Below are 72,089 nucleotides of genomic sequence, written 5' to 3'. Positions count from 1 at the left end.
GAAGTCTCCCGATAAAAATGATACCTCACTTGTGTGGGTAGGCCTAGCGCCTGTGACAGGAAACGCCCCAAAACACAACGTAGACACATCCAATTTGTTTAAGAAAACAGAGGTGATTTTTGCAAAGTGCCTACCTGTAGATTTTGGCCTCTAGCTCAGCCGGCACCTAGGTAAACCTACCAAACCTGTGCATTTTTGAAAACTAGAGACCTAGGGGAATCCAAGATGGGGTGACTTGTGGGGCTCTGACTAGGTTCTGTTACCCAGAATCCTTTGCAAACCTCAAAATTTGGCTAAAAAAACACATTTTCCTCACATTTCGGTGACAGAAAGTTCTGGAATCTGAGAGGAGCCACACATTTCCTTCCACCGAGGGGAACCCCAAGTCTCCCAATAAAAATGATACCTCACTTGTGTGGGTAGGCCTAGCGCCCGTGACAAGAAATGCCCCAAAGCACAACGTGGACACATCACATTTTTTGAAAGAAAACAGAGGTGATTTTTGCAAAGTGCCTACCTGTAGATTTTGGCCTCTAGCTCAGCCGGCACCTAGGGAAACCTACCAAACCTGTGCATTTTTTAACACTAGAGTCCTAGGGGAATCAATGATGGGGTGACTTGTGGGGCTCTGACCAGGTTCTGTTACCCAGAATCCTTTGCAAACCTCAAAATTTGGCTAAAAAAACACATTTTCCTCACATTTCGGTGACAGAAAGTTATGAAATCTGAGAGGAGCCACAAATTTCCGTCCACCCAGCGTTCCCCAAAGTCTCCCGATAAAAATGATACCTCACTTCTGTGGGTAGGCCTAGCGCCTGTGACAGGAAACGCCCCAAAACACAACGTAGACACATTACATTTTTTTAAAGAAAACAGAGGTGATTTTTCCAAAGTGCCTACCTGTAGATTTTGGCCTCTAGCTCAGCCGGCACCTAGGGAAACCTACCAAACCTGTGCATTTTTGAACACCAGAGTCCTAGGGGAATCAATGATGGGGTGACTTGTGCGGCTCTGACCATGTTCTGTTACCCAGAAACCTTTGCAAACCTCAAAATTTGGCTAAAAAAACTCATTTTCCTCACGTTTCGGTGACAGAAAGTTCTGGAATCTGAGAGGAGCCACAAATTTCCGTCCACCCAGCGTTCCCCGAAGTCTCCCGATAAAAACTGATACCTCACTTGTGTGGGTAGGCCTAGCGCCTGTAACAGGAAACGCCCCAAAACACAACGTAGACACATCCAATTTTTTAAAGAAAACAGTGGTGATTTTTGCAAAGTGCCTACCGGTAGATTTTGGCCTCTAGCTCAGCCGGCACCTAGGGAAACCTACCAAACCTGTGCATTTTTTAACACTAGAGTCCTAGGGGAATCAATGATGGGGTGACTTGTGGGGCTCTGACCAGGTTCTGTTACCCAGAATCCTTTGTAAACCTCAAAATTTGGCTAAAAAAATACATTTTCCTCACATTTCGGTGACAGAAAGTTCTGGAATCTGAGAGGAGCCACAAATTTCCTTCCACCCAGGGGAACCCCAAGTCTCCCAATAAAAATGATACCTCACTTGTGTGGATAGGCCTAGCGCCTGTGACAGGAAACGCCCCAAAACACAACGTAGACACATCACATTTTTTTTTAAAGAAAACAGAGGTGATTTTTGCAAAGTGTCTACCTGTAGATTTTGGCCTCTAGCTCAGCCGGCACCTAGGGAATCCTACCAAACCTGTGCATTTTTTTAAACTAGAGACCTAGGGGAATCCAAGATGGGGTGACTTGTGGGGCTCTGACCAGGTTCTGTTACCCAGAATCCTTTGCAAACCTCAAAATTTGGCTAAAAAAATACATTTTCCTCACATTTCGGTGACAGAAAGTTCTGGAATCTGAGAGGAGCCACAAATTTCCTTCCACCCAGGGGAACCCCAAGTCTCCCAATAAAAATGATACCTCACTTGTGTGGATAGGCCTAGGGCCCGTGACAAGAAACGCCCCAAAACACAACGTGGACACATCACATTTTTTGAAAGAAAACTGAGGTGATTTTTGCAAAGTGCCTACCTGTATATTTTGGCCTCTAGCTCAGCCAGCACCTAGGGAAACCTACCAAACCTGTGCATTTTTTAACACTAGAGTCCTAGGGGAATCAATGATGGGGTGACTTGTGGGGCTCTGACCAGGTTCTGTTACCCAGAATCCTTTGCAAACCTCAAAATTAGGCTAAAAAAACACATTTTCCTCACATTTCGGTGACAGAAATTTCTAGAATCTGAGAGGAGCCACAAATTTCCATCCACCCAGCGTTCCCCGAAGTCTCAAGATAAAAATGATACCTCACTTGTGTGGGTAGGCCTAGCGCCTGTGACAGGAAACGCCCCAAAACACAACGTAGACACATCCAATTTTTTAAAGAAAACAGAGGTGATTTTTGCAAAGTGCCTACCTGTAGATTTTGGCCTCTAGCTCAGCCGGCACCTAGGTAAACCTACCAAACCGGTGCATTTTTGAAAACTAGAGACGTAGGGGAATCCAAGATGGGGTGACTTGTGGGGCTCAGACCAGGTTCTGTTACCCAGAATCCTTTGCAAACCTCAAAATTTGGCTACAAAAACACATTTTCCTCACATTTCGGAGACAGAAAGTTCTGGAATCTGAGAGGAGCGACAAATTTCCTTCCACCCAGGGGAACCCCAAGTCTCCCGATAAAAATGATACCTCACTTGTGTGGGTAGGCCTAGCGCCCGTGACAAGAAACGCCCCAAAACACAACGTGGACACATCACATTTTTTTAAAGAAAACTGAGGTGATTTTTGCAAAATGCCTACCTGTATATTTTGGCCTCTAGCTCAGCCGGCACCTAAGGAAACCTACCAAACCTGTGCATTTTTGAACACTAGAGTCCTAGGGGAATCAATGATGGGGTGACTTGTGGGGCTCTGACCAGGTTCTGTTACCCAGAATCCTTGGCAAACCTCAAAATTTGGCTAAAAAAACACATTTTCCTCAAATTTCGGTGACAGAAAGTTCTGGAATCTGAGAGGAGCCACAAATTTCCATCCACCCAGCGTTCCCCAAAGTCTGCCGATAAAAATGATACCTCACTTGTGTGGGTAGGCCTAGCGCCTGTGACAGGAAACGCCCCAAAACACAACGTAGACACATCCAATTTGTTTAAGAAAACAGAGGTGATTTTTGCAAAGTGCCTACCTGTAGATTTTGGCCTCTAGCTCAGCCGGCACCTAGGTAAACCTACCAAACCTGTGCATTTTTGAAAACTAGAGACCTAGGGGAATCCAAGATGGGGTGACTTGTGGGGCTCTGACTAGGTTCTGTTACCCAGAATCCTTTGCAAACCTCAAAATTTGGCTAAAAAAACACATTTTCCTCACATTTCGGTGACAGAAAGTTCTGGAATCTGAGAGGAGCCACAAATTTCCTTCCACCCAGGGGAACCCCAAGTCTCCCAATAAAAATGATACCTCACTTGTGTGGGTAGGCCTAGCGCCCGTGACAAGAAATGCCCCAAAGCACAACGTGGACACATCACATTTTTTGAAAGAAAACAGAGGTGATTTTTGCAAAGTGCCTACCTGTAGATTTTGGCCTCTAGCTCAGCCGGCACCTAGGTAAACCTACCAAACCGGTGCATTTTTGAAAACTAGAGACCTAGGGGAATCCAAGATGGGGTGACTTGTGGGGCTCGGACCAGGTTCTGTTACCCAGAATCCTTTGCAAACCTCAAAATTTGGCTAAAAAAACAAATTTTTCTCACATTTCGGAGACAGAAAGTTCTGGAATCTGAGAGGAGCCACAAATTTCCTTCCACCCAGGGGAACCCCAAGTCTCCCGATAAAAATGATACCTCACTTGTGTGGGTAGGCCTAGTGCCCGTGACAAGAAATGCCCCAAAACACAACATGGACACATCACATTTTTTTAAAGAAAACTGAGGTGATTTTTGCAAAATGCCTACCTGTAGATTTTGGCCTCTAGCTCAGCCGGCACCTAGGGAAACCTACCAAACCTGTGCATTTTTGAACACCAGAGTCCTAGGGGAATCAATGATGGGGTGACTTGTGCGGCTCTGACCATGTTCTGTTACCCAGAAACCTTTGCAAACCTCAAAATTTGGCTAAAAAAACTCATTTTCCTCACGTTTCGGTGACAGAAAGTTCTGGAATCTGAGAGGAGCCACAAATTTCCGTCCACCCAGCGTTCCCCGAAGTCTCCCGATAAAAACTGATACCTCACTTGTGTGGGTAGGCCTAGCGCCTGTGACAGGAAACGCCCCAAAACACAACGTAGACACATCCAATTTTTTAAAGAAAACAGAGGTGATTTTTGCAAAGTGCCTACCTGTAGATTTTGGCCTCTAGCTCAGCCGGCACCTAGGGAAACCTACCAAACCTGTGCATTTTTTAACACTAGAGTCCTAGGGGAATCAATGATGGGGTGACTTGTGGGGCTCTGACCAGGTTCTGTTTCCCAGAATCCTTTGCAAACCTTAAAATTGGCAAAAAAAACAAATTTTCCTCACATTTCGGTGACAGAAAGTTCTGAAATCTGAGAGGAGCCACAAATTTCCGTCCACCCAGCGTTCCCCAAAGTCCCCCGATAAAAATGATACCTCACTTGAGTGGGTAGGCCTAGCGCCTGTGACAGGAAACGCCCCAAAACACAACGTAGACACATCACATTTTTTTTAAAGAAAACAGAGGTGATTTTTGCAAAGTGTCTACCTGTAGATTTTGGCCTCTAGCTCAGCCGGCACCTAGGGAAACCTACCAAACCTGTGCATTTTTTTAAACTAGAGACCTAGGGGAATCCAAGATGGGGTGACTTGTGGGGCTCTGACCAGGTTCTGTTACCCAGAATCCTTTGCAAACCTCAAAATTTGGCTAAAAAAATACATTTTCCTCACATTTCGGTGACAGAAAGTTCTGGAATCTGAGAGGAGCCACAAATTTCCTTCCACCCAGGGGAACCCCAAGTCTCCCAATAAAAATGATACCTCACTTGTGTGGGTAGGCCAGCCCCCATGACAAGAAACGCCCCAAAACACAACGTGGACACATCACATTTTTTGAAAGAAAACTGAGGTGATTTTTGCAAAGTGCCTACCTGTAGTTTTTGGCCTCTAGCTCAGCCAGCACCTAGGGAAACCTACCAAACCTGTGCATTTTTTAACACTAGAGTCCTAGGGGAATCAATGATGGGGTGACTTGTGGGGCTCTGACCAGGTTCTGTTACCCAGAATCCTTTGCAAACCTCAAAATTTGACTAACAAAACACATTTTCCTCACATTTCGGTGACAGAAATTTCTAGAATCTGAGAGGAGCCACAAATTTCCTTCCACCCAGCGTTCCCCCAAGTCTCCCGATGAAAATGATACCTCACTTGTGTGGGTAGGCCTAGCGCCCGTGACAAGAAACGCCCCAAAACACAACGTGGACACATCACATTTTTTTAAAGAAAACTGAGGTGATTTTTGCAAAATGCCTACCTGTAGATTTTGGCCTCTAGCTCAGCCGGCACCTAGGGAAACCTACCAAACCTGTGCATTTTTTAACACTAGAGTCCTAGGGGATTCAATGATGGGGTGACTTGTGGGGCTCTGACCAGGTTCTGTTACCCAGAATCCTTTGCAAACCTAAAAATTTGGCTAAAAAAACACATTTTCCTCACATTTCGGTGACAGAAAGTTATGAAATCTGAGAGGAGCCTCAAATTTCCGTCCACCCAGCGTTCCCCAAAGTCTCCCGATAAAAATGATCCCTCACTTGTGTGGGTAGGCCTAGCGCCTGTGACAGGAAACACCCCAAAACACAACGTAGACACATCACATTTTTTTTTTAAAGAAAACAGAGGTGATTTTTGCAAAGTGCCTACCTGTAGATTTTGGCCTCTAGCTCAGCCGGCACCTAGGTAAACCTACCAAACCGGTGCATTTTTGAAAACTAGAGACCTAGGGGAATCCAAGATGGGGTGACTTGTGGGGCTCGGACCAGGTTCTGTTACCCAGAATCCTTTGCAAACCTCAAAATGTCACTAAAAAAAAATATTTTCCTCACATTTCGGTGACAGAAAGTTCTGGAATCTGAGAGGAGCCACAAATTTCCTTCCACCCAGGGGAACCCCAAGTCTCCCAATAAAAATGATACCTCACTTGTGTGGATAGGCCTAGGGCCCGTGACAAGAAACGCCCCAAAACACAACGTGGACACATCACATTTTTTGAAAGAAAACTGAGGTGATTTTTGCAAAGTGCCTACCTGTATATTTTGGCCTCTAGCTCAGCCAGCACCTAGGGAAACCTACCAAACCTGTGCATTTTTTAACACTAGAGTCCTAGGGGAATCAATGATGGGGTGACTTGTGGGGCTCTGACCAGGTTCTGTTACCCAGAATCCTTTGCAAACCTCAAAATTTGGCTAAAAAAACACATTTTCCTCACATTTCGGTGACAGAAATTTCTAGAATCTGAGAGGAGCCACAAATTTCCATCCACCCAGCGTTCCCCGAAGTCTCAAGATAAAAATGATACCTCACTTGTGTGGGTAGGCCTAGCGCCTGTGACAGGAAACGCCCCAAAACACAACGTAGACACATCCAATTTTTTAAAGAAAACAGAGGTGATTTTTGCAAAGTGCCTACCTGTAGATTTTGGCCTCTAGCTCAGCCGGCACCTAGGTAAACCTACCAAACCGGTGCATTTTTGAAAACTAGAGACGTAGGGGAATCCAAGATGGGGTGACTTGTGGGGCTCGGACCAGGTTCTGTTACCCAGAATCCTTTGCAAACCTCAAAATTTGGCTAAAAAAACACATTTTCCTCACATTTCGGAAACAGAAAGTTCTGGAATCTGAGAGGAGCCACAAATTTCCTTCCACCCAGGGGAACCCCAAGTCTCCCGATAAAAATGATACCTCACTTGTGTGGGTAGGCCTAGCGCCCGTGACAAGAAACGCCCCAAAACACAACGTGGACACATCACATTTTTTTAAAGAAAACTGAGGTGATTTTTGCAAAATGCCTACCTGTATATTTTGGCCTCTAGCTCAGCCGGCACCTAAGGAAACCTACCAAACCTGTGCATTTTTGAACACTAGAGTCCTAGGGGAATCAATGATGGGGTGACTTGTGGGGCTCTGACCAGGTTCTGTTACCCAGAATCCTTGGCAAACCTCAAAATTTGGCTAAAAAAACACATTTTCCTCAAATTTCGGTGACAGAAAGTTCTGGAATCTGAGAGGAGCCACAAATTTCCATCCACCCAGCGTTCCCCGAAGTCTCCCGATAAAAATGATACCTCACTTGTGTGGGTAGGCCTAGCGCCTGTGACAGGAAACGCCCCAAAACACAACGTAGACTCATCCAATTTGTTTAAGAAAACAGAGGTGATTTTTGCAAAGTGCCTACCTGTAGATTTTGGCCTCTAGCTCAGCCGGCACCTAGGTAAACCTACCAAACCTGTGCATTTTTGAAAACTAGAGACCTAGGGGAATCCAAGATGGGGTGACTTGTGGGGCTCTGACTAGGTTCTGTTACCCAGAATCCTTTGCAAACCTCAAAATTTGGCTAAAAAAACACATTTTCCTCACATTTCGGTGACAGAAAGTTCTGGAATCTGAGAGGAGCCACAAATTTCTCTCCACCCAGGGGAACCCCAAGTCTCCCAATAAAAATGATACCTCACTTGTGTGGGTAGGCCTAGCGCCCGTGACAAGAAATGCCCCAAAGCACAACGTGGACACATCACATTTTTTGAAAGAAAACAGAGGTGATTTTTGCAAAGTGCCTACCTGTAGATTTTGGCCTCTAGCTCAGCCGGCACCTAGGTAAACCTACCAAACCGGTGCATTTTTGAAAACTAGAGACTAGGAGAATCCAAGATGGGGTGACTTGTGGGGCTCGGACCAGGTTCTGTTACCCAGAATCCTTTGCAAACCTCAAAATTTGGCTAAAAAAACAAATTTTTCTCACATTTCGGAGACAGAAAGTTCTGGAATCTGAGAGGAGCCACAAATTTCCGTCCACCCAGGGGAACCCCAAGTCTCCCGATAAAAATGATACCTCACTTGTGTGGGTAGGCCTAGTGCCCGTGACAAGAAATGCCCCAAAACACAACATGGACACATCACATTTTTTTAAAGAAAACTGAGGTGATTTTTGCAAAATGCCTACCTGTAGATTTTGGCCTCTAGCTCAGCCGGCACCTAGGGAAACCTACCAAACCTGTGCATTTTTTAACACTAGAGTCCTAGGGGAATCAATGATGGGGTGACTTGTGGGGCTCTGACCAGGTTCTGTTACCCAGAATCCTTTGCAAACCTCAAAATTTGGCTAAAAAAACACATTTTCCTCACATTTCGGTGACAGAAAGTTATGAAATCTGAGAGGAGCCACAAATTTCCGTCCACCCAGCGTTCCCCAAAGTCTCCCGATAAAAATGATACCTCACTTCTGTGGGTAGGCCTAGCGCCTGTGACAGGAAACGCCCCAAAACACAACGTAGACATATTACATTTTTTTAAAGAAAACAGAGGTGATTTTTCCAAAGTGCCTACCTGTAGATTTTGGCCTCTAGCTCAGCCGGCACCTAGGGAAACCTACCAAACCTGTGCATTTTTTAACACTAGAGTCCTAGGGGAATCAATGATGGGGTGACTTGTGGGGCTCTGACCAGGTTCTGTTACCCAGAATCCTTTGCAAACCTCAAAATTTGGCTAAAAAAACACATTTTCCTCACATTTCGGTGACAGAAAGTTATGAAATCTGAGTGGAGCCACAAATTTCCGTCCACCCAGCGTTCCCCGAAGTCTCCCGATAAAAATGATACCTCACTTGTGTGGGTAGGCCTAGCGCCTGTGACGGGAAACGCCCCAAAACACAACGTAGACATATCCAATTTTTTAAAGAAAACAGAGGTGATTTTTGCCAAGTGCCTACCTGTAGATTTTGGCCTCTAGCTCAGCCGGCACCTAGGTAAACCTACCAAACCTGTGCATTTTTGAAAACTAGAGACCTAGGGGAATCCAAGATGGGGTGACTTGTGGGGCTCTGACCAGGTTCTGTTACCCAGAATCCTTTGCAAACCTCAAAATTTGTCTAAAAAAACACATTTTCCTCACATTTCGGTGACAGAAAGTTCTGGAATCTGAGAGGAGCCACAAATTTCCTTCCACCCAGGGGAACCCCAAGTCTCCCAATAAAAATGATACCTCACTTGTGTGGGTAGGCCTAGCGCCCGTGACAAGAAACGCCTCAAAACACAACGTGGACACATCACATTTTTTTAAAGAAAACTGAGGTGATTTTTGCAAAGTGCCTACCTGTAGATTTTGGCCTCTAGCTCAGCCAGCACCTAGGGAAACCTACCAAACCTGTGCATTTTTTAACACTAGAGTCCTAGGGGAATCAATGATGGGGTGACTTGTGGGGCTCTGACCAGGTTCTGTTACCCAGAATCCTTTGTAAACCTCAAAATTTGGCTAAAAAAACACATTTTCCTCACATTTTGGTGACAGAAATTTCTAGAATCTGAGAGGAGCCACAAATTTGCTTCCACCTAGCGTTCCCCCAAGTCTCCTGATGAAAATGATACCTCACTTGTGTGGATAGGCCTAGGGCCCGTGACAAGAAACGCCCCAAAACACAACGTGGACACCTCACATTTTTTGAAAGAAAACTGAGGTGATTTTTGCAAAGTGCCTACCTGTATATTTTGGCCTCTAGCTCAGCCAGCACCTAGGGAAACCTACCAAACCTGTGCATTTTTTAACACTAGAGTCCTAGGGGAATCAATGATGGGGTGACTTGTGGGGCTCTGACCAGGTTCTGTTACCCAGAATCCTTTGCAAACCTCAAAATTTGGCTAAAAAAACACATTTTCCTCACATTTCGGTGACAGAAATTTCTAGAATCTGAGAGGAGCCACAAATTTCCATCCACCCAGCGTTCCCCGAAGTCTCAAGATAAAAATGATACCTCACTTGTGTGGGTAGGCCTAGCGCCTGTGACAGGAAACGCCCCAAAACACAACGTAGACACATCCAATTTTTTAAAGAAAACAGAGGTGATTTTTGCAAAGTGCCTACCTGTAGATTTTGGCCTCTAGCTCAGCCGGCACCTAGGTAAACCTACCAAACCGGTGCATTTTTGAAAACTAGAGACGTAGGGGAATCCAAGATGGGGTGACTTGTGGGGCTCGGACCAGGTTCTGTTACCCAGAATCCTTTGCAAACCTCAAAATTTGGCTAAAAAAACACATTTTCCTCACATTTCGGAGACAGAAAGTTCTGGAATCTGAGAGGAGCCACAAATTTCCTTCCACCCAGGGGAACCCCAAGTCTCCCGATAAAAATGATACCTCACTTGTGTGGGTAGGCCTAGCGCCCGTGACAAGAAACGCCCCAAAACACAACGTGGACACATCACATTTTTTTAAAGAAAACTGAGGTGATTTTTGCAAAATGCCTACCTGTATATTTTGGCCTCTAGCTCAGCTGGCACCTAAGGAAACCTACCAAACCTGTGCATTTTTGAACACTAGAGTCCTAGGGGAATCAATGATGGGGTGACTTGTGGGGCTCTGACCAGGTTCTGTTACCCAGAATCCTTGGCAAACCTCAAAATTTGGCTAAAAAAACACATTTTCCTCAAATTTCGGTGACAGAAAGTTCTGGAATCTGAGAGGAGCCACAAATTTCCATCCACCCAGCGTTCCCCGAAGTCTCCCGATAAAAATGATACCTCACTTGTGTGGGTAGGCCTAGCGCCTGTGACAGGAAACGCCCCAAAACACAACGTAGACACATCCAATTTGTTTAAGAAAACAGAGGTGATTTTTGCAAAGTGCCTACCTGTAGATTTTGGCCTCTAGCTCAGCCGGCACCTAGGTAAACCTACCAAACCTGTGCATTTTTGAAAACTAGAGACCTAGGGGAATCCAAGATGGGGTGACTTGTGGGGCTCTGACTAGGTTCTGTTACCCAGAATCCTTTGCAAACCTCAAAATTTGGCTAAAAAAACACATTTTCCTCACATTTCGGTGACAGAAAGTTCTGGAATCTGAGAGGAGCCACAAATTTCATTCCACCCAGAGGAACCCCAAGTCTCCCAATAAAAATGATACCTCACTTGTGTGGGTAGGCCTAGCGCCCGTGACAAGAAATGCCCCAAAGCACAACGTGGACACATCACATTTTTTGAAAGAAAACAGAGGTGATTTTTGCAAAGTGCCTACCTGTAGATTTTGGCCTCTAGCTCAGCCGGCACCTAGGTAAACCTACCAAACCGGTGCATTTTTGAAAACTAGAGACCTAGGGGAATCCAAGATGGGGTGACTTGTGGGGCTCGGACCAGGTTCTGTTACCCAGAATCCTTTGCAAACCTCAAAATTTGGCTAAAAAAACAAATTTTTCTCACATTTCGGAGACAGAAAGTTCTGGAATCTGAGAGGAGCCACAAATTTCCGTCCACCCCGGGGAACCCCAAGTCTCCCAATAAAAATGATACCTCACTTGTGTGGGTAGGCCTAGTGCCCGTGACAAGAAATGCCCCAAAACACAACATGGACACATCACATTTTTTTAAAGAAAACTGAGGTGATTTTTGCAAAATGCCTACCTGTAGATTTTGGCCTCTAGCTCAGCCGGCACCTAGGGAAACCTACCAAACCTGTGCATTTTTTAACACTAGAGTCCTAGGGGAATCAATGATGGGGTGACTTGTGGGGCTCTGACCAGGTTCTGTTACCCAGAATCCTTTGCAAACCTCAAAATTTGGCTAAAAAAACACATTTTCCTCACATTTCGGTGACAGAAAGTTATGAAATCTGAGAGGAGCCACAAATTTCCGTCCACCCAGCGTTCCCCAAAGTCTCCCGATAAAAATGATACCTCACTTCTGTGGGTAGGCCTAGCGGCTGTGACAGGAAACGCCCCAAAACACAACGTAGACACATTACATTTTTTTAAAGAAAACAGAGGTGATTTTTCCAAAGTGCCTACCTGTAGATTTTGGCCTCTAGCTCAGCCGGCACCTAGGGAAACCTACCAAACCTGTGCATTTTTGAACACCAGAGTCCTAGGTGAATCAATGATGGGGTGACTTGTGCGGCTTTGACCATGTTCTGTTACCCAGAAACCTTTGCAAACCTCAAAATTTGGCTAAAAAAACTCATTTTCCTCACGTTTCGGTGACAGAAAGTTCTGGAATCTGAGAGGAGCCACAAATTTCCGTCCACCCAGCGTTCCCCGAAGTCTCCCGATAAAAACTGATACCTCACTTGTGTGGGTAGGCCTAGCGCCTGTGACAGGAAACGCCCCAAAACACAACGTAGACACATCCAATTTTTTAAAGAAAACAGAGGTGATTTTTGCAAAGTGCCTACCTGTAGATTTTGGCCTCTAGCTCAGCCGGCACCTAGGGAAACCTACCAAACCTGTGCATTTTTTAACACTAGAGTCCTAGGGGAATCAATGATGGGGTGACTTTTGGGGCTCTGACCAGGTTCTGTTACCCAGAATCCTTTGCAAACCTCAAAATTTGGCTAAAAAAACACATTTTCCTCACATTTCGGTGACAGAAAGTTATGAAATCTGAGTGGAGCCACAAATTTCCGTCCACCCAGCGTTCCCCGAAGTCTCCCGATAAAAATGATACCTCACTTGTGTGGGTAGGCCTAGCGCCTGTGACGGGAAACGCCCCAAAACACAACGTAGACATATCCAATTTTTTAAAGAAAACAGAGGTGATTTTTGCAAAGTGCCTACCTGTAGATTTTGGCCTCTAGCTCAGCCGGCACCTAGGTAAACCTACCAAACCTGTGCATTTTTGAAAACTAGAGACCTAGGGGAATTCAAGATGGGGTGACTTGTGGGGCTCTGACCAGGTTCTGTTACCCAGAATCCTTTGCAAACCTCAAAATTTGTCTAAAAAAACACATTTTCCTCACATTTCGGTGACAGAAAGTTCTGGAATCTGAGAGGAGCCACAAATTTCCTTCCACCCAGGGGAACCCCAAGTCTCCCAATAAAAATGATACCTCACTTGTGTGGGTAGGCCTAGCGCCCGTGACAAGAAACGCCTCAAAACACAACGTGGACACATCACATTTTTTTAAAGAAAACTGAGGTGATTTTTGCAAAGTGCCTACCTGTAGATTTTGGCCTCTAGCTCAGCCAGCACCTAGGGAAACCTACCAAACCTGTGCATTTTTTAACACTAGAGTCCTAGGGGAATCAATGATGGGGTGACTTGTGGGGCTCTGACCAGGTTCTGTTACCCAGAATCCTTTGTAAACCTCAAAATTTGGCTAAAAAAACACATTTTCCTCACATTTTGGTGACAGAAATTTCTAGAATCTGAGAGGAGCCACAAATTTGCTTCCACCCAGCGTTCCCCCAAGTCTCCTGATGAAAATGATACCTCACTTGTGTGGGTTGGGCCTAGCGCCCGTGACAGGAAATGCCCCAAAACATAACGTGAACACATCAAATTTTTTGAAAAAAACAGAGGTGTTTTTTGCAAACTGCCTACCTGTAGATTTTAGCCTCTAGCTCAGCCGCCACCTAGGGAAACCTACCAAACCTGTGCATTTTTGAAAACTAGAGACCTAGGGGAATCCAAGATGGGGTGACTTGTGGGGCTCTGACCAGGTTCTGTTACCCAGAATCCTTTGCAAACCTCAAAATTTGGCTAAAAAAATACATTTTCCTCACATTTCGGTGACAGAAAGTTCTGGAATCTGAGAGGAGCCACAAATTTCCTTCCACCCAGCGTTCCCCCAAGTCTCCCGATGAAAATGATACCTCACTTGTGTGGGTAGGCCTAGCGCCCATGACAAGAAACGCCCCAAAACACAACGTGGACACATCACATTTTTTTAAAGAAAACTGAGGTGATTTTTGCAAAATGCCTACCTGTAGATTTTGGCCTCTAGCTCAGCAAGCACCTAGGGAAACCTACCAAACCTGTGCATTTTTTAACACTAGAGTCCTAGGGGAATCAATGATGGGGTGACTTGTGGGGCTCTGACCAGGTTCTGTTACCCAGAATCCTTTGCAAACCTCAAAATTTGGCTAAAAAAACACATTTTCCTCACATTTCGGTGACAGAAAGTTATGAAATCTGAGAGGAGCCTCAAATTTCCGTCCACCCAGCGTTCCGCAAAGTCTCCCGATAAAAATGATCCCTCACTTGTGTGGGTAGGCCTAGCGCCTGTGACAGGAAACACCCCAAAACACAACGTAGACACATCACATTTTTTTAAAAAAGAAAACAGAGGTGATTTTTGCAAAGTGCCTACCTGTAGATTTTGGCCTCTAGCTCAGCCGGCACCTAGGTAAACCTACCAAACCTGTGCATTTTTGAAAACTAGAGACCTAGGGGAATCCAAGATGGGGTGACTTGTGGGGCTCGGACCAGGTTCTGTTACCCAGAATCCTTTGCAAACCTCAAAATGTCACTAAAAAAAAATATTTTCCTCACATTTCGGTGACAGAAAGTTCTGGAATCTGAGAGGAGCCACAAATTTCCTTCCACCCAGGGGAACCCCAAGTCTCCCAATAAAAATGATACCTCACTTGTGTGGATAGGCCTAGGGCCCGTGACAAGAAACGCCCCAAAACACAACGTGGACACATCACATTTTTTGAAAGAAAACTGAGGTGATTTTTGCAAAGTGCCTACCTGTATATTTTGGCCTCTAGCTCAGCCAGCACCTAGGGAAACCTACCAAACCTGTGCATTTTTTTACACTAGAGTCCTAGGGGAATCAATGATGGGGTGACTTGTGGGGCTCTGACCAGGTTCTGTTACCCAGAATCCTTTGCAAACCTCAAAATTTGGCTAAAAAAACACATTTTCCTCACATTTCGGTGACAGAAATTTCTAGAATCTGAGAGGAGCCACAAATTTCCATCCACCCAGCGTTCCCCTAAGTCTCAAGATAAAAATGATACCTCACTTGTGTGGGTAGGCCTAGCGCCTGTGACAGGAAACGCCCCAAAACACAACGTAGACACATCCAATTTTTTAAAGAAAACAGAGGTGATTTTTGCAAAGTGCCTACCTGTAGATTTTGGCCTCTAGCTCAGCCGGCACCTAGGTAAACCTACCAAACCTGTGCATTTTTGAAAACTAGAGACGTAGGGGAATCCAAGATGGGGTGACTTGTGGGGCTCGGACCAGGTTCTGTTACCCAGAATCCTTTGCAAACCTCAAAATTTGGCTAAAAAAACACATTTTCCTCACATTTCGGAGACAGAAAGTTCTGGAATCTGAGAGGAGCCACAAATTTCCTTCCACCCAGGGGAACCCCAAGTCTCCCGATAAAAATGATACCTCACTTGTGTGGGTAGGCCTAGTGCCCGTGACAAGAAATGCCCCAAAACACAACATGGACACATCACATTTTTTTAAAGAAAACTGAGGTGATTTTTGCAAAATGCCTACCTGTAGATTTTGGCCTCTAGCTCAGCCGGCACCTAGGGAAACCTACCAAACCGGTGCATTTTTTAACACTAGAGTCCTAGGGGAATCAATGATGGGGTGACTTGTGGGGCTCTGACCAGGTTCTGTTACCCAGAATCCTTTGCAAACCTCAAAATTTGGCTAAAAAAACACATTTTCCTCACATTTCGGTGACAGAAAGTCATGAAATCTGAGAGGAGCCACAAATTTCCGTCCACCCAGCGTTCCCCAAAGTCTCCCGATAAAAATGATACCTCACTTGTGTGGGTAGGCCTAGCGCCTGTGACAGGAAACGCCCCAAAACACAACGTAGACACATTACATTTTTTTAAAGAAAACAGAGGTGATTTTTGCAAAGTGCCTACCTATAGATTTTGGCCTCTAGCTCAGCCGGCACCTAGGGAAACCTACCAAACCTGTGCATTTTTGAACACCAGAGTCCTAGGGGAATCAATGATGGGGTGACTTGTGCGGCTCTGACCATGTTCTGTTACCCAGAAACCTTTGCAAACCTCAAAATTTGGCTAAAAAAACTCATTTTCCTCACGTTTCGGTGACAGAAAGTTCTGGAATCTGAGAGGAGCCACAAATTTCCGTCCACCCAGCGTTCCCCGAAGTCTCCCGATAAAAACTGATACCTCACTTGTGTGGGTAGGCCTAGCGCCTGTGACAGGAAACGCCCCAAAACACAACGTAGACACATCCAATTTTTTAAAGAAAACAGAGGTGATTTTTGCAAAGTGCCTACCTGTAGATTTTGGCCTCTAGCTCAGCCGGCACCTAGGTAAACCTACCAAACCTGTGCATTTTTGAAAACTAGAGACCTAGGGGAATCCAAGATGGGGTGACTTGTGGGGCTCTGACCAGGTTCTGTTACCCAGAATCCTTTGCAAACCTCAAAATTTGTCTAAAAAAACACATTTTCCTCACATTTCGGTGACAGAAAGTTCTGGAATCTGAGAGGAGCCACAAATTTCCTTCCACCCAGGGGAACCCCAAGTCTCCCAATAAAAATGATACCTCACTTGTGTGGGTAGGCCTAGCGCCCGTGACAAGAAACGCCTCAAAACACAACGTGGACACATCACATTTTTTTAAAGAAAACTGAGGTGATTTTTGCAATGTGCCTACCTGTAGATTTTGGCCTCTAGCTCAGCCGGCACCTAGGTAAACCTACCAAACCGGTGCATTTTTGAAAACTAGAGACGTAGGGGAATCCAAGATGGGGTGACTTGTGGGGCTCGGACCAGGTTCTGTTACCCAGAATCCTTTGCAAACCTCAAAATTTGGCTAAAAAAACACATTTTCCTCACATTTCGGAGACAGAAAGTTCTGGAATCTGAGAGGAGCCACAAATTTCCTTCCACCCAGGGGAACCCCAAGTCTCCCAATAAAAATGATACCTCACTTGTGTGGGTAGGCCTAGCGCCCGTGACAAGAAACGCCTCAAAACACAACGTGGACACATCAATTTTTTTTAAAGAAAACTGAGGTGATTTTTGCAAAGTGCCTACCTGTAGATTTTGGCCTCTAGCTCAGCCGGCACCTAGGGAAACCTACCAAACCTGTGCATTTTTTAACACTAGAGTCCTAGGGGAATCAATGATGGGGTGACTTGTGGGGCTCTGACCATGTTCTGTTACCCAGAAACCTTTGCAAACCTCAAAATTTGGCTAAAAAAACTCATTTTCCTCACGTTTCGGTGACAGAAAGTTCTGGAATCTGAGAGGAGCCACAAATTTCCTTCCACCCAGTGTTCCCCCAAGTCTCCCGATAAAAATGATGCCTCACTTGTTTGGGTAGGCCTAGCGCCCGTGACAGGAAACTCCCCAAAACATAACGTGGACACATCACATTTTTTTAAAGAAAACAGAGGTGATTTTTGCAAAGTGCCTACCTGTAGATTTTGGCCTCTAACTCAGCCGGCACCTGGGGAAACCTACCCAACCTGTGCATTTTTTAACACTAGAGTCCTAGGGGAATCAATGATGGGGTGACTTGTGGGGCTCTGACCAGGTTCTGTTACCCAGAATCCTTTGCAAACCTCAAAATTTGGATAAAAAAAACACATTTTCCTCACATTTTGGTGACAGAAATTTCTAGAATCTGAGAGGAGCCACAAACTTCCTTCCACCCAGCGTTCCCCCATGTCTCCCGATGAAAATGATACCTCACTTGTGTGGGTAGGCCTAGCGCCCGTGACAGGAAATCCCCCAAAACATAACGTGGACACATGAAATGTTTTAAAGAAAACAGAGGTGATTTTTGCAAAGTGCCTACCTGTAGATTTTGGCCTCTAGCTCAGCCGGCACCTAGGTAAACCTACCAAACCGGTGCATTTTTTAAAACTAGAGACCTAGGGGAATCCAAGATGGGGTGACTTGTGGGGCTCGGACCAGGTTCTGTTACCCAGAATCCTTTGCAAACCTCAACATTTGGCTAAAAAAACATATTTTCCTCACATTTCGGAGACAGAAAGTTCTGGAATCTGAGAGGAGCCACAAATTTCCTTCCACCCAGGGGAACCCCAAGTCTCCCGATAAAAATGATACCTCACTTGTGTGGGTAGGCCTAGCGCCCGTGACAAGAAATGCCCCAAAACACAACATGGACACATCACATTTTTTGAAAGAAAACTGAGGTGATTTTTGCAAAATGCCTACCTGTAGATTTTGGCCTCTAGCTCAGCCGACACCTAGGGAAACCTACCAAACCTGTGCATTTTTTAACACTAGAGTCCTAGGGGAATCAATGATGGGGTGACTTGTGGGGCTCTGACCAGGTTCTGTTACCCAGAATCCTTTGCAAACCTCAAAATTTGGCTAAAAAAACACATTTTCCTCACATTTCGGTGACAGAAAGTTATGAAATCTGAGAGGAGCCACAAATTTCCGTCCACCCAGCGTTCCCCAAAGTCTTTCGATAAAAATGATACCTCACTTGTGTGGGTAGGCCTAGCGCCTGTGACAGGAAACGCCCCAAAACACAACGTAGACACATTACATTTTTTTAAAGAAAACAGAGGTGATTTTTGCAAAGTGCCTACCTGTAGATTTTGGCCTCTAGCTCAGCCGGCACCTAGGGAAACCTACCAAACCTGTGCATTTTTGAAAACTAGAGACCTAGGGGAATCCAAGATGGGGTGACTTGTGGGGCTCGGACCAGGTTCTGTTACCCAGAATCCTTTGCAAACCTCAAAATTTGTCTAAAAAAACACATTTTCCTCACATTTCGGTGACAGAAAGTTCTGGAATCTGAGAGGAGCCACAAATTTCCTTCCACCCAGGGGAACCCCAAGTCTCCCAATAAAAATGATACCTCACTTGTGTGGGTAGGCCTAGCGCCCGTGACAAGAAACTCCTCAAAACACAACGTGGACACATCACATTTTTTTAAAGAAAACTGAGGTGATTTTTGCAAAGTGCCTACCTGTAGATTTTGGCCTCTAGCTCAGCCGGCACCTAGGGAAACCTACCAAACCTGTGCATTTTTTAACACTAGAGTCCTAGGGGAATCAATGATGGGGTGACTTGTGGGGCTCTGACCATGTTCTGTTACCCAGAAACCTTTGCAAACCTCAAAATTTGGCTAAAAAAACTCATTTTCCTCACGTTTCGGTGACAGAAAGTTCTGGAATCTGAGAGGAGCCACAGATTTCCTTCCACCCAGTGTTCCCCCAAGTCTCCCGATAAAAATGATACCTCACTTGTGTGGGTAGGCCTAGCGCCCGTGACAGGAAACTCCCCAAAACATAACGTGGACACATCACATTTTTTTAAAGAAAACAGAGGTGATTTTTGCAAAGTGCCTACCTGTAGATTTTGGCCTCTAACTCAGCCGGCACCTAGGGAAACCTACCAAACCTGTGCATTTTTGAAAACTAGAGACCTAGGGGAATCCAAGATGGGGTGACTTGTGGGGCTCTGACCAGGTTCTGTTACCCAGAATCCTTTGCAAACCTCAAAATTTGTCTAAAAAAACACATTTTCCTCACATTTCGGTGACAGAAAGTTCTGGAATCTGAGAGGAGCCACAAATTTCCTTCCACCCAGGGGAACCCCAAGTCTCCCAATAAAAATTATACCTCACTTGTGTGGGTAGGCCTAGCGCCCCTGACAAGAAACGCCTCAAAACACAACGTGGACACATCACATTTTTTTAAAGAAAACTGAGGTGATTTTTGCAAAGTGCCTACCTGTAGATTTTGGCCTCTAGCTCAGCCGGCACCTAGGGAAACCTACCAAACCTGTGCATTTTTTAACACTAGAGTCCTAGGGGAATCAATGATGGGGTGACTTGTGGGGCTCTGACCAGGTTCTGTTACCCAGAATCCTTTGCAAACCTCAAAATTTGGCTAAAAAAACACATTTTCATCACATTTCGGTGACAGAAATTTCTAGAATCTGAGAGGAGCCACAAATTTCCTTCCACCCAGCGTTCCCCCAAGTCTCCCGATGAAAATGATACCTCACTTGTGTGGGTAGGCCTAGCGCCCGTGACAGGAAATCCCCCAAAACATAACGTGGACACATGAAATGTTTTAAAGAAAACAGAGGTGATTTTTGCAAAGTGCCTACCTGTAGATTTTGGCCTCTAGCTCAGCCGGCACCTAGGTAAACCTACCAAACCGGTGCATTTTTTAAAACTAGAGACCTAGGGGAATCCAAGATGGGGTGACTTGTGGGGCTCGGACCAGGTTCTGTTACCCAGAATCCTTTGCAAACCTCAACATTTAGCTAAAAAAACAAATTTTCCTCACATTTCGGAGACAGAAAGTTTTGGAATCTGAGAGGAGCCACAAATTTCCTTCCACCCAGGGGAACCCCAAGTCTCCCGATAAAAATGATACCTCACTTGTGTGGGTAGGCCTAGCGCCCGTGACAAGAAATGCCCCAAAACACAACATGGACACATCACATTTTTTTTAAAGAAAACTGAGGTGATTTTTGCAAAATGCCTACCTTTAGATTTTTGCCTCTAGCTCAGCCGGCACCTAGGGAAACCTACCAAACCTGTGCATTTTTTAACACTAGAGTCCTAGGGGAATCAATGATGGGGTGACTTGTGGGGCTCTGACCAGGTTCTGTTACCCAGAATCCTTTGCAAACCTCAAAATTTGGCTAAAAAAACACATTTTCCTCACATTTCGGTGACAGAAAGTTATGAAATCTGAGAGGAGCCACAAATTTCCGTCCACCCAGCGTTCCCCAAAGTCTCCCGATAAAAATGATACCTCACTTGTGTGGGTAGGCCTAGCGCCTGTGACAGGAAACGCCCCAAAACACAACGTAGACACATTACATTTTTTTAAAGAAAACAGAGGTGATTTTTGCAAAGTGCCTACCTGTAGATTTTGGCCTCTAGCTCAGCCGGCACCTAGGGAAACCTACCAAACCTGTGCATTTTTTAAAACTAGAGACCTAGGGGAATCCAAGATGGGGTGACTTGTGGGGCTCTGACCAGGTTCTGTTACCCAGAATCCTTTGCAAACCTCAAAATTTGGCTAAAAAAACACATTTTCCTCACATTTCGGTGACAGAAAGTTCTGGAATCTGAGAGGAGCCACAAATTTCCTTCCACCCAGGGGAACCCCAAGTCTCCCGATAAAAATGATACCTCACTTGTGTGGGTAGGCCTAGCGCCCGTGACAAGAAACGCCCCAAAACATAACGTGGACACATCACATTTTTTTAAAGAAAACTGAGGTGATTTTTGCAAAGTGCCTACCTGTAGATTTTTGCCTCTAGCTCAGCCGGCACCTAGGGAAACCTACCAAACCTGTGCACTTTTGAACACTAGAGTCCTAGGGGAATGAATGATGGGGTGACTTGTGGGGCTCTGACCATGTTCTGTTACCCAGAAACCTTTGCAAACCTCAAAATTTGGCTAAAAAAACTCATTTTCCTCACGTTTCGGTGACAGAAAGTTCTGGAATCTGAGAGGAGCCACAAATTTCCTTCCACCCAGTGTTCCCCCAAGTCTCCCGATAAAAATGATACCTCACTTGTGTGGGTAGGCCTAGCGCCCGTGACAGGAAACTCCCCAAAACATAACGTGGACACATCACATTTTTTTTAAAGAAAACAGAGGTGATTTTTGCAAAGTGCCTACCTGTAGATTTTGGCCTCTAACTCAGCCGGCACCTAGGGAAACCTACCAAACCTGTGCATTTTTGAAAACTAGAGACCTAGGGGAATCCAAGATGGGGTGACTTGTGGGGCTCTGACCAGGTTCTGTTACCCAGAATCCTTTGCAAACCTCAAAATTTGTCTAAAAAAACACATTTTCCTCACATTTCGGTGACAGAAAGTTCTGGAATCTGAGAGGAGCCACAAATTTCCTTCCACCCAGGGGAACCCCAAGTCTCCCAATAAAAATGATACCTCACTTGTGTGGGTAGGCCTAGAGCCCGTGACAAGAAACGCCTCAAAACACAAAGTGGACACATCACATTTTTTTAAAGAAAACTGAGGTGATTTTTGCAAAGTGCCTACCTGTAGATTTTGGCCTCTAGCTCAGCCGGCACCTAGGGAAACCTACCAAACCTGTGCATTTTTTAACACTAGAGTCCTAGGGGAATCAATGATGGGGTGACTTGTGGGGCTCTGACCAGGTTCTGTTACCCAGAATCCTTTGCAAACCTCAAAATTTGGCTAAAAAAACACATTTTCCTCACATTTAGGTGACAGAAATGTCTAGAATCTGAGAGGAGCCACAAATTTCCTTCCACCCAGCGTTCCCCCAAGTCTCCCGATGAAAATGATACCTCACTTGTGTGGGTAGGCCTAGCGCCCGTGACAGGAAATCCCCCAAAACATAACGTGGACACATCAAATTTTTTGAAAGAAAACTGAGGTGATTTTTGCAAAGTGCCTACCTGTAGATTTTAGCCTCTAGCTCAGCCGGCACCTAGGGAAACCTATCAAACCTGTGCATTTTTGAAAACTGGAGACCTAGGGGAATCCAAGACGGGGTTACTTGTGGGGCTCTGACCAGGTTCTGTTACACAGAATCCTTTGCAAACCTCAAAATTTGGCTAAAAAAACACATTTTCCTCACATTTCGGTGACAGAAAGTTCTGGAATCTGAGAGGAGCCACAAATTTCCGTCCACCCAGCGTTCCCCGAAGTCTCCCGATAAAAATGATACATCACTTGTGTGGTTAGGCCTAGCGCCTGTGACAGGAAACGCCTCAAAACACAACGTAGACACATCCAATTTTTGAAAGAAAACAGAGGTGATTTTTGCAAAGTGCCTACCTGTAGATTTTGGCCTCTAGCTCAGCCGGCACCTAGGTAAACCTACCAAACCGGTGCATTTTTGAAAACTAGAGACCTAGGGGAATCCAAGATGGGGTGACTTGTGGGGCTCTGACCAGGTTCTGTTACCCAGAATCCTTTGCAAACCTCAAAATTTGGCTAAAAAAACACATTTTCCTCACATTTCGGTGACAGAAATATCTAGAATCTGAGAGGAGCCACAAATTTCCTTCCACTCAGCGTTCCCCCAAGTCTCCCGATGAAAATGATACCTCACTTGTGTGGGTAGGCCTAGCGCCCGTGACAGGCAATGCCCCAAAACATAACGTGGACACATCAAATTTTTTGAAAGAAAACTGAGGTGTTTTTTGCAAAGTGCCAACCTGTAGATTTTAGCCTCTAGCTCAGCCAGGAAACCTACCAGACCTGTGCATTTTTTAACACTAGAGTCCTAGGGGAATCAATGATGGGGTGACTTGTGGGGCTCTGACCAGGTTCTGTTACCCAGAATCCTTTGCAAACCTCAAAATTTGGCTAAAAAAACACATTTTCCTCACATTTCGGTGACAGAAAGTTATGAAATCTGAGAGGAGCCACAAATTTCCGTCCACCCAGCGTTCCCCAAAGTCTCCCGATAAAAATGATACCTCACTTGTGTGGGTAGGCCTAGCGCCTGTGACAGGAAACGCCCCAAAACACAACGTAGACACATTACATTTTTTTAAAGAAAACAGAGGTGATTTTTGCAAAGTGCCTACCTGTAGATTTTGGCCTCTAGCTCAGCCGGCACCTAGGGAAACCTACCAAACCTGTGCATTTTTTAAAACTAGAGACCTAGGGGAATCCAAGATGGGGTGACTTGTGGGGCTCTGACCAGGTTCTGTTACCCAGAATCCTTTGCAAACCTCAAAATTTGGCTAAAAAAACACATTTTCCTCACATTTCGGTGACAGAAAGTTCTGGAATCTGAGAGGAGCCACAAATTTCCTTCCACCCAGGGGAACCCCAAGTCTCCCGATAAAAATGATACCTCACTTGTGTGGGTAGGCCTAGCGCCCGTGACAAGAAACGCCCCAAAACATAACGTGGACACATCACATTTTTTTAAAGAAAACTGAGGTGATTTTTGCAAAGTGCCTACCTGTAGATTTTTGCCTCTAGCTCAGCCGGCACCTAGGGAAACCTACCAAACCTGTGCACTTTTGAACACTAGAGTCCTAGGGGAATGAATGATGGGGTGACTTGTGGGGCTCTGACCATGTTCTGTTACCCAGAAACCTTTGCAAACCTCAAAATTTGGCTAAAAAAACTCATTTTCCTCACGTTTCGGTGACAGAAAGTTCTGGAATCTGAGAGGAGCCACAAATTTCCTTCCACCCAGTGTTCCCCCAAGTCTCCCGATAAAAATGATACCTCACTTGTGTGGGTAGGCCTAGCGCCCGTGACAGGAAACTCCCCAAAACATAACGTGGACACATCACATTTTTTTTAAAGAAAACAGAGGTGATTTTTGCAAAGTGCCTACCTGTAGATTTTGGCCTCTAACTCAGCCGGCACCTAGGGAAACCTACCAAACCTGTGCATTTTTGAAAACTAGAGACCTAGGGGAATCCAAGATGGGGTGACTTGTGGGGCTCTGACCAGGTTCTGTTACCCAGAATCCTTTGCAAACCTCAAAATTTGTCTAAAAAAACACATTTTCCTCACATTTCGGTGACAGAAAGTTCTGGAATCTGAGAGGAGCCACAAATTTCCTTCCACCCAGGGGAACCCCAAGTCTCCCAATAAAAATGATACCTCACTTGTGTGGGTAGGCCTAGAGCCCGTGACAAGAAACGCCTCAAAACACAAAGTGGACACATCACATTTTTTTTAAAGAAAACTGAGGTGATTTTTGCAAAATGCCTACCTTTAGATTTTTGCCTCTAGCTCAGCCGGCACCTAGGGAAACCTACCAAACCTGTGCATTTTTTAACACTAGAGTCCTAGGGGAATCAATGATGGGGTGACTTGTGGGGCTCTGACCAGGTTCTGTTACCCAGAATCCTTTGCAAACCTCAAAATTTGGCTAAAAAAACACATTTTCCTCACATTTCGGTGACAGAAAGTTATGAAATCTGAGAGGAGCCACAAATTTCCGTCCACCCAGCGTTCCCCAAAGTCTCCCGATAAAAATGATACCTCACTTGTGTGGGTAGGCCTAGCGCCTGTGACAGGAAACGCCCCAAAACACAACGTAGACACATTACATTTTTTTAAAGAAAACAGAGGTGATTTTTGCAAAGTGCCTACCTGTAGATTTTGGCCTCTAGCTCAGCCGGCACCTAGGGAAACCTACCAAACCTGTGCATTTTTTAAAACTAGAGACCTAGGGGAATCCAAGATGGGGTGACTTGTGGGGCTCTGACCAGGTTCTGTTACCCAGAATCCTTTGCAAACCTCAAAATTTGGCTAAAAAAACACATTTTCCTCACATTTCGGTGACAGAAAGTTCTGGAATCTGAGAGGAGCCACAAATTTCCTTCCACCCAGGGGAACCCCAAGTCTCCCGATAAAAATGATACCTCACTTGTGTGGGTAGGCCTAGCGCCCGTGACAAGAAACGCCCCAAAACATAACGTGGACACATCACATTTTTTTAAAGAAAACTGAGGTGATTTTTGCAAAGTGCCTACCTGTAGATTTTTGCCTCTAGCTCAGCCGGCACCTAGGGAAACCTACCAAACCTGTGCACTTTTGAACACTAGAGTCCTAGGGGAATGAATGATGGGGTGACTTGTGGGGCTCTGACCATGTTCTGTTACCCAGAAACCTTTGCAAACCTCAAAATTTGGCTAAAAAAACTCATTTTCCTCACGTTTCGGTGACAGAAAGTTCTGGAATCTGAGAGGAGCCACAAATTTCCTTCCACCCAGTGTTCCCCCAAGTCTCCCGATAAAAATGATACCTCACTTGTGTGGGTAGGCCTAGCGCCCGTGACAGGAAACTCCCCAAAACATAACGTGGACACATCACATTTTTTTTAAAGAAAACAGAGGTGATTTTTGCAAAGTGCCTACCTGTAGATTTTGGCCTCTAACTCAGCCGGCACCTAGGGAAACCTACCAAACCTGTGCATTTTTGAAAACTAGAGACCTAGGGGAATCCAAGATGGGGTGACTTGTGGGGCTCTGACCAGGTTCTGTTACCCAGAATCCTTTGCAAACCTCAAAATTTGTCTAAAAAAACACATTTTCCTCACATTTCGGTGACAGAAAGTTCTGGAATCTGAGAGGAGCCACAAATTTCCTTCCACCCAGGGGAACCCCAAGTCTCCCAATAAAAATGATACCTCACTTGTGTGGGTAGGCCTAGAGCCCGTGACAAGAAACGCCTCAAAACACAAAGTGGACACATCACATTTTTTTAAAGAAAACTGAGGTGATTTTTGCAAAGTGCCTACCTGTAGATTTTGGCCTCTAGCTCAGCCGGCACCTAGGGAAACCTACCAAACCTGTGCATTTTTTAACACTAGAGTCCTAGGGGAATCAATGATGGGGTGACTTGTGGGGCTCTGACCAGGTTCTGTTACCCAGAATCCTTTGCAAACCTCAAAATTTGGCTAAAAAAACACATTTTCCTCACATTTAGGTGACAGAAATGTCTAGAATCTGAGAGGAGCCACAAATTTCCTTCCACCCAGCGTTCCCCCAAGTCTCCCGATGAAAATGATACCTCACTTGTGTGGGTAGGCCTAGCGCCCGTGACAGGAAATCCCCCAAAACATAACGTGGACACATCAAATTTTTTGAAAGAAAACTGAGGTGATTTTTGCAAAGTGCCTACCTGTAGATTTTAGCCTCTAGCTCAGCCGGCACCTAGGGAAACCTATCAAACCTGTGCATTTTTGAAAACTGGAGACCTAGGGGAATCCAAGACGGGGTTACTTGTGGGGCTCTGACCAGGTTCTGTTACACAGAATCCTTTGCAAACCTCAAAATTTGGCTAAAAAAACACATTTTCCTCACATTTCGGTGACAGAAAGTTCTGGAATCTGAGAGGAGCCACAAATTTCCGTCCACCCAGCGTTCCCCGAAGTCTCCCGATAAAAATGATACATCACTTGTGTGGTTAGGCCTAGCGCCTGTGACAGGAAACGCCTCAAAACACAACGTAGACACATCCAATTTTTGAAAGAAAACAGAGGTGATTTTTGCAAAGTGCCTACCTGTAGATTTTGGCCTCTAGCTCAGCCGGCACCTAGGTAAACCTACCAAACCGGTGCATTTTTGAAAACTAGAGACCTAGGGGAATCCAAGATGGGGTGACTTGTGGGGCTCTGACCAGGTTCTGTTACCCAGAATCCTTTGCAAACCTCAAAATTTGGCTAAAAAAACACATTTTCCTCACATTTCGGTGACAGAAATATCTAGAATCTGAGAGGAGCCACAAATTTCCTTCCACTCAGCGTTCCCCCAAGTCTCCCGATGAAAATGATACCTCACTTGTGTGGGTAGGCCTAGCGCCCGTGACAGGCAATGCCCCAAAACATAACGTGGACACATCAAATTTTTTGAAAGAAAACTGAGGTGTTTTTTGCAAAGTGCCAACCTGTAGATTTTAGCCTCTAGCTCAGCCAGGAAACCTACCAGACCTGTGCATTTTTTAACACTAGAGTCCTAGGGGAATCAATGATGGGGTGACTTGTGGGGCTCTGACCAGGTTCTGTTACCCAGAATCCTTTGCAAACCTCAAAATTTGGCTAAAAAAACACATTTTCCTCACATTTCGGTGACAGAAAGTTATGAAATCTGAGAGGAGCCACAAATTTCCGTCCACCCAGCGTTCCCCAAAGTCTCCCGATAAAAATGATACCTCACTTGTGTGGGTAGGCCTAGCGCCTGTGACAGGAAACGCCCCAAAACACAACGTAGACACATTACATTTTTTTAAAGAAAACAGAGGTGATTTTTGCAAAGTGCCTACCTGTAGATTTTGGCCTCTAGCTCAGCCGGCACCTAGGGAAACCTACCAAACCTGTGCATTTTTTAAAACTAGAGACCTAGGGGAATCCAAGATGGGGTGACTTGTGGGGCTCTGACCAGGTTCTGTTACCCAGAATCCTTTGCAAACCTCAAAATTTGGCTAAAAAAACACATTTTCCTCACATTTCGGTGACAGAAAGTTCTGGAATCTGAGAGGAGCCACAAATTTCCTTCCACCCAGGGGAACCCCAAGTCTCCCGATAAAAATGATACCTCACTTGTGTGGGTAGGCCTAGCGCCCGTGACAAGAAACGCCCCAAAACATAACGTGGACACATCACATTTTTTTAAAGAAAACTGAGGTGATTTTTGCAAAGTGCCTACCTGTAGATTTTTGCCTCTAGCTCAGCCGGCACCTAGGGAAACCTACCAAACCTGTGCACTTTTGAACACTAGAGTCCTAGGGGAATGAATGATGGGGTGACTTGTGGGGCTCTGACCATGTTCTGTTACCCAGAAACCTTTGCAAACCTCAAAATTTGGCTAAAAAAACTCATTTTCCTCACGTTTCGGTGACAGAAAGTTCTGGAATCTGAGAGGAGCCACAAATTTCCTTCCACCCAGTGTTCCCCCAAGTCTCCCGATAAAAATGATACCTCACTTGTGTGGGTAGGCCTAGCGCCCGTGACAGGAAACTCCCCAAAACATAACGTGGACACATCACATTTTTTTTAAAGAAAACAGAGGTGATTTTTGCAAAGTGCCTACCTGTAGATTTTGGCCTCTAACTCAGCCGGCACCTAGGGAAACCTACCAAACCTGTGCATTTTTGAAAACTAGAGACCTAGGGGAATCCAAGATGGGGTGACTTGTGGGGCTCTGACCAGGTTCTGTTACCCAGAATCCTTTGCAAACCTCAAAATTTGTCTAAAAAAACACATTTTCCTCACATTTCGGTGACAGAAAGTTCTGGAATCTGAGAGGAGCCACAAATTTCCTTCCACCCAGGGGAACCCCAAGTCTCCCAATAAAAATGATACCTCACTTGTGTGGGTAGGCCTAGAGCCCGTGACAAGAAACGCCTCAAAACACAAAGTGGACACATCACATTTTTTTAAAGAAAACTGAGGTGATTTTTGCAAAGTGCCTACCTGTAGATTTTGGCCTCTAGCTCAGCCGGCACCTAGGGAAACCTACCAAACCTGTGCATTTTTTAACACTAGAGTCCTAGGGGAATCAATGATGGGGTGACTTGTGGGGCTCTGACCAGGTTCTGTTACCCAGAATCCTTTGCAAACCTCAAAATTTGGCTAAAAAAACACATTTTCCTCACATTTAGGTGACAGAAATGTCTAGAATCTGAGAGGAGCCACAAATTTCCTTCCACCCAGCGTTCCCCCAAGTCTCCCGATGAAAATGATACCTCACTTGTGTGGGTAGGCCTAGCGCCCGTGACAGGAAATCCCCCAAAACATAACGTGGACACATCAAATTTTTTGAAAGAAAACTGAGGTGATTTTTGCAAAGTGCCTACCTGTAGATTTTAGCCTCTAGCTCAGCCGGCACCTAGGGAAACCTATCAAACCTGTGCATTTTTGAAAACTGGAGACCTAGGGGAATCCAAGACGGGGTTACTTGTGGGGCTCTGACCAGGTTCTGTTACACAGAATCCTTTGCAAACCTCAAAATTTGGCTAAAAAAACACATTTTCCTCACATTTCGGTGACAGAAAGTTCTGGAATCTGAGAGGAGCCACAAATTTCCGTCCACCCAGCGTTCCCCGAAGTCTCCCGATAAAAATGATACATCACTTGTGTGGTTAGGCCTAGCGCCTGTGACAGGAAACGCCTCAAAACACAACGTAGACACATCCAATTTTTGAAAGAAAACAGAGGTGATTTTTGCAAAGTGCCTACCTGTAGATTTTGGCCTCTAGCTCAGCCGGCACCTAGGTAAACCTACCAAACCGGTGCATTTTTGAAAACTAGAGACCTAGGGGAATCCAAGATGGGGTGACTTGTGGGGCTCTGACCAGGTTCTGTTACCCAGAATCCTTTGCAAACCTCAAAATTTGGCTAAAAAAACACATTTTCCTCACATTTCGGTGACAGAAATATCTAGAATCTGAGAGGAGCCACAAATTTCCTTCCACTCAGCGTTCCCCCAAGTCTCCCGATGAAAATGATACCTCACTTGTGTGGGTAGGCCTAGCGCCCGTGACAGGCAATGCCCCAAAACATAACGTGGACACATCAAATTTTTTGAAAGAAAACTGAGGTGTTTTTTGCAAAGTGCCAACCTGTAGATTTTAGCCTCTAGCTCAGCCAGGAAACCTACCAGACCTGTGCAATTTTGAAAACTAGAGACCTAGGGGAATCCAAGATGGGGTGACTTGTGGGGCTCTGACCAGGTTCTGTTACCCAGAATCCTTTGCAAACCTCAAAATTTGGCTAAAAAATCAAATTTTCCTCGCATTTCGGTGACAGAAAGTTCTGGAATCTGAGAGGAGCCACAAATTTCCGTCCACCCAGCGTTCCCCGAAGCCTCCCGATAAAAATGATACCTCACTTGTGTGGGTAGGCCTAGCGCCTGTGACAGGAAACGCCCCAAAACACAACGTAGACACATCCAATTTTTTAAAGAAAACAGAGGTGTTTTTTGCAAAGTGCCTACCTGTAGATTTTAGCCTCTAGCTCAGCCGGCACCTAGGGAAACCTACCAAACCTGTGCATTTTTGAAAACTAGAGACCTAGGGGAATCTAAGATGGGGTGACTGGTGGGGCTCTGACCATGTTCTGTTACCCAGAATCCTTTGCAAACCTCAAAATTTGGCTAAAAAAACACATTTTCCTCACATTTCGGTGACAGAAAGTTCTGGAATCTGAGAGGAGCCACAAATTTCCGTCCACCCAGCGTTCCCCGAAGTCTCCCGATAAAAATGATACCTCACTTGTGTGGGTAGGCCTAGCGCCTGTGACAGGAAACGCCCCAAAACACAACGTAGACACATCCAATTTTTTAAAGAAAACAGAGGTGATTTTTGCAAAGTGCCTACCTGTAGATTTTGGCCTCTAGCTCAGCCGGCACCTAGGTAAACCTACCAAACCTGTGCATTTTTTAAAACTAGAGACCTAGGGGAATACAAGATGGGGTGACTTGTGGGGCTCTGACCAGGTTCTGTTACCCAGAATCCTTTGCAAACCTCAAAATTTGGCTAAAAAACACATTTTCCTCACATTTCGGTGACAGAAAGTTCTGGAATCTGAGAGGAGCCACAAATTTCCTTCCACCCAGGGGAACCCCAAGTCTCCCGATAAAAATGATACCTCACTTGTGTGGGTAGGCCTAATGCCCGTGACAAGAAACGCCCTAAAACACAACGTGGACACATCACATTTTTTGAAAGAAAACTGAGGTGATTTTTGCAAAATGCCTACCTGTAGATTTTGGCCTCTAGCTCAGCCGGCACCTAGGGAAACCTACCAAACCTGTGCATTTTTTAACACTAGAGTCCTAGAGGAATCAATGATGGGGTGACTTGTGGGGCTCTGACCAGGTTCTGTTACCCAGAATCCTTTGCAAACCTCAAAATTTGGCTAAAAAAACACATTTTCCTCATATTTCGGTGACAGAAAGTTCTGGAATCTGAGAGGAGCCACACATTTCCATCCACCCAGCGTTCCCCGAAGTCTCCCGATAAAGATGATACCTCACTTGTGTGGGTAGGCCTAGCGCCTGTGACAGGAAACGCCCCAAAACACAACGTAGACACATCCAATTTTTTTCAAGAAAACAGAGGTGATTTTTGCAAAGTGCCTACCTGTAGATTTTGGCCTCTAGCTCAGCCGGCACCTAGGGAAACCTACCAAACCTGTGCATTTTTGAAAACTAGAGACCTAGGGGAATCCAAGATGGGGTGACTTGTGGGGCTCTGACCAGGTTCTCTTACCCAGAATCCTTTGCAAACCTCAAAATTTGGCTAAAAAAACACATTTTCCTCACATTTCGGTGACAGAAATTTCTGGAATCTGAGAGGAGCCACAAATTTCCTTCCACCCAGCGTTTATCCAAGTCTCCCGATGAAAATGATACCTCACTTGTGTGGGTAGGCCTAGCGCCCGCGACAGGAAATGGCCCAAAACACAACGTGGACATATCACATTTTTTCATAGAAAACAGTGCCTACCTGTGGATTTTGGTCTTTAGCTCAGCCGGCCCCAGGGGGGGCAGAAATGGCCTAAAATAAATTTGTCCCCCCCCGGAGCGACCCTTGCCTATGGGGTCGCTCCCCCTGCGTGACATTGGCGCCCCCAAAAAAATCCTTGGTGCCTAGTGGTTTCTGCCCCCTTGGGGGCAGATTGACCTACAATCAGCCAATCTGCCCCCATGGGGGGCAGAAATGGTCTAAATACAATTTGCCCCTCAGGGGAGCGACCCTTACCTAATGGGTCGCTCCCAATCTGTAAAAAAAAAAAAAAACAATTTGCCCTGGCGCCTACAGGTTTCTGCCCCCCCGGGGGCAGATCGGCCTAATACCAATAGGCCGATCTGCCCCCAGGGGGGCAGAAATGGCCTAAAATAAATTTGCCCCTCTACCCCCCCCTCGGGGAGCGACCCTTGCCGACAAGGTCGCTCCCCTTGCGTGACGGCGTAAAACAAATCCCTGGTGCCTTGTGGTTTTGCCCCCCTTGGGGGCAGATTGACCTACAATCGGCCAATCCGCCCCCAAGGGGGGCAGAAATGGTCTAAATACAATTTGCCCCTCAGGGGAGCGACCCTTGCCTAATGGGTCACTCCCAATCTCTAAAAAAACAAACAAACAAAAGAAAAAACACAAAAAAACTATTTGCCCTGGCGCCTAGAGGTTTCTGCCCCCCCTGGGGGCAGATCGGCCTAATACCAATAGGCCGATCTGCCCCCAGGGGGGGCAGAAATGGCCTAAAATAAATTTGCCCCCCCACCCCACCTGGGGAGCGACCCTTGCCTACAAGGTCGCTCCCCTTGCGTGACAGCGCAAAAAAAAGATCCCTGGTGCCTAGTGGTTTCTGCCCCCCTTGGGGGCAGATTGACCTACAATCAGCCATTTGCCCCCCAGGGGAGCGACCCTTGCCTAATGGGTCGCTCCCCATCTCTAAAAAAAAGACAAACAAAAAAAAAACACAAAAAACCAATTTGCCCTGGAGCCTAGAGGTTTCTGCCCCCCCCCCTGGGGGCAGATCGGCCTAATACCAATAGGCCGATCTGCCCCCAGGAGGGGAAGAAATGGCCTAAAATAAATTTGCCCCCCCTCCCACCCCCGGGGAGCGACCCTTGCCTACAAGGTCGCTCCCCTTGCGTGACGGCGCAAAAAAAAGATCCTTGGTGCCTAGTGGTTTCTGCCCCCCTTGGGGGCAGATTGACCTACAATCGGCCAATCTGCCCCCAAAGCGGGCAGAAATGGCCTAAATACAATTTGCCCCTCCAGGGGAGCGACCCTTGCCTAAGGGGACGCTCCCCATCTGTAAAACACAACAACAACAAAAATCCCTGGTGCCTAGTGGTTTCTGCCCCCCGTGGGGGCAGATCGGCCTAATAAAAATAGGCTGATCTGCCCCCATGGGGGGCAGAAATGGCCTAAAATAAATTTGCCCCCCAGGGGAACGACCCTTGCCTAAGGGGTCGCTCCCCTTACGTGAAAAACAAACAAACAAACAAAAAAAACTCCCTGGTGTCTAGTGGTTTCTGCCCCCCTTGGGGGCAGATTGGCCTCATAAAAATAGGCCAATCTGCCCCCAAGGGGGGCAGAAATGGCCTAAATATAATTTGCCCCCTAGGGGAGCGACCCTTGCCTAAGGGGTCGCTCCCCACCTCAAAAAACAAAAACTAAACAAAAAAAATCAATTCTTTTTTATCCCTGGTGCCTAGAGGTTTCTGCCCCCCTTCAAAAAAATTGCCCCCCTGGGAGCGACCCTTGCTCAAGGGGTCGCTCCCTTTATGCCAGTTTCATTTTGTAAAAGACATCCCTGGTGTCTAGTGGGCGTTTTGACAGTCGGATTGCTTTACAAACCGGCTGCCAAAACGCAGAGAGAGACTTCAAAGGGAAGGAAATACATTTCTTTCCCTTTGAAACCTCTCTGCCTCCTCCCCGTGATCGGAAGAGAAATGCAAAACATTTCTCTTCCGATCATCACGCTGGAAGCTGAGCTTCCAGCGCGATGGGAGGAGGCTCTGTGACAATCAGCGCGCGCTCACCTTCCATCCCTGACTTGGGGGGGTGGGGGGGAACCCCACATAGGGAGAGCTAGCGCTCCCTCTGGGCTGGGTGCCCAGGACGTAATGGTTACGTCCTGGGCACAGCAGCACTGTGCCACAGGACGTAACCATTACGTCCTCGGCACACAAGGGGTTAAGCATTTTACAGACTCCGCCGCTCTTCACTAAAAGAATGTCTAAAGCAAGCCAGTTTTGAAGAGTCATAGCTCTTTCCGCAGCAAGTTCAGTATCCATCAGGAGTATAGCCCCTGTGAAGTTTGTCAGCATGTTATCCACAATAGTAGACAACTTTCAAATCTTTATGGAGTTTAAGGGAACCCCTACTGAAGGAATTGTGGCTCCAAATATGTCACCAACGACAGCAGCCGCTGTCTCTCTCTTTTGTCTAGTAAGTTGTAATTCAGACATTTTAGGAATTTGCTTTAAGTCATCAGTCTGGTAGATCTTTGGGAAAACTATTCCCAAATAACATGTCCCATACCATCCTTTAGGAAGATGGTAATGAGCATTAAGCCCACAAATATAGTAGATCTCAGGGTTCGCTGGATCTTGTCCATTTAACATGAATGTCCATTTACTCTGAAACAAAAACACACGCCTGCACTCACTTGTAGCCACAAATAAAGTATCATGCTCATATTTCGGCCTATAAATACAAAGCCTACCTACATGTAATGCATCTATAGCTAATTTGCCCTGCGTCTTTATTGTGGTGTAAGCATAATCATTTGCAAGTGTGCGTTTTTCTAATCCCTTTTCTAGCCTTTCTTTTAATGCCTTGCGTCTATCATCAGTGTGATCTAAGAAGCTCCTCTCTACAGGTGTTAGTAAGCAGCTTAGATTATTGCGGTGCGCATAAACTGTCCCAAAGGTCAGTGTCGGCTCAAAGAAACCCCTAACTAATTTTATGCTATGTTCTTTAGCTAATTTGCTTAGAAACTCAATCACAGGCACAAAAGAAAACACTACATCTAAGTTAGAATAGAAATATTGCACATGTTCTTGATTATAAAACCCTGTTAATAGCAAACTACAGCTTATCCCGTAGGTTAGCGGCAAGCTATGATAAGTAACCCCTTCTTGTACTGACAAAGGAATCTTTGTGCACACATAACAATTTCTCGCATCCATTGTATCAACATACTCATTCAGCAAGCGATAGAAGACATTAGTAGATAGTTCCCCTTTTGAATTAGTTCCTGCATGTAAGTATTTTGCATCCTGCTCAAACTTCTCCCATGGTGTTAATGTAGCAGTCTCAGAATTTAAAGCATTGTTAGTCGCTTTCTTATCTATCCATGGCATTCCCACAATCACACCTATAATTATTATTGCACACACACAATACCTAAGATAACACTCAACCAACCATACATCCTACCCTTTCTACTCTCAGTGTAACCCATGATCTGTAAAGAATCAAATAGCAGAAAAAATACAAAACAAACAATCAACTTGAGGACGATATAAAAGCTCATTTTTTTTTTTCAATGCAAAGTTTCTCTCTCTTTGCGAATATTTACAGCGTTTCATTCACTCCAGGGCCCTTTTTGTCATAGCAGGTTTAGCAGTTTGTCATAATCGGTTTTCAATGTCAATCCAGGTTTTCAGTGTCACATCCAGTAATTTAGCAGTGTCTTTTTCTCAGCTTTTCAGCTTTCAATTTTTTATTTGAATTTAACACAGACTCTTTCTAAAGTTGAATTCAGGTGCCGTAGTATTGACCTATTACCTCTTGATCAAAACAGAACGCCAAGAATTCTTGTTGCCATTCAGCTGATGTTGGATATGCCCATTCAGGGCCTGCGTACCTTCTGTTTGCTACTCTTTTTCTTTTCAGTCTGCGTTCACTCCTTCACTGAGATCCTCTTTTCTAGTTGTGTCAACTTCTTCCTCTATTGTGTCACCAGGGACCACTTTCTCTATTGCAGCTTGTGGCTCTGGCCAGTTATCTCCTTTATGTTTTTTCTTCCTGCTTGGCCTTTCAGAACGTTGAACAGCGTCCTCCTCTTGTGCTATGGTGTTTTCTCTTGACGGACCTGCAAGTGGCTCAGGAGGAGTTGATGCACTTTTGCCTCCCTGTGCTTCTTCCCCCTCGTCTTCAGGGTCTGTTACGGCCTCACCTTCAAACCCGTATCTCTCTGCTTCTGGGAGAACCTCTCTTTGCCTTGTTTCCCCTGCTGCCTCCGCTGAGATAGGCTCACTGTCACCTCTCTCGAACTCGTTTACTGTTTGAGGGACTAAGCCGTCCTCAGTGGGCTCTCCTTCAGTCTCAGTTCCCCTTTGAATACTCTCCGGCCCTGAGACTTCCTTCTCTGCAGTTGTTGCTTTGGACACCTCAAGTTCCTCATCAGTTGGACACGTCACCTTCTTTGTGTGACTGGTATGTATCCAGTTTGGAACGCCTGTACATTTCACAGCAGTGGTTGTTGTCAGTATTACTTGATATGGCCCCTTCCAACGTGGCTCCAAACACGACTTCCTCACGCATTTCTTGACAACCACCCAGTCACCAGCCTTCAGGGTGTGACCTGGATCACTGATCGGTGGCAATGTAGTAGCCTCCACCTGGTGAGAAAAAGAGCGGACCACATCAGCCAGACCCTTGCAGTAGTCCAACACCATATCATCTGTGATATTCACAAGAGCATTTGCAGGCACTGCGGGCAATTGTATAGCTCGACCCATCAGAATCTCATGGGTAGACAGTCCTGTTTTCTTGTCAGGTGTGTTTCTCATTGACATCAGTACTGAGAACAATGCATCTGGCCACTTCAAATTGGTAGCTGCGCACATTTTTGCCATTCTCGCCTTCAAGGTACCATTCATCTGTTCCACTAGTCCGGATGCTTCAGGGCGATAGCTACAATGCAGCTTCTGCTCAATATCCAATGCAGCACACAAGAGCTTAATCACCTCGTTGTCGAAGTGTCTGCCCCTATCTGATTGTAAAGAGATCGGGAATCCAAAACGTGGTAATAACTCTCTAAGCAATAGCTTTGCTACTGTGAAACTGTCATTTCTACGTGTAGGATAAGCTTCGATCCAGTGACTGAAAACACACACAATCACCAACACATACCTCAAGCCTCCACATACAGGCATCTCAATAAAATCCATTTGCATTTTGCTAAACAGACCTCCAACTCTCCCTATGTGGCTCAAAGTCACCACGGTCCCTTTTCCTGCATTCATCTGTTGACAGATGATGCACCTGTGACAGATAACCTCTGCAGCTTGTCTGAATTTCGGATTGAACCAATCAATTTTGAACAACCCGATCATTGCATCTCTCCCAAGATGTGCTTGACCATGGTAAAACCTTGCAAACTGTGACAAAAGACTGTTTGGCAGAACCATTTTCCCCTCCGATGAAACCCACAAGTCATCAGACCTTTGTATATATTGCATTCTCTGCCAGGAACGTTTTTCCTCTCTGCTAGCACGACCCTGCAGTGATCTTAATTCATCTAATGTATCAACCACTCTTAATGCAAAGTTTAAGCAGGTTTCGATTTCATTCTCAGGTAACAATTCCCACTGATCTCGGAACGATATACAGTTCAATGCGCAAAACCTTGCGACTTGATCTGCATAGCCGTTTCCCATTGACACAAAGTCTTGTGACTTAACATGAGCATTGCATTTCACCACGGCAATTTCAAGAGGTAACTGAATCGCATGCAACAAGTCCTTAATCTTTTTGCCATTTTTCACCGTGAACCAGAAGAGGTCATGAAACCCCTCTGAGACCATAATTGGCCAAAATCATGCACAATTCCGAATCCGTATCTGCTGTCAGTATAGATAGTGACTTTAAGGTTTTCAGCTGCGTGGCATGCCTTAGTAAGGGCAATTTATTCAGCCACTTGTGTGAGTACACTCTTTTGAGCCAGGAAGCTTCTAGAATACCGGTGATTGTACACATGGCATACCCAGCTCTCAGTACTCCTAATGAGTCTCTCAAGCATGAACCATCGACAAACATAATGTAGTCATTTTCTTCTAATTGGGTATCTTTGATGTCAGGTCTTGGTTTGGTGCATAGTTCTGTTACCTCAAGACAATCATGCTCTATTTCCTCAGTATTATTAATCTCAGCATTTTCAATAGGAAGTAAAGTTGCCGGGTTCAATACAGTACATCTTTTCAGGGAAACATTCGGAGACCCCAGTATAATGGTCTCGTATTTGGTTAACCTAGCATTTGTCATGTGCTGAGTCTTGGTTCGAGTTAACAGAATTTCAACTGAATGTGGAACCATTACTGTTCTGGAATGTCCCATCACTATACCCTCACACTGTGTGAGGCTTTGACCAACTGCTGCAACTGTGCGCAAACAACCCGGTAAGGCTGCTGCGACTGGGTCCAAAGTAGCTGAAAAATATGCTACTGGGCAGTTTGCACCTCCATGGACCTGTGTTAAGACAGACAAAGAATAAGCATCACGTTCATGACAAAACAGTAGAAAAGGCTTCGTGTAGTCAGGCATACCTAAAGCTGGTGCTCTGCACATACATTCTCTCAACTCCATGAATGCCTCCAACTCTTTCTCAGACAAGACTATGGTACCCGGGTCATCCTGAACCTCTTTACATGTCAGTTTCACTAATGGTTTAGAGATAATCGAGAAGTTGGGAATCCACGGACGACAGTAGCCCACCATTCCCAAAAACAGTCTGACATCTCTCTTGGTTGTCGGGGGATTCATCTGCAGTATGGCTGTCACCTTTTCTTTTGATATTCTCCTGGAGCCCTTTTCAATCAAATGACCTAAGTACTTCACCTCTTTCTGACAGTATTGCAGCTTCCTTGGGGACACTTTATGTCCGTTCTTTCCCAAATGGTTCAGTAAGGCAATTGTGTCAAATCTGCAGTCATCTTTTGTTCTGGACGCAATCAACAAATCATCAATGTACTGCACTAGAGTCGAACTGAAAGGCAGTTCTAACGACTCCAAATCCTTCTTCAATATCTGATTGAAGATGGAAGGTGACTCAGAAAACCCTAGAGGAATTCTGCACCAACTGTACACCTTATCCAGGAATTTGAAACTGAAAAGAAATTGGCTGTCCTCATGAAGAGGCACCGAAAAGAATGCTTGAGACAGGTCCACAACTGTGAACCACTCTGCATCACACGGAACCTGAAACATAATCACTGCTGGATTTGACACCATGGGGCAGCATTTTACCACAATCTCATTTATTTTCCTCAAATCTTGCACAATGTGAACCTTCGCACAAGGCTTTTTCAGACCCATTATTGGTGAATTACATGGGCTGCTCAATACCTCCTTCAGGACCCCTTGCTTCACAAAGTATGCGATTATCTGTGATACCTGAATGAGGACATCTTGTGCCATGTGGTACTGCGGTATCTGGGGAAACACTGCATTCAGCTTTACCTGTACTCTAACCGGTTCTACTCCTTTTATCAGTCCCACTTCTTTTCCTGTCCGGTCCCACACTTTCTCTGTCACTGTTCCTTACAACTCAGCTGGCAAGTCAGTCACTGTAAGCATCGGGAATAGGGTTATCAAAGGGTATTCCTCATTTGCAGTCTCCGTTTCTAATTCTAGAAACTGACCATCGTCCCCTTCATCATCACTGTTTGTCTGCACCTCAATCCCTTCATTGGAACAGGTAATTGAATACCTTGTTTTGCACAGTAAGGGCCAGATGTAGCAAGCAGTTTTGCCCATTCTGTGTCTATGGGAAACTGTGTTCGTACATATGGCCCTAAGTCTCTTCCCAGTAGGGATACAGGACTTGAATCACAGACTACAAATTTATGTAATCCCTGGAAGTTGCCAATCTCAACTTGGACCGGGTCTGTAATTGGGTTTGTCAAATACTGATTCGCTACTCCTACCACTCTTATGGTACGCCCTGAAAGTGGCAATTTCGGAACTTCTGCACTTCTGACTGTGGAGCGTGTAGCTCCCGTGTCAACCAGGAATTAAACCTTGTGACCCATCACCTTTCCATCTACATAAGGACCCCTCTGATCTTCTTCTAGGGACGCTGCAAGCCTGCACTCCTCACTGTCTGAACAATCATCTGACCATTCATCGTTTATTCCATCCTCACCACGCAATGGGAACTGTTGTACTGTGTTATTTTGACTCATCATTTGGCCTGTGACCTGAGGAAGCATCACCTGTTGCTGTCCCATTGGAGCCAATGGCATTTGCATTTGCTGTCTAGATACCATGGGAACCTGCTGTTGTACCTGCTGCATTTGTGCTGGTTGGACACGCAGCATTTGCATTTGCTGCATGGGCTGTAACCCCTGCATCTGAACCATGTTATTCTGGAAGTTTTGATTTTGGCCCCTCATCTTTGGACCACTCACATTTTGAAATGTACTGACATCATCACTTTGTTGAACAACACCATCCTGCACCACCATTGGGTATTCCCGCTTCCAATGCCCGCGTGACATGGTGACACCTTTTTCATTCCCTGCACATCATTTTGAACCACAACAGTATTCAGATCTGGACCACGGTTCACAAAACCGTGACCTCGGCCTCTCGGTTGTGCCTGAAACATGCCATTTCCTTGCGGTTGCTGCTGCACCATCTGCTGGATTCCATTTCCCTGCATCCCTGCCTGCGCTGCCTTAATCTGCATCACCATCACCTTCTCTTTCAACTTTCTCTGCTTCAACTCAATCTCGTCACTACAGCATTTCACATACGGCAACACCTCATCAATTGCCTTTGCTTGCCAACAGATCAAATGATTCTTAATCATCTGACTAATCTCTGGTCTCAGCCCTTCAACAAATCTGAACACAAGATGATTCATGTCTTTCGGTTCTGTGGTCTCAGTGCCATTGTAGTGCTTGAATGCTTTCAACAATCTCTCATAGTAAGCATGAATCGACTCTTTGGCCTCCTGTGTGGTTCGATTGATTTTCTGCCAATCAGTCACTTTCAGCGACACTTTCTGCTTCAAAAATTCAATCATCTTATGATAATACTTCATCACCTTCTCAGATGGTGCTCCAGTCACCTTATCCCTTGCCGGTTCTTGTGTCGGCCAATCCACACCGCTCTTCCACTCAAGCCATAACTGAGGTGGAACGATAATCTCAAACAGGGTATTCAAGTCCTCCCAGAGACATTTCGCAAGTTTCACAAACCTATCCGTCTGCTGGTACTACTCTATCGGTTCTCCCTCAACCGGTGCAGCTTTAGCCTGCTTTGGTTCCAGACTACCATCCTTTTCTTTATCTCTTTTCTTTGCCCACCTGCCTTCCCATTTCTCTAAAGCTCCCCAGATTTGCACACTTTGCAGTATTTCTTTAAGATGCGCTTTCATTCCGGTAGACCTCATGTTATCAAAATCTTTATAGCCGAAGTCTAATCTGTAGCTTCTCTTCAAATGTTTAGTATTCTCAATGTCTATGTCATATTTGTCAGCCAGGTTTGCCAACCTCTGGTGCACTTTGCCCACTTCTTTAGTAATTTTGGGGCCCAGATACCTCAATTCTGCTTCCGTGTATGACTCTAATCTGTTCACCCCCATTGTTCCTTCTACTAGTTCAGCAGCTTCCACACCCAGTCTTACAAAGTTTAAGTATTCATCCTTTTCTGACCTCTCTGCGGTCGCTGCAGTAGTTTGTGAAGCATTGGTCTTTGCTAACCACTCATTTAATTGTTGCACGGAAAAGCCTTGCAACAAAATGTTTCCTGACTGCATCAATGGTGACTGTGTCGTATTTGTACTCAGTGTCTGTGGGGCTAGCACACTTAGCCCTGCTTGTCTCATTGCCTCTAAAGGAACCCCAATCAGACTAAGGTCTAACAGAGATCTGAGTCCTCCTCCTGCTTGTTCTCTTGGTGTCATTGGTTGGGGAGTTCCTGTGAACCCTCCTCTTATTATCTCTTGGGTCCTCACTCCCTGATCGCATGTGCCAGGCTTACCTTGCACATACAGCGGTACTGGTGGACCAACAGAAATTGGTAACAATATGGCAGCTGGTGTCTGACCTGGTCCCAAACCCCGTGGAGCATTAACTCCCAAAGCTTGACTCATCGTGGATGCTGCAGGTACTGACTGCGGTCCTGCCACTGGATTGTAACCCGGAATCAGCTGTTGCTTCAGCTGGGGCAACAATTGTGGAGTTGGCTCAATCTGCACTAGCTTTGAAATTGTGCATATCAGATCAGGCGGCACCATCAGACTTGTATTTGTCTCTAGTACTGGGACGTCTGGATAGAGCCTCTGTATCGGCGGTGGTTGCAACTGTATCTGCGCGTCTGGTGCAGTGGGTACACTGACACCATTTTGTATAAAAACTGTATCACTTGTCTGCACTGTATTTGTAATTCCCTTACTCGGTGCCGGATCCTCAGGACCCGCACTAGTGCTCGGAGCAGTGTCACTTATAGCATATGGTGGCGGACGATCATGTAACAACTGATTAAGAAACTCTTCATCATCAGAATCATCCTCATCTACCCAAGATCTCTGAGTTTCCTTTGGCTTGCTAGAGCCCTTGTCTTTCTTACAGGTGGCTTTCTTTCCCTGTGTCTCATCTTCCCGGTTTATTGCCGGAAACAGTTTAAGCCCGTCAACTATTCCCCTTCTCCACATCCTGCTTTCATTGTCCCATCTAGCCTCAGCTAAAGTCTTTTCTGCCCTTTTCATTCTCCTTTCAAGTCTTTGCTGTCTTTGTTGTATGGCCATTAAATCCCAGACTGCTAATGCCTCATACTGAGCTGGTCTCGGAGGCGGCTTTTGCACACTTAACATCCACCTCAAGTTTTCTAAAATTCTTGTATTGAACATTCCATGCTCCGGAAACGCTAGATATCCCTCTTTCTCTGTTAATTTGTGCCACTGCTTCATCCAAAGACATGGCGCAACTCCTTTTTCCTCCATTACAATATAAGCTGGAGTACCCTCAGGTGGTGTAGGCTCCCCTTCACTCGCCCTAATATATACGTCTCCCTTCAAAGCACTCTTTAGCGCCTTGAAAAACTTAATTTTTGCGTCTTTTATTTTGTTTAGAATTTAATCAGGAAGTGACCTTAATTCCCAGAACACTCTTCACCCACCTTTCTCAACCTATTGCCTCTCACGGACGGCTGCCAATCCGTGCGCAACCCCTCTCGACAACTGACCTATCACCGCGCGGCACCACTGATGTCACACTCACACACACATTGAGGCTGACAAAGCCTTGCGGCTTGTCCTCCTCACACAAAAACGAATGCACTATCTTGCGAGCACCTTTAACAGCAAAATAAAAACAACAAATTTGCCGGTTTACTACAGGAAGGGTAACACAATTGCTTCAGAACTTTACAGAGATTTCACTTGAAGCCTCGGCCACTACTCTCTCCTTCTCAGCTCCCGCATATGCAAGCAGAATTCGACCCGCAAATCCTACTCTTGACTTGTCAATGGTTTGTTCTAGTGCACTTTAGAACTTGCCAAATCTCCATTTCACTCACACACAATTTGACTCAAACTCGACTTGTCAACCACGCCCGGTTGACCTATTAAACCGCACAAATTACAACATAAACCCACCCAAGTGTCTCCTACACTCAATATACTCCGGAGTCTTAGACCACGACGGGTCCGTACATCACCAACAACAACCACGTGGATAATTTTGAGCACAAAGCGCCACACTCACATGAAGTACGCCGACTTCCCAACTTTCATACTGCGGAGTACGCCCACTCCTACTAAAACATCATTACCTGACCTAAATCCACACAAACTTCACAAAACACCTGCAATATGCATAAGCTGAGCCAGCGCAAATTCTATACCACACATGCTAAAACACCGAGAACATTCCCAACTCACTTAGACAGGCTCTGAGATTCCGGGAATGTCATGGGGAATTTAGAAACACATCATATCTTCAATTTGCATTATCTCGAAAAAGAAGTCTAAACAATGATTCTCCGTCCTAGGGCCCCAAAAGGCCAAACCGTCGCTCTGCTACCAGAACTGTTAATGGGTCCCTTTATGATTAATTTACTCACTTTGGGACTCATTTTAGGCCAATGAATCTTTTGACCCTGATTGAAGACACCTTAGGACGAGATAGCTAATCAACATGTCAATCAATATGTCAATAATGTCATCAATATTTATTACAACAATGCATTTCACCTTAGTCAATGACATTTAATAAACTCAGGACACCACCATGACCTTTCAGTCATGAATAACCACACCAGTTTAGTATGATTTTGTGATATTTATTCCCTATTGATTACAATTCTACTAATAAGTTTATTAGTCTCAAAACCAAGAAACACGTTAGCATTGTCACAATATGGCACCTCTGATAAGATTTCATCAAAGCAAGAATCACGAACATCAGAACATAACAAGGCGTGAACATAGGTTATCCTTAGCAGAGTATCACTAACACATTTATTCAACAAAGCATCGATTCAGTCATTTGTCCATTTGCTTGGGTTTTAGTGAACACCTGTCCTAACCTCAAATTAGCATTAACATGTTGGGCTTCATGCAAAACAATTTAGTAACATCAATTTAGAAAACATCTAACTATGGTCTCTGTCAAAAGAAGCAGTTGGTACCTAGTAAGGAAAGCAAACAGACAATCACAATTTCATTGTCATATAGTTAGCCTCCGTCTTTTGGGTCAGCACTCAGATTCTGTCTTCGTCCTCAGGACATCAGTTGCTTCGCCATCTGTCAGGAACTATGCTCAGGCAGTAAGGGCAAAGGGGTACTTTCCTCATAAGGAGGTAAAGTATAAACGGGCAATCTAAGGCAAGAATGGTTTCAAGAACCAATCTAGTAAGTCACCAAACAGAGTGACAAAGTTTCTGGATCATAACAATAGCATTTCCCTAACCAATCTCGTCTCTGGTCTCTCTAGTTCTAATTTACTTCCTGGTGTCAAGGGCTTTTATCCCCTTTTCGTTGTACATTCCCCTAAAATTTGATTGGACAAGGGGTTGCACCCCACTATCTCCCTCCAATTAACTTTACATTAGCTCATCGAATTTGTCATCCCATTACAGTTCTTATGCATTTTATTGGTCCATATGATTGACGTCTTTAGAGGTAGAATGTCCGGTATGATTTCATCTTCTTGCATCTTTGGTCAGTGGCTCCATTGTCTGTACCAGTTCAGGCGACCTTGTACCGAACATTAATCTACACTGTTGTATTCAGCTAAAATATTTCTACAAGCAAGAGGAACTTCATGAGAACGGATCTACTATAGTTCCATTCACCTTCTAGTTTGAAGAAAAACAAGAGTTCATGTCCTTTAGCAAGTCAGCACACTGCACGTTTAGAAAAACACATTTAATATGAGAGTCAGGTAGCTAGGCTTTGACTCATGCTAACTAAGACCTAAAAGATTTATTAGCAAAACTCTAGTAACATAACCATTAACAATTAGTGTAAAACCATCTTGTAATATAATAATTCATCAACATTAGTCATTTTTATTAGTCCCTGTATACATTGGTGGCCACTCCCCGTGGGCACATTTCAAGCGCACGTTTTAGCAAAACATATTAATACAGTTTCTATGCTGCATTATTGTACATTAGTTCATAAACATCTTGTGTTAATATTAATTATATAAGCTACACTCTCTCAGTACCATGCCACCCTGCACCATGAAATCTGGCTGTCATCATGGACGTACAAAAAGACACAATTTCAAGGTGGCCAATTGCTGCTAGTGGCTTTGCCAGTTCTGGCACGATTCGAAAGAGATCAGCCATTGACAAAGTCAATTGAATAAAACTGACATTAGTCGCAGAGTGAGACCGAATAGATATGCTCATTTTTATTCTGCTTACCTTTAGTCATGTACCTTATGCTTTTAAGTAGGTTCGTGTTTGCATTTTAGGTCTTGCTAAAAAAATATGGTATCAGAGACTTTTTGTGAATATGACTTTAGTATGACTCTGCACAGTGACAGGGGGATGGGCAGCAGCTTTTTTTGGTTGTTTCTTTTTAGGGATTTTAAACGGGCATGTTTTCTGGCCCGTTTGCACGAAATCATTGTGAGACATTGAGAGAAAGAAGGATCACTAGGCCCAGAAAGGTGACCTCCTGCAAACAATGTAGACTGTAATTTGCCTCCAGCACAATCGATGCTATTGCACTGAATAGTCTTTGACTTTTGTTATTTGCAATTGAAAAAAATTACACCATATCTCCTGGCACAATTATTTACACGAAACCTGATAACCACATCTGTGTAACACAAACAGAATTTCAAGGATGCTGCATTGTCTTAAGCAAATAGACCGACAATACAAGACCAGACTTTTCATCACAATAAGCATGTGACACAAACACAAATAGCACTTTGCAAACAGCTCTTCTGTTCATAATGGTCTATTTGTAGAGTAAATGTCCACTATCAAAGCAGTTTCCCGGCTCTAATAACAGAGGTTTATTGTAACCCTCCACCCACCGCTTATTTCACCATACTGATTTCTGACCTCACACAGAATCTGCCAGTCAAGGAGCAGTCAAAACAACCTTCATTGATAAGACAGAAAGTTGTGACAAACATGGCAGGTACTGTTGGTGCATATGTGTTCTGCTATGCCTAGTACATGAAGCTGAAATAAAAGTACAAGAAATCAACATCGATTTTGAGGTCACACAAAAGAGACAGTTGGAATTAGTAACACTTTGTTACTGTTGCCATGGATGAGATGAGTCCTGGCTGTAGGCCTCTGATCAGTTTGACTGACTGCTCCTGTGGCTTACTCTTGGCAAGTAAGAATCAGGTAAAAGATGGGTGAGTTCAAATGTTACCTCATCTGTATACGAGAAAGTGATAATGCAATTTAAATTAGAACTTTCCAGCTTAGATCCAGAAAGGTTTGATCCATGGCAGATTCTCAAGTTAGCCACATAACATTATTTTATATGCAACAGCCACAGCTCCATTAACTGCTACATGGATCGCCTCTCTTCTGGCACCATTGAATCCAAGTTGTGCCTTTTTTACTGAAACATAGTGCTCTCTAATCAATGGCTCCTTCCCCCAAAGCACTTTTGAATAATAGTGACCCAGACTACCCTAGTCTTGAAAAAAACAGTCCTTAGCACCAACTTCTTTTTTAAATTTCACCTTCAGACACATCACAAACATGCTCGAGCTTGGCAAAACTAAATAGAGCTGTATGTCCAAAAATTCGTCTCCGACATCACCTTTTGTTGCTCTACCAATCTGGATTTCACTTAGATTTAGCACTGAAACTGTTTCCCTTCGGCCCTGAACAATTTACACCATTTACTGGTTGAAGGAGAGACCTGACCTGTTGTGCTCCTAGTCCTTTTTGTGGACTCCGATAAGGTTAATCACTGTAGATTAATAAAGACTCTTGAGTGGTGTATGTTTTCGCAGCTGTGTACTGAATTTGTGTCTATCATTCTTGAACAGTTGTGATCAACTGGTGAAAATATGTCACCAATTCTCTGACACAGCCGAAATGTTGGGTGTGATCTCCCAGGGTTATAATCTAATTCTTCCACTTTTCAAAGTCTATCATCTACCCTTGAGGTTGGCCCTTGTGTGGACTGATAACTCCATCTGTCAGTAGCTGAATGATGCACAACCCTCACTAAAACTAGTTTGGCCTAAACCTGATAAATGAGCTCAAAGGCGATGGATTCAACCCTAAATTGGCATTGTCTATCATGCTGTAGGGATTAATCATTGATCCTTCTCTGTTGGTCACCCCACACAGAAACCTATACACAAACTCAGTAAATGTCCACTTGTTTCATCTCAAGAAGTTGAAGATAATCATCTCACCATCCCAGTAAAAAACAGCAGCACAAGCACTAGTCTCCGTGTGCCTAGATAGCCAAAATACAGTTCTGGCTGGCATCCCAAAGTCATCACTGCCACCCATCTAAGTAGTAGTTCAGTTTATCATCTGTCTTCTTTTTACTGACAGGACATTCAAAGTTATAGAACTTCACTGGCTCCCTATCGAAGCAAATATAAAATTCAAGCGTGTTTGCCACTCTTACAAACCAATTCACTTAAACCATCCTCATACATTGACAATCACTTAACCATGTTAAGAGGCCTAAAATATCTGAGAAACAAAACCTCACTACTCCTTGAAATATCCAAACTCAAAATATTTGAAGTGCTCAACAAGAACTTCTGTATTTCCCTCCCTGCTATGACCTGCTCCCACCCTCATGACATTCAAGAAAAAAACGAAAACGTGATAAGTACACATTCACCCGAATTACCCGATTCCCAGCAACATAAAATGTCCTTTCTTACTCTTTAATAATATTCCCAAAGTATTCCGCCGCACCTATTTCTAACCAGCCATTGTTTCCTTGTTATGATTCATTTCTTCTTTTTTCCATTTTTTAAAATTGTAAAGTGCCTTTCGATCAACAGAAAATGCACAAATGCCTCTTGATGAAGGACACCTATTACAGAGTAAAAACAAGCATTTGCAATGGAATGGGCCTCACATTTACTCGAGTTAGAGATATTAGCGTTGTAAATTCCTAACTGGACTTCTCTTGTCATGTAAGGGGATGGGACAAGTGGCAGGAAAAAAGGTGATGGAGTGAGAGGCTGGTAAGGAAAGAACAGGTTTTGTGAAGCGGGCAGTCCTGCTGTATGTGTCATTGTTTGTTTTGTTTTTCAGTTGCGCTCATGGCACTTACAAGTTTTATACAGTGGTAACTCATCAGCAGTCCCACTCTATAAAACTTGAAAGCACCATGAGTGTAACTGAAAAACAAAAGAAACAATGATAAGTAAGTGACTTAAAAACAAAAAAACAATGACAAGTAAACTTGTCATTGTTTTGTTTTTCAGTTGCGCTCATGATGCTTTCAAGTTTTATACAGCGGTAACTCGATCAGCAGTCTGAGGTATAAACCTTGCAAGTGCCATAGAGACAGGAAACTAAAAAATAATCTGTCCAAACAACAGAAAAACAATCCAGGCATAACTAACCCCTTTGCTGCTACTCCTTTTCCCCCTCAGGTGCCAGGCCTTTTTTTGGCTCTTTGGGGCAGTTTGCGCTTAGGCCCCCATAACTTTTTGTCCACATAAGCTATCCATGCCAAGTTTCTGTCCTTTTTTTCCAATATCCTAGGGATTCTAGAGGTAGCCAGAGCTTGTGGGTTCCCCTGGAGTGGACTAAGAAATTAGCCAAAATACGGCAATTTTCTTTTTTTTTAAATGTGAATGAGGGCTTCAGAAGGAAGCTTGTGTTTTTTCCCTGAAAATGGCATCAAGAAAGGGTTTGTGGTACTAAAATCACCATCTTCCCAGCTTTTAGGAACAGGCAGACTTTAACTAGAAAACCAAATTTTTCAACACAATTTTGGGATTTTACTGGGACATACCCCATTTTCACTATTTTGTGTGCTTTCAGCCTCCATCTAGTTAGTGACTGAAATGGGAGTAAAACCAATGCTGGATACCAGACAGCTAAACATTTCTTAAAAGTAGACAAAATTCTCAAATCAGCAAGGGGTCATTTGTGTAGATCCTACAAGGTTTTCCTACAGACAATAACATCTGAAATAAAACAATATTGAAATTGAGGTGAAAAAAAGAGCCATTTCTCTCCACGTTTTAATCTGTCACTTTTTCCTGCGATGTCAGATTTTCAAAAGCAATATACAGTTACATCTGCTGGACTCTTCTGGTTGTGGGGATATATAGGACTTTTAGGTTCATCAAGAACCCTAGGTACCCAAAGCCAATAGCTGCACCTTGAAATGTGTTTTTACTGTATACCGGGTATACAGCAATTCATTTGGTGAAATATAAAGAGTGACAAATAGGTTTCAAGGAAGCCTTTGCATTTCCAAAATGGGGACAAGATAAGGTGTTGAGAAGCAGTGGTTATTTGCACATATCTGAATTCCGGGGTCCCTATACTAGCACACACTGTCTTACATTTGGAAGGAAAAAATGTAGAGAAAGACAAGGGGCAATAACACTTGTTCTGCTATTCTGTGTTCCCCCAAGTCTCCTGATACAAATGGTACCTCACTTGTGTGGGTAGGCCTATTGCCTGCAACAGGAAACACAACATGGACACATCACACTTTTACATTGAAATCTGATGTGTTTTTTGGAAAGTGTCTGGCTGTGGATTTTGGCCTCTAGCTCAGCCGGCACCTAGGGAAACCTACCAAACCTGTGCATTTTTGAAAACTAAACACCTAGGGTAATCCAGGATGGGGTGACTTGTGGGGTTCTGCCAGGTTCTGTTTCCCAGAATCCTTTGCAAACCTCAAACTTTTGCAAAAAACAACTTTTTCCTCACATTTCGTTGATAGAAAGTTCTAGAATCTGAGAGGAGCCACAAATGTCCTTCCACCAAGCATTTTCTGAAGTCTCCCAATAAAAATGTTACCTCACTTGCGTGGGTAGGCCTAATGCCTGCAACAGGAAATGCCCCAAAACACAACATGGACACATCACATTTTCTCAAAGAAAACTGCCCTGTTTTTTGCAAAGTGCCTAGCTGTGGATTTTGGCCTTTAACTCAGCTGAGCCCTAGGAAAACGTAGCAAACCTGGACATTTCTGAAACCTAGATACCTAGGGGAACCCAGGATGGGGTAACAGATGGCGCTCTCACAAAGTTCTGTTACCCAGAATCCTTATCAAACCTCAAAATGTTGCAAAAAAAAAAAAAAAAAAATTCCTCAAATTTCAGTGCTGCAAAGTTCTGGAATCTGATGGGAGGCACAAATTTCCTTTCACCCAGCATTCCCCCAGGTCTCCCGATAAAAATGGTACCTCACTTGTGTTGGTAGGCCTAGTGCCCCCGAGAGGAAACGCCCCAAACCTCAACATGGACAAAGCATATTTTAACATTGGCAACTGATGTGTTTTTTGGAAAGTGCCTAGCTGTGGATTTTGGTCTCTAGCTCAGTCGGCACCTAAGGAAACCTAGCAAACCTGGACCTTTCTGAAAACTAGACACCTAGGGAAATCTGGGATGGGGCAACTTGTGGTGCTCTCACCAGTTTATGTTACCCAGAATCCTTAGCAACCCTCAAAATTTGCCAAAAAAATACTTTTTCTGTGCTGCAAAATTCTGGAATCAGAGGGGAGCAACAAACTTCCTTCTACCCCACTGTTCCTCCAAGTGCCCCAGTAAAAATGGTACCTCACTTGTGTGGGTAGGCCTACTGCCCGCCACAGGAAATATCCCAAAACACTACGTGGACACATCAAAATGATCAAATACAAAACTACCTGTTTTTGCGGGTGACATCTGCGTTTTTGGTCCTGGGCTCAGCATCCATCTAGGGAAACCTACCAAACCCAGACATTTCAATAAACTAGATAACAGAGGGAGTCTAGAGAGGTGTGACTTGCACAGATCCTCCAGTGTTTTCTAATCCAGAATCCTCAGCAAAACTCATAGCTAAAAAAAAAATCACATTTTCTCACATTTCTGCATGGGATCGCCGCACCAGCGCAAATTTCCTACCACCCAACGTTCCCCTCAGTCTCCTGATAAATATGATACCACACTTGTGTAGGTGAGCCAAGTGCTTGTGACAGGGAAGAGCCAAAAACATGTCAAAATTGAAGGGGAAACCAAAGCGGGCCCAAAAGGGAAGTTTGAAAAAAAATGTTTTTAAGCTGACAAGTGAGGCCCAATTTTTATCGGTATAGATGTGACAATGCTGGGTGGTAGGAATTTTGTGGATTCCGGCAGATTCCGGAAGGTCCATCACAAAATTGTGGGGAAAATGTTGATTTCAAGCAAAGTTGGAGGTTTGCAGGGCATTGTGGATAACAAAATGGTGCAGGTGCATGTGAAGATAACCACCCTGGCCTTACCCAGATATTTAGTTTTCAGATGTGTCTAGGTCTCATAGATTTTTCTACATGGCAGCGTCCCAAAGTCCAAAAAGTGCACCACTCCCCATTCCAAGTGAGACGATTTTGAGAGTTAGCCAAGCTCTCATGGACCAAATATAAAACCAAAACCCAAAATAATCAAAGGTATTCTTGCTTGCCATTGAGATAAGATCTTTTAGCGTGTGGGGGGAGAGCTGAACGATGCTACCACCTTCAGTTGGGGTGAGGGCATAGCCATGCCCATACTGGTTGGTAGCCACCACCCCACTATTTTTTTTTTTAATTCCCTGGCATCTAGTAGACTTTCTGCACCCCACTGGGGAGTGGAATAACTGTGTCCCCATTTATATGGTGTGGGGGTATGGCCACACCCCCACCCAATTGTTTTGAAAAAAGTCTTCCCTAATCTCTGCTGGGCTATCTGCCATCCTTGGGGCCAGATGGGCCTTCCAAAAATAGGCCGATCTGCCCCAGGGGGACAGAAATGGCCAACAATAATGTGCCCCCATGGGGAGCGACCCTTTTCCAAGGGGCTGGCCCCCCTAAACAAAACAGAGACACACACAAATCCCTGGTGCTTAATTGGTTTCTGCTCCCCCTGTGGGCAGATCGGCCTAATAGAAATAAGCCGATCTGCTCCCAGTGGAGGCAAAAATGGCCTAAAATAAATTTGTCCCCCAAACACGCAACCCTTGCCTAAGGGTTCACTCCCCATCTGAAAAAAATCCCTGGTGCCTAGTAGTTTCTGCCCCACTTGGGGGCAGATCGGCCTAATTAAAATGGGGCGATCTGCCTCCAAGGTGTCAGAAATGGGCTAAAATAAATTTGCTCTGCATGGGAGCCACCCTTGCCTAAGGGGTCGCTTCCCTTGTGTGTAGCTGACATAGAAAAAAAAATCTTCATGTCTAGTGGTTTCTGCCCCCCTTGGGGGCAGATTGGCCTAATAAAAATAGGCTGATCTGTCCCCACGTGGGGCAGAAATGGCCTAATAACAATTTTCACCCACAGGGGGGTGACCCTTGCCTAAGGGGTCAATCCTAATGTGTAAAAAATAAAATTAAAAAAGATCCCTGGAGTCTATTGTCCTAATTACAACAGGCCGATCTACCCCCAGGGTGGGCTTAAAAGGCCATAAAACATGCCCCCCAGGGGAGCGATCCTTGCTCAAGTGGTCGCTCCCCTTTATTGTTTAAATTTGAAAAAATAAACTCCCTGGTGTCTAGTGGGCATTTTTGCAGCCGATCGGATTACGATTGGGCTGCAGAAACGTTCAGAAAGACATTTTCATTTCTCTCTGCCCACCCCACCCCCCCCAATCGGAAAAGAAATGCAAGCATTTCTCTTCCGATTGCACTGGAAGCTGTGATTCCAGGGTGATGGAGGTGAACTCTGATGAGATCGGTGCGCGATCACACACTGACATCATCAGACGTCACTGAGGGATGTGTGGGGTGGAAGGGGAAGCGATTCCCCTTCTATTCCTGCCCATTGGAGGAGGGCCGGGTGCAGGATGAGCTGGTCTTGTCCTCGGCACACGGCAACCGTGGCCGAGGGTGAGACCAGCTCGTCCAGGGCACCAGAGGAGCTAAACTGCACTTGGCTAGTGCTCCTTAGCCAAGAACAGGAAGTAAATATAGGCTGCCAAACCAGTTAGGAGGCAGGAAAACAAGAGTGACACTGCCTTCAACCTATGGTAAGCAGCAGGCAGTGGCAGGCGGGAGATATGTCCTTTACGCATTGCAACAGGTCGCATGTGTTCTGTCTAGGCTCGACCTAATGAATAAAAATTCAAGTGACACAATTTTAAAAAGTTTATTTTTTTCTATGAGTAAGTGTAAAATACTCTTGGAAACTGATGACTAAGTACTCTTGTAAATTCAGGAGAAAGTCAGGAGTAAGGGTTCAATGTAGATTTCAGTGGATGGGTTACTCTGTCACAATGGTGATGGATATCCCATCCACTGAATTATAAATCCTATTATTTCCTATGGGAATTATATTGTGGCAGGCAGGACATCTGTCACCGTTGTGATGGAGTCACAATCTCAATCAGGCCCGAAGTCAGGTTTAAGTCCAACTTCTTCACAGAAAAACTAAATAGAAACCTAAGGGCTTGATTCACAAAGCAGGTTGCAGGTGTAAGTCGACCTTGCATCCTCAAAGAGCATTTCTTATGAGTGTAAGGCCATATTTCAAAAGTAGGTTCTCCACACGTAAACATTTTTGCTGAAATGTTCCATGTCAGTAAATCTTACCGGAAAGCCCTGGCAGTACCTATTTGTTGGAACTCACAAACCATTTCACAATCGTTTCCCATACCTACAAATGTTTGGAGCTTAATTCTTGTCTGTTGAGATTGGGAAGGTAGCTAGAAAAGAGAAACACAAACATCTGTAAATCTACAACCATGCCCAGAGCATTGGGGGGCCACCTTGAAACTATATTTTCTGTACTTCCAAAACGGATGCTGTGCTGTGTGTAGACGTTTAATGGTGGGCATCATGAAGGTATAGGCAATAAGGTTGGGTTGGAACATAAGTTTTTATACATCTGAGATGGGCACCACGTTATGTCATAAACCTGCAGACTCAGATAGCTCAATTTTGGTGGGGTGAGGATTGTATGCTCGCCCCTGCCAGAAATAAAAAAGTGAGAAAGATGAATAGCTGCTGCTGAAGCTAAAGCCTTTTGCAATTGTTCCGGATAGAATTACTGCTGGGTAAAGAGTGGTCTGGGGATAGATGAGCAGAAATAACCAGGTGTGCCAACACCAGCTGTTGTAAATGCTGGCACTAGTATTGTCAGGAAACAGCCTTTACTGAAGGCAAAATTACCCCAGCAGCAAGCAGAGAATCAAGCCCTTCCATCACATTGCTACGTGTTTTCCCTTTCCCCCCCAAGATTCCATCTCCAGCCCATTTATCCCCATTCTAACTATGATATCAGTTTATTCTAAATGTGACATCAATCAAGACACATCTTCCTTTCTTATAAAAGAGTGACCATTGAGTTATTGTTACATCATAACAATCACACGTAAAACAAAGATATACAATGTATCTAAGGCTGCAGTAAGCAAAGTTTAACATGCCATTTAGATTACACACTAAACAAATAAAATAACATTGAGGTTGCGCACAAACAAAATCCTTGAGTTTGGTAGGTTTGACAATTTTCCTACCAAACCTACCACATTTAATTTCTCTGCTTTTACCAAATACCTGAACGTGTTTTTGTCCTAGAAGAACAATCATCGACTTGTTCATGGAAGGACTCTCCAACAACGTCTTACCTATTCTCATCTTCCGCAGCTCATGATTGAAGATTAAGGTCTTCGATCCACCAACCCTTACTGCTACTGGATCTTCCTAGAACTTTATTCCCGCTTGTAGCTGATTTTCCTGGGTTGTGCTTACCTTTATATGGAGAAACACGGTTCATATGCCAAACTCTTTCATCCTCTTATGAAACAAAGTTGCAAAACAATGTTATTACTCTAACAGGGTCATGGAATTTGCCTTCACCCTTCTGATACACACAGGTTTTTTTATTTTATAGAATTCTTTGTAATTTTCCTTTGCCTAGTCCAAATTTCTCTTCACTATTTCTGGCGTCCAATCACTCATTCTGGTTTTACTCATCCATCCAACATTATCTTTTCTTAATATTATTCTACCCTATCTCTAGGACTAAAACCTGTAGTTAAAGAAGGTGTAACGCTGTATGCCAATAAAGTCTTCCATACATTTTTTTTCAAATCATACCAGAACATTTCACAAGATGTATCCCTTCTTCATGACACCATTCGAAATTTTGCACTGCATTGCTCCCTGAAGTCTTGTTATGAGTAGTAACATTCCTATGTATATATTTATTGAAGACATCCCCAATAAATTGATGCTCATTTTTGGTGATTATGCATTCCAATACTCCTTCTCTTAAGAATATGCAGTGTAAGAAACTAACAACAACACCGGAGTCCGCTTTAGAAACAATCTAATTCTCTGGGCACTTAGCAAAATGATCATAACATACCAAAATATATTTAGGTATGGAATCATCAGTCAGTCAATCAATCAGTATTTGTAGAGCACGGCTACCCACCAGTGAGGGTCTAAAGGTGCTGATCTTATCTGATATTGCTGAATCATCTGATATAAGCACCACATTGTCTAGTCTAACCACCTACCATGGCATATCTGGAGCTTTAATGGGCTTCAGGGGAGGCTTGCATGTGATCAATGTTTTTTCTGAATTGTACATAGGTCACAATCCCTGACTTTCTTCTCTACTGCTGCATCAACACCTGGCCACCAATAAAATTATTTTACCTTACCCATGGTTTTAAAAATGCCAAATGCCCTTCATGGCAAATGCCCAGAAATGTGTTTCTCAGAACTTCTGGTGGAATCATGCTGCTATTCATACCCCATTCTCTTCAGATAATTCATTTCTCAACTCCTAAAACACACTAGTGTCCTCTTCCATTACAGCTCTATGTGGCCAACCTTTCCTTAACCAGTTGCAAACTTTTTGCAGAATTGGATCCTTTTCAATCAGCACCATCCATTCATCCTTCATAAGTCCCATCACTTCCTCAGCTAAATCAGCTACACAAAAATATTCAAGTTTTTCCGTGTTCACACACTCTTCCTCAGTATATTCCTCCTCGATGGGAAGGTGACACAGAAAATCAGCAATTTAGTTTTTAACTCCCAGAATATACTTAACAATATAATTATAGAATAGTAATTTTATTGACCTCCGTACTAACCACAGTGCTGCATTGTATAAACCTTTACTAGTTAGGACCTTCATCAATGGTTTGTGGTCACTACACAACACCGCTTAAGACCCCCAGATAAATGGTCTAAAATGATTCAATCCCCACACACAAGCCAACGCTTCTCTTTTGCTCACTGAATATTTTTGCTCAGGGGGTGATAAAGGATGCAAAGCGCAAGCAATTATACATTCTTTTCCTGACAAATCTATCTGGGTAAGTACAGCCCACAGCCCCTTGCTACTTGTGTCTGTGGTGACTATACTTTGAAGACTGGGATCAAAATCTTTCAAAGAAGGGGCATTGGAGATATCTCTCTTAATGGAAACAAATGCTTTCTCACATTCACTCGACCATCCAAACTCACTTTTTGCTTTGAGAAGTTGTCTTATGGGGTAGGTTTGGTCGAAAAAATTGGTACATATTTTGAATACGCCCTAACATCATCTTTACTAGATGGAGTGTGTGCATCACATATAGATTTCACTAAGGATGATTTAGGTACAATTCCTCTGCTGTTGATTTCAAGACCCAAGAAGTTACTTCCTTTCTGGCAATTTTACATTTGTTGTAACCCCTTTCCTTCAGTTTTTGGAGAACTTCAATTAGGTTTGCATCATGCTCACCCTTATCTTTACCCATAATCAGTATATCATCCTGAAAAAATAAAATATTACTTGAGTCTTTGAACATTGAATACATAAAGTGTTCAAACATGGTAGTCGCCGATTGCCAGTCTGAAAGTAACTCTCACAAATTTAAAACATCCAAATGGCGTTATAAATGTCGTGAACCTGCAACTCTTTTCATGAAGGATGACCTGATGATATGCAGACCTGAAATCAATGGTCATAAATCATATCACTCCTTTGGTCATGGGCACTATTTCATGTATCTTGTGGAGGAGAAACTGATCAACCCACATTTTCTTATTGAAGTCCCTTAAGTCAATGTACGGTATTAGTTTCCATTGGATCCTCTTACAACAACCAGGGGAGCACCCAATCGGACGACTTCACTGGTTCTATAATCCCAGCCTTTTATCATTCATCTAGTTCCAAACTTACTTCTCTGATGCGCAAGAGAATATGTCTGACTTTATATATACTGGGAATAGCATTTTTTAAAATAAAATAATCTTGTGTTGGAACCCCTTTAAACACCCAATATTATCAGAAAAAACGTCTGGGAAAGCTGAAACAATATTGATGTCATCTTTGATGTCAATATCCATTAACATTGGTCAGGGCTATTGGGATCAAAAATGATGCCTAAATCTCCTTGATCCCACCAGCCCAAAACAGATAGCCCAGATCTGGAAATATATAGTTTACATAATGGTTATCTATCCTTAAAAACAAAATGAAGTCCTTTGAACCCAAACTTCTCAATTCTGTGCCCCGTAAAACTTTTTAGGTGAAATATAAGATGGTGACAGTTTATTTCCGATCACAGACACACATTTACTATTCCAAATACTTTCATTTACAATAATATAGGGGGACCAGAGTCAACTGTAACCACAATGTTGACTCCACCAATTGAAAATTAGCATTTTGTTTTTCGTCTATATGTTTTTGAAGCAATTTGACAGGATTCTATGCTCAGCATCCACATATTAGTATTATCATCTTCATCATTAGATGAGTTTTGGCTTAGACCTTCTTCTAGCATAGGTATTGCATCAATTTCATTTTTCTGCGCACTTTTTTAAAATGAATTAATATGCTGCATGCTGAACATCGCTGATTTTTCACAAGACATTTCTTGTCATTGGTGTAGTGTCCTGAAAATCTGCATCTGAAACAGGTAATGTTACGTTTCCCCTTTTTTTCACTTTTTGTCCACATGATGTATTTATCTTCCTTAGAACTTCTTCATCATTCTTTTTCTTACCTTGTTTGACTATATGGATTACATCAGTGGAAGAATGCTCTTCTGTAAGTTCCTTGTTTGATTCAGATAGGACAGATTTCACACATCTGCCTGTGAGTTCTGTGCATTTAATTACTTCAATGACTTCATGTAATGGTGGTTCATCCTTGGTCCATACATTCTCTTGGATTGCAGGATTGGCAGATTGCATGCTAATTTGGTCTCTGATTAGTTCATTATGTAATGACCCAAAACAACAAGTTAACACTAAGGTGGTCATTATGACAATGGCAGTGACTTTTAAAGTGGCAATAATACCCCCAACAGGCTGGCGGTAATTATCACAAAATTATGACCATGGCGGTGATAACTCCCATAGACAGCCAATGTACCACACCAACAGCCAGGACGTTAACACCACTGACCACAGTGGCAGCCATCAACAGCCAGGTGGAAGACAAGGTACCGCCCACCATATTATGACATAGCAAACCGCCACGATTTCCGGGGCAGTACCAACGCCATCAAAAGCCTGGCGGAAACACTGCACACAAGACGAAAGACTCACCATCAGAGACACCATGGAACCGGAACTTCAAGACTTCCCGAGGCTATTCTATGGCAGGCTCCACCTGGAACACCAACGCCGACGAAGACAATGACGGCAAGTACAGCTGCCTAGCACATGGGGGAGGGAGGAAGGAAAAGGAGAGTGCCAAACACATGAACAACACACATCATTCACACAAACACCATACACACAACCAGCTTCAGAGGAAAACCAATGTCACAGGACCCACGTCATATTAATGCAAGGACAACATATAGTTATAACTGATATTGTAATTTGATGCCATCAGCCACCATATTATCCATGTGATAAAAGGAATTGGAATAAATGTTCAGAAAGGGCCAATGACCAGTTCAAAGTACAAAAGGCCCACATGTCCACAGGGCACAGTCCAAGCCCCAACTTGTTTCCTGACATTATCCGCACTACACTGTGCAGGGGCAACATGTTGGAAAAGGGCAGGCAACTCAGGGGGAAGGAGAGTGGGGGGGCACCTCAGCTGAAGTGGAGAACTTGCCCACTGGTTCTGGAGGGGGATCCATGTCCATTTCCCTTTGCTGGGGAGTGTAAGTTTACAGTCCCTGAGGTGGGGAACTTGCCCACTTGTTCTTGAGGGGGCTTCATGTCCATTTTCCTTTGCTGGGGAGTGCAAGGTCACAGTCTCTGAGGTGGGGAACCTGCCCACTGGTTCTGGAGGGGGCTCCATACCCATTTTCCTTTGCTGTGGAGGACAAGGTCACAGTCTCTGAGGTGGGAACCTGCCCGCTAGATCTTGAGGGGGCTCCTTGTACAACAGTCCCTGGAAGGTGGTCTACATGCCCTCTGCTGGAGGTGAGGGCTGCTGTGTTCCAGCTGGAGGTGATGGTTGCTGTGTCCCAGATGGAGGTGAGGGCTGCTGTGTCCCAGCTGGAAGTGAGGGCTGCTGTGGCCCAGCTGGAGGTGAGGGCTCCTTGCCAACTGCTGTTGGAGATGTAACCCTGCCAGCCTCTGCTGGAGGTGAGGGCTCCTTGTCCACTGCTGTTGGAGGTGTTACCCTGCCAGCCCCTGCTGGAGGTGAGGGCTCCTTGCCAACTGCTGTTGGAGGTGTACCCCTGCCATCCTCTGCTGGAGGTGAGGGCTCCTTGCCCACTGCTGTTGGAGGTGTTACGCTGGCAGCCTCTGTTGGAGGTGAGGTCTCCTTGGCCACTCCTGTTGGAGGGGCTTTTTGCCTCTCTTAGTTGGTGGAGTGGGAACCTTCCCTTTCCTGGGTGGTGGAGTGGGATCCTTCCCTTTCCTGGAAGGTGGAGTGGGATCCTTCCCTTTCTTGAGTGGTGGAGTGGGATCCTTCCCTTTCTTGGGTGGTGGAGAGCGATCCTTCCCTTTCTTGCCTCCACGGCTAGGAGGTGCCTCCACTGTCCCCGTGGACTGTTTGGCTGAGGTGCTGAGGTGGGTCATTGGGACCCTGCTCTTACGGGCAGGACGGGGCTGGAGGGGGAGGAAAGAGATCAAGTTGGGCAAGGAAAAGCTTCTTAGGGAAGGTGGGGTGGGATGAGGGAGGAGGGATGGGAGTGGAGGTTGAGGAAGGGGTTGTTGGAGATGTACGTCTGCTGGACTTGGGTGCAGGTGCATGGGCAGTGTACTGATGTGAGGTGGATGGCTGTTGGAAGTCTGAGTGCATGCATTTGTGTCTCTTAGGGGGGAGACAGGGTGGGAGAGGACACAGGATGTGTGGATGGATGTTGTGGAGGTGTCTGCAAGTGAGGTGTGTGTGCTGCTTGGTGTGGTAATGGTGGTGGTGGCTGTTGATGCAGTGCATACAGGTGTGAGTGCGGATGTGACTGTGAAGGAAGAAGAGGAGGAGTGGGAGACAGTGGAGGCAGTGGATGTTGTTGTGTGTGCAACTGTCAGTTGTTTGTGTGAGTGCTTGAGACCTGAAGTGTGCTGCCTGTGTTTGTCTGTGCCACTCTTGTGTGATGTTTTGTGTGCTTGCTTGTCTGTATGTGTGCATGGGATGGGTTGGGGTTGAGGAGACTAGGGCTGGGAAGTGGTAGTTGGAGGTGGGACTGTAGGAACAGGGTTGATGGCTGCTATCAGAGAGGAGGCCAGAGCCTGAAACGATCTCTGTTGGGCTGCCAATCCACTGTGGATGCCCTCCAGGAATGAATTGCATTGCTGCATCTGGGATGCCAGCCCCTGGATGGCATTCACAATGGTTGGCTGTCCTACAGAGATGGATCCCAGGAGGTCAATTGCCTCCTCACTAAGGGCAGCAGGGCTCACTGGGGCAGGGCCTGAGGTGCCTGGAGCGAAGGAGATGCCCACCCTCCTGGGTGAGCGGGCACGGGCAACTCAGCGAGGGGCTACTAGGAGGGCAGTGCTGGTACAGTGGGTGGCGGCTGTACCTGTATCTGGTGTGGTCCCAGAGGCGTCCCCTACCAAAAGGGAGCTTCCATCGGAGGCGGAATCAGAGTCAGAGTTGTCACCTCCTGTCTTCGCTGTGGTGCTCCCCTCGCCCTCGGTCTCACTGGTTCCCTTGGTGTAGGTGGACTCTGCCTCCTGGGTCCTGTGGGATGCACCTCCCTCTGTCGCCGGTGCCCTGGCTCCTCCGCCATGGACAGGATGACAGAAGAAAAAAGGGGGAAGAGAGATAAAGGGAGCACTGGGTCAATTACAGCACAACACCACTAATGGCATACACATTACCGTCACACAAAGAGATCAGGATTGAGTACCATGCATCGCACTGGCATTCCATTGGCTAGGCACCATAGCAAGATGAGATCCAAACACCACCAACTGCACCCCTCCTGGGACCCCCTAAGCCTCGTCTGACATGTAATGCAACCTACTTAAGTTACTAGATTTTGCAATACACCCATTACCCTTGAGCTGGATCACGCTGCAATGTCTGACCTGGTATTAAGGAGCACCCAATAACTGACACCCACCACCAGGATCCCATGCCACCTACCAATTATGGTTGTAACGCCCACTGTACTCACCCCCTTGTGGCCGCTGTGATGTCCTCAAGCACCCATCCAGCTCTGGGTAGGCCACCGCCAGTATGCGGGCCATCAGTGGGGTCAGGTTCCGATGAGCGCCCCACCCTCGTTGGGAGGCCATCCCCAGCTGGGCCTCCCCGGTCTTCCGGGCCGAACATCACAGGTTCTCCCACCTTTTCCTACAGTGGGTGGTCCACCTGCTGTAGACCCAAGGGTCCGCACATCCTTGGCAATGGCACGCCACAATCCCTTCTTCTGATAGGTGCTGACCTGCAGAGGTAATACAGACAGGAGGACACCATTACACATACAATCCAGCCTGTCAAACATATGGCCCACCAATCCCATTTCCATCTCCATTGGCACACGCATCACATGTTGCCCACCATGTACACTACCACTAGTCATACCACCCCCGTAAATGACACGATGCTTGCACACACATCTCCATGCAACCTTGTCACATGCATCATGCCCATGGTGTACTCACCTGTTGGTCTGAAGGCCCATACAGCTGTCCATACCGGGGTAGGACCCCATCCCCCAAGGCTCCAACCCGTCTGAAGTGAAGGCAGGGGCCCTTTCCCCGGTCACATGGGCCATGGCAGGATCCAGACACAGGTCACAGCAGCACACGCAGTGTAGGTGTTGTCCTATAGAAAGTCAGGAATCAAGTGAGGTCAAAGATAGAAAATGGCGGTCACGTCCGTGGTGGTGTACACCGTCACGACCGCCGGTGATCCCCATTGGCCACTGTACTCCATAGAGCCCCATATTAGCCAATGAGGAATAGTACGACCGTGCAAAACCGCCTTCTGCCATGATGCCCAACGTCGGCGGAGTTATCTCACTTCCACCTGTCTCTACATACTGTACAGACATTTACCATTTTATGGTGGTGGACAACATTCAAATAATCGAGAACTGCGTCATTGCTATGAATTGCACATACATTGCTATTCCCATAGTGCCAACACATTAATGCTCAATGTATATTGAGGTGGCGGTTTCATTGTTCAAATTGTGACACCCTACTCACTCTTGTGTCCTTTAGATACCTACCACTGTGGATGAATAGGAGGAGGAGTCAAGACCCCGTGTACAGATTGCTTGTGGACTTGGCTACACTGGAGGACAGGCACATAATACTGACCTATAGACTGGAGAGGGCCACAATCACAGAGCTCTGTGCTCAAATGGAGTCTGATCTGATATCAGCTATCCATCATCAAACTGGAATCCCCCCTCTTGTGAAAGTTCTATCTGTGCTCCATTTCCTGGCAACTGGTTCTTTCCAAATGACAGTGGGCTTGGCAGCAGGAATGGCACAGCCATTGTTCTCAATCGTGCTGGCAAGGTCAGACACATGTGCAGCTTCATTGCTTTCCCCCAGGTCGAAGATTTGGCCACTGTGAAGGTAGGATTCTATGCAATGGGACATATACCTAATATTATTGGGGCGATTGCAGGAACACATATAGGCCCTCATTCCGGCCCTCATTCCGGCTGGCGGTGCTTCCTTGCCATTCTGACCGCGGCGGTAAAGCCGCAGTCAGAAAACCGGGGCCGGCGGTTTCCCGCCGGTTTACCCCCGGCTGGGCTAATCCTCCATGGCGGTGCTGCAAGCAGCGCCGCCATGGGGATTCTGACCCCCTTCCCGCCAGCCTGGTTCTGGCGGTTTTTACCGCCAGGAACAGGATGGCGGGAATGGGTGTCCTGGGGCCCCTGGGGGCCCCTGCACTGCCCATGCCAATGGCATGGGCAGTGCAGGGGCCCCCTAACAGGGCCCCAGCCTGCTTTTCACTGTCTGCCTAGCAGACAGTGAAAAGCGCGACGGGTGCAACTGCACCCATCGCACACCTGCAACACCGCCGGCTCCATTCGGCTTCTGTGTTGCAGGCCCCTTTCCCGCTGTGCCGGCGGGCGCTACCTTAGGTAGCGCCCGCCGGCCCAGCGGGAAAGTTGGAATGGCCCCAGCGGTCTTTTGACCGCGGGGCGGCCGAATGGCGGTTCCCTCCAGACGGGCGGCGACCGCCGCCCGCTGGGGTCAGAATGACCCCCATAGTGTTTGCCCCCCGTCACAATGTACAGGTGTTCAGGAATCTGAAGAGTTTTCACTCACTCAATGTGCAAATGGTATGCATGGCTGACCAGTACATCTCCAACGTCACTGCCAAATATCCTGGGTCGGTGCATGATGCCTTCGTCCTGAGGAATAGCAGCATCCCAAATGTGATGGCACAACTAGAGAGGTACAGGGTGTGGCTAATAGGTGAGCCTGAGTCCCCACCCAATGTATTTCAGTGTATGCCTTCAGGAGTTAACCCCATACCATTGTGTAAGGCTAATGTTTGTCCCTCAATACTTGGAGGTAAATCTGGCTACCCAAACCTATTGCGGCTTCTAACTCCTGTGAGGAATGCCAGGACAGGGTCTGAGAATTGGTATAATGATGCACATGGGCGAACCAGAAGAATTATTGAAAGTACCTTCGGTCTCCTGAATGCCAGGTTCAGATGCCTCCATCTGGCAGGTGGATCCCTGTGCTACTCACCCGGGAAGGTCTGCCAGATAGTAGTAGCATGTTGTATGTTGCACAACCTGGCCCTCAGACGACATGTGCCTTATCAGCAGGATGAGGAGATTGGAAATGCCCCTGTGGCAGCAGTGGACCTACTGAGGACAGTGAGGATGTGGAGAACAGAACATCAGTTATAGGTCAATACTTCAAATAACACACAGGGGAGAAAGAGTAACTGACCATTCCTCTGACTATTGATGTTTTCTGTGTGGTTGTAGCTGGATGGCATTCACTTCCTTTGCATCTCAACTGACTGTCATCTATGCCTTCTATTTTTGCAGATGTTGGTGTTATCACAACTGTGTACTGATGTGATGACTACGGACAGCTACAGGTCTTCATTTGTGTGCTATCACAGAGTTCAGATCATTTGTACTAGATGTGACTGTTTCCATAATTGCACATTTTCATAACATAATACACTATCACTCATTTTGAGTTCAAGGGTGTTTATTGTAGTGCAAATTATAGAAGGTAAGGTGCAATGGAATGGGTGATGGTAGAGGTAAGTCCAGGGTATTGGTCCAGTCTCTTTGTAGCACAAGTCCAGTGTCGAAAGGGCCATAGGAAGGGGAGCAAATGCAGTTCAGAGTGGACAAGGTGACAGTGTGGGACACAAGGGGGACAATCAGGAGAGTCTCATTTCCTGGTGGTGGTCTTGGTTTTGGCAAGTGTCTCTGGCTTCTGTCTGGGTCGCAGGGAACGTTTGCGGGGTGGTTCACCTTCTGCAGAGAGTGGGGTCCTGGTGGCCTGTGGGTCCTCTGGCAGGGCCTCCTGTCTGCTATCTGCAGCAGAAGTGGAGGGCTGGTCAGTAGACTGGCTCGTGGTAGGGGCCTGCTGGAATGCTGTCTATTCCCTCATGATGTTGGCCATATCTGCCAGCACCCCTGCTATGGAGACCATGGTGGTGTTGAGGGCCTGCAAATCTTCCCTGATCTCCTGATCATGTACCTCCTGCAGCTGCTTGTTCTCCTGCACATTGGTAAGGGTCTGACCTATCTTGTCCTGTGATTGTTGGTAAGCCCCCAAGACATTAGTGAGTGCATCCTGGAGAGCCGGTTACCTTCGTCTGTCCTCCCCCTGGCTTCCCAGTGTCCCTGTTCCCCTGTGCATGTGTCCCTGAACGGTGTGACCACTGCCACTGACCCCAGGTCCCTGATTGTCTTTGGGGTGAGGTGTGGACTGGGGTCCCTGTACAGGTGGGCTAACTGCTGATTGACGTGTCCTGTGGACAGAGGTGTGGGGGTGCTGTGGTGTTGGATACTGATGGGGGAGGCTCTGTGGTAGACTGTGAGTGGGCTGGGGTGGCCGACTGACCAGTGGTCCCTGATGGGCCAGGTAGTTCATCCACATCCTGAAGTCCAGAGTTACTGTCACCATTGGGGACATCTTCTGTTGGGGGACTGGATAGTCATGGCACCTCCTCGCTGCTGAGATTGGCTGTGGCACCTGTGGGGATGTAAGTGAGGTATTATGCTTCATGTCTGTGACATCTTGTAAATACCTAGCTTAATGTTTATTGTTGCTGTTGCCCTGCCACCTTTGTTTGTGCATGGTGATGTATTGTGTGATTGTTAGTTCTCCATGCTGTGCAAGCTTTTGTGATGGATGTACATGCAGGGCTGGGAGGGCTGTACATGCATTGGTATGGAATGCAGGGCTTGGCAATGGGGTTAGTCATATGTGTAGGTGCACTCTGTGGGATGTAGTGGAGTGATGGGAGTCAGGTTGAGGGGGTGAGATGGCATGCAGGTATGGGGGGTGATAAGTAGTAAATATTGACTCACCAGTGTCCAGTCCTCCGGCTACTCCAATGAGTCCCTCAGGATGCAGTATTGTCAAGACTTGCTCCTCTGATGCTGTGAGCTGTGGGGGAGTAGGTGAGGGTCCATGCCAGTCCTCTGGATGGCGAACTGATGCCTTGCTGCATGGAACGTACCTTCCACCATAGGTCATTCCACAGCTTCCTGATGTTGTCCCTTGTTTTTGGATGCTGTCCCACAGCGTTCACCCTGTTCACGATCCTCCGCCATAGCTCCATCTTCCTGGCAATGGATATTTGCTGTATCTGTGCTCCAAACAGCTGTGGCTCTACGCTGACTATTTCCTCCACCATGACCCGCAACTCCTCATCGGTGAAACCCCTTAGTGGGGACATGGATGTTGTGTGGTGTGTGTTGTGCAGAGGGTGTTGAGTAATGTGGTGAGTGTGGGCTGTGGGGTGTGTGACGGATGAATGGGTGTTTGTGGTATGTGTGTGTGTAGTTGTCTCTGTGATTTTCGTGTCAGACTCGTGCCAATTTTTGGTGTTCGTAAAGGGTTGTGGTAATGTGAGTGTGTGTTTTATAGTGCTGTGGGTGGGTGTGTGTGGTGTGTGATTTTACTTTTGGCCAATGTGGTGCTGTTTTGTATTTTGGTGGCCATTCTGAGCACACCAATGTGTACCACCAATGATTTACCGCCATTGAATGTCCGCCATGGTCGGTCATAATGTGGTGGGTGTTGTTTTGTTGGCATAACGGTATGGGTTTTCGACCGACACTTTAACACTGATCTTTGAGCAGGCGGATATGTGTTTGTGGCAGTATTCTGTTGGTTTGGTGTGTGTGTGTCATAATATTGCGGAAGTTTGCCACTGCGACTGTATGTTGCCGGCCGTCACAGCAGCAGTAAGAGAGATTTACCTTCAATGTCATAATGAGGGCCTAAGTTTTTTAAAGCTGCAAAGTAGTCATCAATTGCTTCTTTTTTCTTTTGTTTCCTGTGAAAGAATTTGTATCTATCTATATAGAAAGAGGTGTTGCAAAATACTTATCCAAATCCTCAAGTGCTTTGGAAAAAAACATCACCTTGTACAGGTTTTATTCAATGCGATTGTATATTTTCAGCCCTGACGGTCCTAAGCAGTGTAAGAGAACCTCTTTATCTTTTCCGGCATCAAATCTTCATCATCATAGGTAGAAATGTAATTTAGGAAATGCTTGTGCCGTTCTTGCCATTTAAGGGAACAATCACGAGCAGTATAGTTGATTGGTTGAGGGGGCCTGAGTTTTAGTGGATTACTATAAGCCATTTTAAGCAGACCAATGAAATGTAGAACTTTGAAAAACGTAAAATTGAAACAATCTTGTTACAAAGGATGTAGGATGCACAACTGCAGAAAATAAGGTGTTTAGTGCCTATTTTAAACACTTGACAGGCTTCTCCATTGCTACAGTAACAGAAAACTAGTAAGCGTGAGATAGCGCGCTTGGTTTAGATGGAGCGTGAGTCATAGATCCGATGATGTGCTCACATATAAGGCGACGTGTGCTTATGTGCGCAAGGGAGCCTGAGTAAAAATACCTGTTAACCACTGAGAATGCCGACGCCCGGGCGACTTGACGTGAGTAAACAAAACAACAGTTTACTCCCAGTTTGTTGAAAATGAACTTAATTTGACAAATTATAGTCCTGTAATGGCGCCAGAGGTTGTACTATGAAGTTGTGACCACCCAGGTGGCTGTCTTTTATGCCAGAGTCCGGTGCTGAGGTAACCTCGTCGTCCAAAAATTGGAGTGAACGCTGGCACTCGTATTATGCAGAAACAGCCTTCATTGAAGGAGAAATGACCCCAGTAGTGAGCGGACAGTCAAACCCTTCTGTCACATGGCTATGTATTCTCCCTTCCCCCCAACATTCCATCCCCAGCCCATTTATCTCCATTCTAACTGTGACATCAGTTTATTCCAAATGTGACATCAGTCACGACACAAGTCAACTTATAAACAGGCAGAGTGAAATTATCTATGGTAGCTCTGTTTAGTCTGATGTAATCAGGGATCTATTTCACAACTTAGCACTCAGAGAGACTTAAGATTTTATGTAACATTCCTAATGTTAGTAGAGGAGCACAGGGTTATGCCAGGGTAATTACTTACTGTGCATGTCATTTCCATGAGGTTTGGATGTCATTTGAGGTAATTGGGCTAATGTCATCATCGGAAATCAATAGAGGGATCTCTGCTTGTTAGAACCCCCTAGGGCACCTGCGGTAATTGGGTATCAACAGTCGGATATAACTATGACTACTGGAAACTGAACATCAGTAGTGTCCCCTTAGCACATAACTCTCAGGGGAGGAACTGAGCAATTCAAGACTTACTCAGAGAGATGGTGATGGGTTAGACTATTTGTGGAAAGAAATAACACTTTTCCATCCAAATTATGAAAGACAATAGAAAGAGAATAGATACAAGGAACACAGGGTAGAGCGATAATGCTACAGGAAAGGCATTTAAAATGATATGCAGAGGGAATTTTATGTGTTAGCTCACATTAGAGGATGTGATCAGACTACTTTGTCGATGATCTTTGTGTAAGTGTCTTGTGCTTGTACGCCATTAGCTAATAATCTGAGACTCAGAGCAAGGTCTCTGAAGTACCCCTAGGTTCTCAATTGGCAGGATTGCCTGAGGATTTCCCTGTGCATCGCTGTCAGGCCTAAACACAAAATCATCACCCTAACAAAGTTAAAGAGTCTGCCTAGAGTCCCATTGAAAACTTCACACAAATGCCTAAAGGACTAAAGTTTGTTACAGATGCCCACACTTTGAGACCTGTGAAATAATGCTGGGGATAAAAGGATAGAGGGGACACCTTCCAGTGCCAACTCAGGTTGCAGAGTCTACTATGGATGATGGTTGCTGATCCTTTTCATGTGCCACAGTTGAAGGGTTTGTTGGAGAAATGCAACTGCATGCTCTTGTTGTCACACCATACCTCTGGCCTCTGGGATGCAAGATGACACACTTAGGCTTCGGGATTGAGTCCTGTCCTTTTCTACCACCAATCCAATGGCAGTCACCACTCCAATTACTCTCAGGACATGGAGGGGACACTGGGGACATACACTAAAGTGACAGAGGACTTCCTGATCTCTGGCAGCATAGATGACAAAGGTATGGGTTAAGTTGATTCTGTAAAGTTTAGTCCACATCTTCGGGGCACTACTTAAGCCATGTTACAGTAGTTTGACTTCTCCTCTGTGAGGGCTTCCTCCTGTTGGCTTGCACTTCACACCCATCTCTCAATAGGCCAGACAGATGCCTTCTTAAGGCAAGCTCACAACTCTCCCCCAGAAAGTAGGTGCAAACGTGTTCAGGTGATGTCTCTTCAATTCTGGGGGACTCTTTGTCAGCGATACCAGTTCTGTATCTCTGCACTTTCCCTGATTGTAGGAATTTTGCCCTTTCTGGATATTTGCCTTTTTCTCAACCATATATTTTTGCTGGCTTCAGAAATCTGTGCACGTTACCTCTGGCAATCACTGATAAAGTACCTCCGCTGCCACTTTAAAAATAGTGGAATTGGCACATCCATAATCGATATATTTAACTCGCCAATAAGTCCTTAGTATATGGTACAAAGTGTACCCAGAGCCTGGAAATTAAGTGTTATGAGTTGACTGCACCACCCATTGTGCCCCCCACTACAGTGGCAGTGGAAACATGACTGCAGGTCTATCTTTTGTAGCCTCAATGTTGTAGTTTTAAACTGAAAATTTGACGTATCAAAATAAACCCTTTAGGCAGATCAAAATCTTCCTTTTGAATATTTATCGGTCACCTTGATGTAGGCCTCATTGCCCATACGGAAGGGTAAATGGTATTAATAAGTAGAACATGCAGAAATGTAATGGTAATCATGTCATTATAGTGAAAAAACAAACAAACGCTACTTTCATTGTTCCATTGGAAACCACATGGATACATTACTACATTTAATAATGCTAATTCTGGTTAGGAAAAAGTTAGAAAAATAATTAAACAACTATTTGTAATAGTTATCAACATTCAAATTCACTGCTGAAGTTGAATTATTGATAAATAATAATGAAAACTTACTTTTAAAAAGTTACATTTCCCCTTCCTAAAGCCCCTGGAGGTCTATTACATTTAGCATTTAATTTACAAACCCTATGTACAGGCAGTGCCTTTTACTTGGAACTTACAAGTAAATGAAATGTGACAGTTAGGTTTACGACCATTTTAATTGTTTGAAGGAGAGCACAATCACTTTAACACTGGTTAGCAGTGGTAAGGAGCACAGAGTCAGCACACAAGAGGGGAGAAGGTAAATTTTTTAGTGGAATACCACGCCAAGAATATCAGGTCTAACAACACCCATAGAGAACAGAGAAGAGCAAAGCCATCATATCCTACTGTTAAAAGGCATTTAGGAACAGCACCTCTTTCAGAACAAACATTGATCTTAACTGAAAGATTCATCCTGTTCTTCAAAGAAGACTTTTGTCTCCAGTTGCCACACCCTTCATCCTTACTAATGGGAGTTCTCCATGAAGGGAAAAAAGGCAGGCCCCACGGAATGGTTACTTCTGCATTTTTATAGGGAGTGCCACCTCCATCCCACATACATAAGGGTCTGTTTCTCTGCAAAAATCTTAATCTGAGGCCATCTCGAATACATATCAATACAGACTAAAACATATCGATCAACAGATTTTATCCTAACTGGACCCAAAATGTCCAAAGCTACGTCAACCGAGGGCCCAGACACTTCTTCTCTTGTGACAATGGGTTGCGTCCTATGTTTCAACACTTTGTCTGATCGCGCACACACATGGCAATTCCTCACCTCTCTATCCACCGTCATATCTATGGCAGGCCACCAGTAGGCATTCCTTATCCTCTCTTTCCTCTTAGTGATGCCCATATGACTTGCGTGAGCTTGATCAACATGTTTCTTTCTCAAGCTAAGAGGTGGAACTAATTTGCTGCCTCTCATCAACATTCCATCCACAACTGATAATTCATTCCTGACCTGCCAATAAGCCAAGAGATTTTGATCATGTTCTTGCCTCACACCACAGCCATTCATAACCTTGCTTAGTATTTCCTGCAAAATGACGTCCGTTGACATCTCTTCCATCCACACCGACTCTTGTATAGTTCCTTCAGTTACCAAGCAGACTTTTATAACTTTGTCAGACGCAATATCAGCAAAACAACCCCCTCCAACTCCTCTCCTGTTTCTACCCACAGTCTTGAAAGGCAGTCAGTCTGAACATTCAATGCCCCATGCATGTAGGAAATCGCATAATCAAACTCTTGTAAGGCTACTACCCACTTCCTGATTCTGTGAAAGACCATACCAGTCCCTTTCCTGGCAAACACCTCTATGAGCGGCTTGTGGTCAGTTATTATCTCAAATCCATGTTCCCACAAAAACGTCCTTAGCTTCCTCACAGCACAAAATACTCTTAAGGCCTCCTTCTGAACCACTGAATAGTTAAACTCTGCCCCTCTCAGATATCTTGATGCAAAGAGTATGGTTCTGATTTGTCCTTGCCTTCTTTGCAATAAAACAGCACCAAGACCCCTAGAGCTGGCATCAGTCATCAACACAATCTCATCATGTGTATCAAAACTTCCCAGATCAGCTGCCTTATCCAGACTATTCTTGATGTCCAGAAACTCCCTTTC

Source organism: Pleurodeles waltl, chromosome 1_2, assembly GCF_031143425.1.
Source record: "Pleurodeles waltl isolate 20211129_DDA chromosome 1_2, aPleWal1.hap1.20221129, whole genome shotgun sequence".
NCBI lineage: Eukaryota > Metazoa > Chordata > Amphibia > Caudata > Salamandridae > Pleurodeles > Pleurodeles waltl.
The sequence above is the reverse complement of the archived record's forward strand: the minus strand, read 5'-3'. Positions refer to the sequence as shown.